This window comes from Cervus elaphus, chromosome X, assembly GCF_910594005.1.
Source record: "Cervus elaphus chromosome X, mCerEla1.1, whole genome shotgun sequence".
NCBI lineage: Eukaryota > Metazoa > Chordata > Mammalia > Artiodactyla > Cervidae > Cervus > Cervus elaphus.
In genome coordinates this window covers 28,004,168-28,075,947 of record NC_057848.1, presented here as the reverse complement: position 1 = coordinate 28,075,947, position 71,780 = coordinate 28,004,168, and the positions used below count along the sequence as shown (strand labels likewise).

General features: G+C 43.8%; 3 protein-coding genes across 3 annotated transcripts; 2 read left to right on the top strand and 1 right to left on the bottom strand.

Moving 5' to 3' along the window:
- The first annotated feature begins 5,408 nt into the window (after positions 1 to 5,408).
- On the top strand, positions 5,409 to 16,206 carry LOC122690737 (synaptonemal complex protein 3-like). The gene is made up of 9 exons (XM_043897653.1): positions 5,409 to 5,512; positions 6,357 to 6,547; positions 7,063 to 7,132; positions 7,291 to 7,325; positions 8,805 to 8,922; positions 9,808 to 9,907; positions 11,400 to 11,498; positions 15,645 to 15,749; positions 15,882 to 16,206. Exons 2-9 carry the CDS (start codon positions 6,397 to 6,399, stop codon positions 15,933 to 15,935), a joined length of 732 nt encoding a protein of 243 aa, XP_043753588.1. The 5' UTR covers positions 5,409 to 5,512; positions 6,357 to 6,396; the 3' UTR covers positions 15,936 to 16,206.
- Positions 16,207 to 43,724: 27,518 nt separating this feature from the next.
- Positions 43,725 to 47,260, bottom strand: LOC122690248 (mRNA decay activator protein ZFP36L2-like). Its single transcript, XM_043897323.1, is given in 3 exon segments — positions 43,725 to 46,644; positions 46,646 to 46,857; positions 46,860 to 47,260. Coding segments are annotated over 3 exon segments (1,431 nt in total). The 5' UTR covers positions 47,110 to 47,260; the 3' UTR covers positions 43,725 to 45,675.
- Positions 47,261 to 52,634: 5,374 nt separating this feature from the next.
- On the top strand, positions 52,635 to 53,639 carry LOC122689424 (PWWP domain-containing DNA repair factor 3B-like). The gene has a single exon (XM_043895834.1). The coding sequence runs from the start codon at positions 52,635 to 52,637 to the stop codon at positions 53,637 to 53,639; it is 1,005 nt and encodes a 334-aa protein (XP_043751769.1).
- The last annotated feature ends 18,141 nt before the right edge of the window (positions 53,640 to 71,780 follow it).

The following is a 71,780-nucleotide window of genomic DNA, read 5'->3' as shown; positions in this document are numbered from 1 at the left end:
CCCTTTGTCAGCCACATCACATTTCCCACAAGTGCCATGCACTTCTCTTCCCCGATATTCTTGCAGATGACCCTCTTATTGCTTGGACCATCTTTCCCCGTCCTCACTCACCTGTGAAACTTCTACTGATATGTCAGGATCCATCGCCAACATTTCACGCACTGAGAAATTCTCTTAAGAGTTGGCCTCTGGTCTTGAGTTCTTTGAGGCTGTGGTGAGGAAACAAAGCATGTAATATTTAGGCTGTCCAACGGCCTCGATAAGATTCTGCATCCCAGACTGCCAAAAAAGAAAGCAAGTGTTTTGTCATGGATACAGGGAATTAGAGGGAGAAAATGGACAAGACTCTCTAAGGACAAGTATCAACAATATGCCCTCCTAAGGACTAACCCTGCAACAAATTGTGAAATGGTGGTGCATCTGTTCCACATTCCCTATAGATTGTCTGTTGGAGCACAATCTCCAGATTTTTTCAGGTTATTACATTTTTTTTTCTTTTCAATAGTAAAAGGCCAGGATGAACGGGAGCAATCTTAAGAGAGTTTTAGCATGAATAAAGATGTGAAATGATACTCTTTAAGAAAGGTCACTGCGGAAAAATGTGACTCAATTACATGATGACAGAATGAGCAGTTTAGTGGTGCAGGAAGGGATCTGGGAATCAACCATCCCTCACTCAACACACTGATGTTCTCACACGGGTTAATAAAACACTGAAGGCCACGAGAAAGAGTTATTCAAAATGAACAATTAGTTAATGGCATCTTGTTACTTGAACTAACTCAGTTCTCAATTAGGCAGTGTGAAAGTGTGATCAGAATCAACAAAATCTTGAAGCCTTTTTTTGCCAATCTTTGATGAAAGAAGGAAAATGCATGAGCAAGCAGACAACCGAGGGAGGTAGAAAAGTTAAATTGATGTAGGGAGACTCGATATCTCTATCTGTAACAGTCCATATAACTGTATCTTTCTATTTACATCTGCACCTCTGTGTAGGCACCTGTCTATCTGTCTCTATATGCAGAGAGAAGGAGGAAAACAAGTAATACCGCCAATTTGAAATGGCATATTATGCCTGAGTAGTGGACTTAGGGGTGAATTCCATTTCCTTCATAAATCATATTTGTTATCAATTTTATTACACTCAAGATTTATTATTTCTACAATTGGACCAAAGACTTCACATTAGAAGTTAGGTTAAATTAGAGTACCCCATCATAGATTATCAGGGGAATGTAGAATGCTTCTCCTTAGCTAACTTCTGGAAGGCTACCCTTGAACATTTGTTAAGTGTTGTTGGTACATTGTAAGAAGTAAGAAAGTTGGTGTGATGGTCTATAGATAAAAAGATTCACCCAACACCTGAATTCTCGTGTTGTTGGATGAGAAATGAAAGGCGTCAATGTAATTCACCCCTAAACCTTTGGCACAGAAGGCTCTAATTTGGAGCTAGGAAAGTCAGAAGAGGATATAACTTAATCTTGGTTGTTGGTCAGGCAGATACTCCATTCTTATCTTTTGTTCTTTGTTTTCTTTGTGTGTGTGTGTGTGTGTGTGTGTTTTCTTTTTTTCTTTTTCCCTCGTTTTTGATCCTTTCTTAGCATCCGTGAACTCTAATTGGGAAACTAAGACACTAGTGTCAGGGAGCCAGCAGGTGGAGATGTTGAGCTGCCTTTGTGAATGTCAGCCAGACCCTCCTTCACAAATACAGTGGTTCCAACTTTAGTGGGGTTGAGAGCAACCTGGAGAATGCATTTAAAATGCAGCTTCCCAGTGCCCACCCACGGAGTTGTTTCTGTGGGCCTTGCATAAGACCAAGGAGACTGGATTATTTATTTATTTGACTGTGTCGGGCCTCTGTTACAGCAATATTCCTTGAGGCATGTGAGATCCTTAGCTGGGGCATGTGAGCTCTCAGTTGTGACATATGAGAACTAGTTCCCTGATTAGGGATTGAACCTGGGCCTACTGCATTAGGAGCACAGAGTCTTAGCCACCAGACCACCAGGGAAGTCCCTGGGAGTTTGGATTTTAACATGCCCACTAACCTGTAATCCTGAGACAGGCTGGTGCATGCTCCACACCTTGAGAAACTCTGATGTAAATGGTAATTGTACCCTGGCGGGAATATATGGAAATGTTAAGATTAAGGGTATAAGTCGAGAAGGGAGCAGAGTGAAGGCGAGTTCTGGAGAGGCCCACCATGTAACTTCCCACTAGTGTCAGGGGAGGCAGAGGTAGCAAAGTTACTGAGAAGTGGCCAGATGGACAAGAGGATAACCAGAGAATATGTACTTATGGAAGCCAAAGGAACACAGGAAGAGGGCAAAGAAAAGCAAGAGGCAGTTTGTGGTGATGAATGCTGCTGCAAATCAAAAGAGATGAGGACCAAATCCACTCGATTTGGCCACACAGAGGTCACTGGCAGCTTTCAGGTGAGTGCCATTTGAAGAGTTGTGGGAGTTCATGTTGTGCTGGCTTACAGTAGGTCACAGAGCACATGGGAGGGGAGGAAATTGAGGCAACAAGCATACACAAGTCTTGATAGACCTTTGACTGCTAAGAGGAGAGTAGGGGTGGGATGGGTTGATTGAAAATAGAGCCAAGAGATTCTCCTTTGAGTTGAAGGAGATTTGAATACGTGCAAAGGTTAGTGGGAGCAGTGGGAAAGAGAAAGAGAGGCTCGAGATAGAGGATGGAGAGACACCGTGGACAAGAGTGGATACTGCAAGGTTCCTGGAAGACAGGAGGCCATGTGCCCTAGAACAGAGGGGTGAGGCCCTCTCTCCTCAGACAGGGGGACAGTTTGGGACAGGTGCAGGTGGCCTGTAGGTTTGAGGGCAATAGGTGCCTGGGTTTCCATCTGAACCATTTTTTCTCAGAAAAATAGGGAGAGAGTGAGTTGCTGAGCATGGCAGGGGAGTTGTGAGGGGAAGGAGCAGGATTAAAGGTGGAGCAGAGTGGAAAACGTCGAAAATGGCAAGTGGAGAAAGTGGGTTGACCAGATGCAAATGGGATAAGTGGGGAGGAATTTGTGGGCCTGGTTGAGGCTGTCAGTCATCAATCCAAGGTGCTAATTCTTGGCCATCTTAGGTAATTTTCTCCACCGTGGCAGGGGCCAGCAAAAGGAAAGAGAGCTGGGTTTTCAGAAAAATAGGACTTCACCCGACAAAGGCAGGGGCATCCCAGGAGGTTCTAGGGAAGGAACTGACTGACATGCTGGACCTTCACTCATGAGAAGCTAGGAGGATTCGTGGACATAGGAAAGAAAAAGTGCCAGTGGAGTGGGTGTTCTGATGAGGCTGGTAAATGGATGCGGTGGGGGAACTCGAAGGATAGGAGACAGTGGTTCAAGTGCATGATATAAGAAGGGCAGATTTTTAAGACAGAGCAACTTCAGGTGAGGCCCTCGAAGTTGATGTAGTTTAAACAGAGTGCAGGAGCAGGTCATTTTAGATGAGGACATTTAAGGAATCAAGATGCCAGAGAATGCGCACCGAAATTGGGGTGAGAACAAGTTCCAAAGTGCTGAGTGAGTGAACACACACACACACACAGGTGACTGACAGACAGACAGATGGGAAGGCTGATTCAGAGGTCTTCTTTGAAGATTAACTTTGCAAATTACGATTTTGGAACTTTTAAATCCAATTGTTATATTGGACACTTGTTAAAATATCAGTTAGCTGTGTATCATCTTGTCTCTTGTTAGGACCTTTCAGCATCATCCAGATGTTAGCTCTCCCTGAGATAACTTACAGATTTAATGCAATCCCATACAAATGCCAGCAAGTTCTTCCCTCTCCTCCCAGAGATATCAAAATGATAGAATATAAAAAAAGCAAGAAACCTTCAAAAACAACCAAAGGGAAGAGCTTTACATGAGAACAGGCCAACCACATATTACAGGATAGCCCAAAGGCTCTATAATTAAAACAGTGTGGTCTTGGACCACAAATAGACAGAATAACCAATGGAATGTAATGGGAAGCACAGACTAGACCAAATAACACACAGAAATCTATGGTATGATAAAGGTGGAATTTGAATCAGTGTGTGCAAAGATGTACATTTTTCTAAATGATGTGATTGTGAGGAAAGTATACACTATTCGATTAGTGAATATGTCAAATCTGAATGTCCACATGAAGGGAAATAAAGCAATTGGAGCTCTATATGATGTCTGCAAAAAACACCGGTTTCCCCAGGAACACCGATTCAAAAATGAAAAATAAACCTTAAAAGCATAAAAAAAAAAGTTAAGGAGAAAGATGTTACAACCCCAGAGTAAAGATAAAGCTCTTTTAACAGGCACAGGAAAGCACACATATAAAGACTAATATCCCAACATACCTGTGACTTCTATGAATCTATAACAAAAACCTTCTACCAATGGGAAAATTGAAAAATTTCCCCCCGTGACACTTGTCATGGAGAAAAAATTGAAATGGTCATTCAGCATAAAAATAGAGTTCAACCGTATGAGTGACTGGAGACATGCAAAAGAATAATTCTCCCTGATATAATTTTACACCCACTAGAGTGCCAACAGGCAAGAATCCCTATTCCACCACGTATTTGGTGAGGATACAGAACAATGGGACTCAACCCGCTGGTGGAGGAAGAAGTTGGACACAGTTTCCCTGCACTCAGTGAGCCTATGACCTAGCCATCCCACTCCCTTAAACACTGAAATGAGTATTGCACATGGGCTAGACATCAGAACACTGCTTGCATCGGTGCTCTGAAGGGCTCTCAAGTGGAAAGCATGCAGATGTCCAGGGACAAGAAGAAAAATGGAGGGACAAAGGGAGGCGTGGCTCCACAAGGGTACATGACAGGGCAAGGAAAGAGAAAGCCCGGTGGAGACAGGTCACACTGTAGATACTGGTTGATACTGCCACAAATGTCGAGTGATGCTAAGAGGAAGTGGCAGAAGACCACAGAGAACCTGATAAAATTGACCGTGATTTGCAGATAACAAGTGTAAGCAAGACTATTTAAGGATTAGGTAACAGTGTCTTTAAAAAAAAAAAAAAAGAAAGAAAGGAAAATCCAAACCTGAAAATGGAGGGTTGTGGTTTATACAAGACACCCTGGAGGATGGCTCTTCGTCTGCAAGCGGAAGGGAGTGAGTGGAACGGAAATCAGGAGGAGAGTGACTAGGGGTTGGTAAATGCTCCTTCATCAGGCAGGCGGAGGCTGGAGCACCTGTTCCTCACTCCCCTGGCCTTCTGTGATTTCCCAGGAAAACGGCCCGCAAGGGCAGTGTCCTCTGCAGACAGAACATGGAGAGCCGCAGCGTGGGTCCCCAGCCTGAGCACCCCCCACCCCCCCGGAGGGCTGTTCTGTAAGGGGCGGGGTGAGGCCCAGGCCCCGCCTCCCGCATGCGCACTGTGCCGGCCAATCGGCGCTGCTCCCTCTCAGGAGAGGCCGGTTACTTCCGTGCTGTCCCGAGGTCCTGAGAGGAGCGTCCCGTGTGCGGTGTGAGGTTCGCAGTTTGGAGATTGTGGTGAGGAGCTCACCCTGTGTGGATGAAGGATGGAGGGAGGGAGGGACAGGCAGAGGGATCCAAGAGGGGGACAGAGGGACCCTCAGGGAGGCCGGCGGCACCACATGACCGTGAGCAGGGCTGGGGGAGGGGCGGCGCCATCTTCTCAGACTTGAAGGAATCAGAGTGTGGGGCTGTGGCAGCCAGGCTGGCCTCTGAGGCGATGTCCCCAAGGCTTCCCCTCGGCCTCCAGCCGGGCAGAAGGAGGACCCCGAGGGCTGGGCCAGCAGGCGGGGTTTGGGGAAAGCTGTCGGTCCCCACAACCCAGGAGAGTCTCAGAAGGTGGGCAAGCATCATCCACCCAGGTCTGTCCTTCCTGCCCAGTGACCGGGCAGAAAGGATGGGCCAGTGCCCTGAGGTCATCGTGGGGTCCAGATGGCGTGTCGGGAAGGCCCCCAACCCGACTGTGCCTGGACAGGTGCTGAACGGTTTATTCCCCACCCCTATGGAGGGACACTCAGGTTTGTCCTGCCTGTGATCAGGCCTCCCTGCCCAACACCTGATCCTTGGAGACCCAAGGCGCAGGGGGCAGCCTCTGTCCCCATGTGGGATCCTGACACTCTGTCCCCAGAGGGTCTTGACACTCAGATGTCTGTGGGCAGCACGGGGCTGTGAGGGGCGGTGCAGGAGGCAGTCTTCCATCACAGCGCTTGGGGGAGGGGGTCACGATCACTGCGTGCTTCATCAGCTCCTCCTCCAACAAGAGACAAGAGAATGCACACACACTGATCTGCCATGGAGGACCCATGCCGGCCATCGCCCGTTGACCTTGTGCCAATCTGTGTCTTTACATTTGTGCTCCCAGGGTGCAGGCGTACTGTCTGTACCTTGGAAGACACGAGTAGATGGAGAGGCCTCAGAGGAAGCGTCTCAGGAGGGTTAAGGATGCCTCAAAGGAGATTCAGGATGCCCCTATGGAGGCTCAGGATATGGCAGCCTGTGACTCTGGGAGTCAGGAGAGAAGAGAGCTGAGTGAGCCAGAGAGTGTTTGCCAAGGTATGGTCTTTCGGAAACCTTTGCAGATCACAGTGCATGGGTGAGGGCGGAGATGCCGGGTCGGGCAGTAACCCTGTCCCTTGGGTCACTGCTTCCCAGTCCTCCACATGGTAAGCAGGGAAAGCCATGTGTGTGCCGAGCTGTGTCATGTATCGGAGACTGCCCAGTTCAGCCTCATATCCCAAACTGGGACTGCCCTGTAAGCTTCCTAGCAGCTCTCCTTCATAACAGCTTGCACATCCTTCTTTCCAAACCATTTCCTGGGGTGCTACAGTTTTTTTTCACCTGTTGGTCAACCCTGAAAGGCTTATAACACTGTCTCCAAAAAGTGGTCCTGGTCCCTGACCTAACTTCATCTGACCTGCACATACATGATTCCTCTTGAGATGTCTGCTTTAAGAAGCTTTTGTTGGGGCAAAGCCTGGACCCTCTACAGTGAGTCTGTTTCTTCAGGAAACCTGACCAAAATGTCATACATCAGTTTTACAATGTTTTCTATTTTTATTTCTGTGCAGAAAACAGCTCAGTGACTGAAACCCTCGGGGGGGAACAGCCCTCTGCAGAAACATTTCAGGAAGATTTGCGGTAATGTTCTATAGCAATTTTTACCTGCTAGGTAAAGTCAGCTTGGCTCACGTAACAAGTATTGTCTGTGAAATCCTTGAGTGGCGGATTTCTTTCATAACAAGTATGGTCTTTTAGGTTGTCTTTATTGAATAATATTTGATGTAACTTCTTCACAGGAATGAAATACAGAAGATGCTGGAAGAATTTAGAGGTATGTTTGAGTGATATTTATAATTAATGAAAATTGTTTTAAACCATGTAGCTTTTATAAATTTAGATGTTAAATCGGTGGATAATAAGACTTCTTCTCAGATACAGGATTTTATGCAAGTATTCAGTGTGTTTTGACTTTTAGGTTTTGTAGGTTTTTGCAAAGTGAGAATGGTACTAACATTGTTGATGAACCAAGAATGATGCTTTAATTTCTGCATGTGTACCCTGAATGGACCGTGTAAGGAAATGGATGAGATAGTTTGTACCACCTTTGGTGTGCACAACTAAAGTGATGTATCAGTGCTCAGGTCAATTTTAAACAGTCTTAATTTAATTACTTCTCACGACTTTCTGATGTTCTTTTCTTTGGTTAGCAGCAGAAATGGAATCCTTTTTCGTTATTTAAACATTTATAATCTGTGTCAGAGAAAACTAGAGACAACTCTCCTAGCTATTGAGAGATGTATAATCAGGTCCCCAAACTTGGAAGAATTTTACTGTTCTGTCAGATACTAGTTACCATATCTGTGTTAGAGGACAGTACACTTAGGAAAGCATCTGGGGCAATTTGTGCCCCTTTGATACAGATCACCCTCACAGGCAAATATGCTCTGAATACTTTGGTCTGCTTCGTTGGGATGAGGTGCTTCTTTTGTGAGCTGCCTGGTGAACCGTTTATTATGTATAGATTCTGGATGTATAAATTATTTTTATTATATTGCAGACCCTTCATGATTACTGAAAGATAACTATTTATTGTTGGCCCATAAAATCAAACCATGTGATTTGCAAAGCTTATCTTATAGGAATAAATCTTTGTGAAATGCAGCACTTACAGATAAAAACATTATGTACAAAGCTCCGGGAAAAATATTTTTTAAATGTTCCTGAACTGCTTACTTGAAACCTGGGTTTTTATGCCCATGGTCTTTGTCTCCTTTAGTGAAATACAGTCAAAAGCATCACACACTAGATTGCTTGAAAAATCAGTTTCGTGCAATATAATGATTTTTATCCTTTTGAAGGATACTTTCGCAAAGGATTCTTTTCTGCATTATTTTGCAACACATCCTAATGGTAATCCATCTAAACATGTCCCTTGAACTACAGGATATTTTACACAGTTAGAAAGAGTTGCCTTTTCACTGTTTTCTGATGAGGAATGAATGGAAAGTTTTCTCCTGAGATTCTTTATACACGTTTTGAAACTTGGAAAAGCTTTGATTGTTATCACTTTTCCAGTATCTCTAAATCTAAAGGTGGTCTGTGGTTAGAAAAATTAGAGTCGTGATACTAGTACTGGAAAGGTTTTCCAGAGAAAAGTGAGCAAATCTTGCGTTTTGAAATGGTGTCTGTATTATAAATCTTAAGTGTCTTTGCATATTGCTGAGGCAGCATTTGCCCATATTGATTTGAATGTATCAGAACAAGATAATTTTCCACATTTGACTTTAATGAGTAAATATTTTTTATATAGTTGACATGAAACAGGCTCTTCTTGCAAAGAGAAAAAAGTTTGAGATGAACACAAGAGCTACTATCAAAATCACTAATGAAAAACTTGATAGTGTTTGGAAAACACACCAAGAACAAAGGTAAAGTGGTTTAAGTTTTTGTGCCACAATGACGTTTTGTATAATTTCTTAGTATCTGATGGTATGTATAAGGCAAACACTATTACATTTTCCAGTGCAAAACATTTTGCTTGATTTTTTTTTCCTAACCAGGTAAAGCCATTAGTTTTGTAATCCTACTCCTTAAGAGAATTGAGATATATTTCCTAGAAGAAAATAAAGATGACCTTTTTCCTTCCCCTTTCAAAGAACAATTGAGTTTTCATTCTATATAATTAAATTATATTCAATCTAGACCTATCCTAGCTGAACATAAGGCTGATGTCTTAAACCATTATTCTTGTGACAGTTAACTATATTCAGTTATGCAGAAAAGGTTAATCTTATATTGTGAAAAATTTGTACCATTTAACTAAGTTGTGTTTACTGTTCTTTTTTTCAAAATTCATTGTTGTGCCAAAGAGGGGAAATAGTTAAGTGAAATATTCCTGTTTGGTAATCTTCTCTGATAAATAGATAGTATAAGCTGACTGAATCTACTTATCATATTAGGACATACAGGATATTCAGTAAGAAGAAATGAAAAGTAAACTGCTTTTATTAATAGATAAAATGATGTTTCTGGGAAATTCATAGTACAATAAATTGTCACTAGATTTCAAGAAGTAGAGAGCATGTGCGATAGTGTTTGTATTCATTCAGTCAGGAGCAGTACTTTTGGAACTGAGGAGTAAGTTATCCACTTAACCTCTCTGTTTCCCGTGAGAATATTTCAGCTGCTATTGTGCTATTACTGCTTTCTTCTTTTATAGTGTAAATTGTGTCAAATCAATTTTGTTTTAAATACAGTTGATATTTGTTTGTATCTTTGTGGAGTTTGACATTGCTCTTTCTTATGTTTCACAGGCAGAATCTTTATCTCAAATATGCTCAGCAGTTTCAGACTTTGTTTCGAGAGTGGGATTTAGACATGAAGAAAGCCCAGGAACAAGAAGAAAAACTAGCTGTTAGTATCAGCCTTAGCTTTAAAATGAGCTTATTGTATCAAAGTCTCAATTAGCAATCGCTCAGGCAATGATACAGGAGAGAAGGTAGAGCCCCTGAACTCAGATGGGTGAAGGTGGGTGGGAGATGTAGTGAAGGGAGAATGAGTGTTCTCTTGGGAGTGCCTCTGTTTATTTAGTGAAGTAGTAAGGTCACCGTTTAGGAGTAAGGATGGTGGATAAGTTGTTGCCTTTGGGGGACAGAGAAGAAGCCCTGGAATTGTTTCCTGAGAGGACCAGGGAGATACCATTGCCAAGCAGCAATTATGGGTGCAAATTAGGTTGCTGTCATAGTGATCATGAATTTAAAGTGAGGCCACTCCACATGGCTGATGCAGAGCAGCTGGAGAGGCGGATTTCCCAGGATTGGGGTTTAGTCATGAAGACTGACAGAGAAGGGGCCAAGGTACATGTGCCATGGCATAGGTGTAATGATCGATGGTGGGATTTAAGCTGAGAAGGAGGAGAGAGGAAGTCAAGAGAGTGGGGGTTGGGGACAATGAACAGTCCTAGCATCAGCGGATGTTATTCCTGATGTAGTGTTGACCTGTATGTAGCAAGAAAGGGAATGAAGTGCAAAACAGAGAGGTAGTGGTTGAATGCTAGGGGAAATGAAAAAGTATATGTAGTACAATGGTCTAGGGCCCAGACCCCAGAATGGTAAATGTTTGGGATCCAATCTTGGTTGACCAGTGCTAGCTGTGAAACCAAGGACAGATTGTTTATCTGTGTGTCTCAGTTTCCTCATCTATGAAAGGGAACACAGTGAGAGTATGTACCTCATAGAGACTTTTTGAAGAATAAAAAAATGAGATCATATAGAAGAAGTCTATTAAAGTCATTGGAACCATACCTGACCTGTAGTTCCTGTTTAAGTCTTTGCTCTAACTAATATCATGTAGCCAGGGCAGTTCTTGGGAATGACCGAATCCCATGACTATGGGGTATGACTATATAAGTGAGTGGCTAATGTAAAGAAGCGGGTAAGTTTATTGTTGGAGTTTAGGTCAAAGAACAGAAAGGCCAGCTATTGGAAGGATCATCTATGTGCATATTGAAGGGGCCAAGAATTAATATATATTTTGAGTATTGTTAAGAAAGAATAGTTCCTCAGCAATTACTGTTAGGAAGGATTACCTTGTAGATTTTGCCTACCCGTGGTAAACACATTATTGGAAGGGTCATTTGTGGATTTTGACCTCAAGAATGACATGTTTTGAAGATTGTTAAGAAAGAATATCTCCTACTCAGTGACTGATAGGGTAGGAATATTATATGGTTTCTGTCTTGTAGTGGTGACCACAGTTACTTCAACTTGGTCATCAAAGTTGTCAAAACAGGAAATGTTAACAAGCATTGAGTTAGAGAGAGTTCCTTTAAAGCTTAATGTATAAACATGCTTTCCAAATATTAAACGTTGCCCACATTTTACCACTTTTTCTTTTATATTTGTAGCGTATGTTTCAAGAGCAACGAAATGTTCTTCAACAAGCTAGACTTCTTCAGAGCCAGAGGCTGAAAAAAATTAAAAATTCATATGAGCAATTCCTGAAGGTCTGTTGTATTTGGTAACACAGTACATTCTCATAAAAACAATATGTATATAAAAGTAGAAGATAGTCTGTGTCTATCCAAACTTATGGGGGAGAAAACATTTAGGTCGTGCCTGCCTTTAACTTGTTAAACATTCTCCATTTTGAATTCATTGGTCTGAATACAGCCTAATTGGTAAATGTGTTTTTAGTTTTAGGATTCCTTTATACTTTTGTGAAAGTGAAAGTGTTAGTCACTCAGTCATGTCTGACTCTTTGCAATCCTGTGGACTGTAGCCTCTGTCCATGGAATTCTCCAGGCAAGAATACTGGAGTCGGTTGCCATTCCCTTCTCCAGGGGAACTTCCTGACCCAGGGATCGAGCCCAGGTCTCCCACATTGCAGGCAGATTCTTTACCATCTGAGCCATCAGGGAAGCCTATAGTTTTGTGGGAATCATTTAAAATGGGGAACTGCAAACTGGGAATTTAATCTAGATGTATATACATGGTGAAGAAAACTGATACTTGATTAACCTTTTTATCATAACTATTTTGTTCAGCAATGAGTATTTAGGCGATCAGCCAAGGACAAATATATACTGGAAATTTAGGAATTTAATAAATTATCTCTAGGTGTCTTTTACCTTTCTCCTATTAACTGTTGCTGCTGCATATAAAGTCAGGCAGTTATAATTAGTGAAGACCTTTTTTGTTTTCAAATGCATTGTATGAACATTTATGGGGTATTTGCTTTTAGAATATGAGTAACTAATAGTGACTTTATATGCGAATTTATAATCACATAAGAAAGTCAAAGTGTATAACTGAATGAAAAACCCAGAAGTGGACTACATGTTTGTGGATTGAAAGTGATTTGCTGTGATATTTGCACATTAGCAAACTGTTCTCAGTGCCTGTTGTCCCTTTCTTCATATATATATGTGCATACTTATTCAGGACGTGATAGGACCCTGCACATTCCCCTTCTTTTTCCTTGGAGAGGAAGCAGAAGTGCTCTTTTGAGTGACCATCTTGTTCAAATACAAGATGTTAATGTGTCACTCTTTTTAAACTAATTGAGATGGCTTAAGTAAACTAGTAAAAGGCTTTTAAATAGATAATCTTTAAAGAGCTTTAGAATCATATATGTGCAAAAGTTGTCTTGAACATGTTTCTAAGTAGACAAGATGTAGCTCTAATGTTCCCTGAGAACCATTTACTACTAATTGGTGTGAAGATTTAATAAAGTACCAAAGAAGATTGCTTCTGAAGGACATTGCTAAATGTCAGCATTTATGGTACTAACTTTAGTGTTATTTTTGACGCCTCCAAGTCCCTTGTCCTTCCCACACAGCAATTACTGGGCTCTGCAATTTTTAGATCTGCATCTGCAATTTCTCTCATTTTAGAAAATTGAAGTCTGACTGGTTTACAGCATTGTGTTTAGTTTTTGGTATACAGCAACGTGCTTCGTTATGCATATATATACATACATGTGTATTTTCCACAGTTTATTGTGATCCACACAGTCAAAGGCTTTGGCATAGTCAATAGAGCAGAAGTAGATGGTTTTTTTTTTTTTACTCTTTCCCTTTTTTGATGATCCAGCAGATGCTGGCAATTTGATCTCTGGTTCCTCTGCCTTTTCTCAATCCAGCTTGAACATCTGGAAGTTCATGGTTCATGTACTATTGAACCCTCGCTTGGGTGTATATGTAGATCATATACATACATATATATTTAGATACATATTCCAGAAAAATATCTATTTCTGCTTTATTGAGTATGACTCTGTAGATCACAATAAACTGTGGAAAATTCTGAAAGAGATGGGAATACCAAACCACCTGACCTGCCTCTTGAGAAATCTGTATGCAGGTCAGGAAGCAACAGCTAGAACTGGACATGGAACAACAGATTGGTTCCAAATAGGAAAAGGAGTACGTCAAGGCTACATTTGTCACCCTGCTTATTTAACTTATATGTAGAGTACATCATGAGAAACACTGGGCTGGAGGAAGCACAGGCTGGAATAAAGATTGATGGGAGAAATATCAATAACCTCAGATATGCAGATGACACCACCCTTATGGCAGAAAGTGAAGAGGAACTAAACAGCTTCTTGATGAAGGGGAAAGAGGAGAGTGAAAAAGTTGGCTTAAAGCTCAACATTCAGAAAACTAAGATCATGGCATCTGGTCCCATCACTTCATGGCAAATAGATGGGGAGACAGTGGAAACAGTGGCTGACTTTATTTTTCTGGGCTCCAAAATCACTGCAGAAGTTTACTGCAGCCATGAAATTAAAAGATGCTTACTCCTTGGAAGGAAAATTATGACCAACCTAGACAGCATATTAAAAGGCAGAGACATTACTTTGCCAACAAAGGTCCATCTAGTCAAGGCTATGGTTTTTCCAGTGGTCATGTATGGATGTGAGAGTTGGACTATAAAGAAAGCTGAGAGGTATAAAATTGATGCTTTTGAACTGTGGTGTTGGAGAAGACTCTTGAGAGTCCCTTGGACTGCAAGGAGATCCAACCAGTCCATCCTGGGTGTTCATTGGAAGGACTGATGTTGAAGCTGAAACTCCAATACTTTGGCCACCTGATGCGAAGAGCTGACTCATTTGAAAAGTCCCTGATGCTGGGAAAGATTAGGGCAGGAGGAGAAGGGGACGACTCGGGATGAGATGGTTGGATGGCATCACCGACTCAATGGACATGAGTTTGGGTGGGCTCCGGGAGTTGGTAATGGACAAGAAGGCCTGGCGTGCTGCAGTTCATGGGGTCTTAAGGAGTCCGACACAACTGAGCGACTAAACTGAACTGAACTGATACATACATATATAGAGTTCATATATATATATATATATACACACACACACACTCATATATGTTTCTAAATATATACATACATATATATTTCAATCATTTTCCATTGTAGCTTACTATAAGATAGTGAATATAGTTCCCTATGCTACATAGTAAATCCTGTGTTCTTTGTCTGTTTTATGTATAGTACAATAGTTTGCACCTATTTCATTTCTTCCTTTGAATTCCCACTGCTGCTGCCCTACCTGGTTCAGGGCCTCATCATCCCTTGCTTGTTCTATTAAACTCTTGCCTGACTTCTCTCCTCTCCAATCCATCCTTCACACTTCTGTAATAATGATCCTCCTAAAATTATCCCTTCCCTCCTGCAATCCTGTCATTATAGCTTCCGAGTTTGAAGTTTTAGATGTTCAACGTGTCCCCCATAACAAGATCCCTCCTGCCTTTGTGGTTTCCCCACATACATTCTTTGTCTCCTCCCACCTGTCCAGATTGGTTGCTTTCTCTGCACTGTCACCATTACCTCCTTGCTTTGCATATGCTCCTCGCCTACAATAGGTTTGATTCCCTCCTTCTTTTACTAATTGACATCTTATTCTTTTGCCAACAAAGTCAGAATCAATCCTGTTTTCCACTACATAGTCACGGCAGAATGTGCTTCCTGAATTGTTATAATGTTTTTGTCTTTTGTTTTTTAATTTTAAAAATACGTATAGAAAACCACAACTGGGCCTACAACCTCTCCTTAGCTTTTGTTGTTGTTGTTGTTGTTGTTTGTTTTTTAGATAGGATGGAAGGAGGACTACTCTTACTTTTAGATAGAATGCACTTGGTCAATATTTGTTGAATGAATGGTAAAGATTTAGAACATAAATTTGTTTTTCATCATGTAGCGAGGTCATAGTAGAGCTCATTCTATTCCCTCCAGTGGAGCCATGTTTCACTCATTATTAGTCACTATACATGCATTGTTACTTATTGTTTAGAAAGCTCATTAGAGGGTTTTTAAATTCTGGTATTTCATCCCGTGGGACCATCAGTTTTTTTGTTTTTCCTCCCCCTTGACCTTTACTCTTCCTTAAGTTATTGTTTTGAGCAAAGGGTAAGGTGATTGTACCACTGTAATAATACAATTTGACTCAAGTCAGCATTTAGAAGATCCCTTAAGTGAATATTTCGATCTCCATGTATTTGTTACAGTATTTTTATTTGGAATAAATAGTGAGCATCCTTTGAATATTAAGTGTTATTACTTTTGAACTTTAATTGTATCCATTTAGAATGTGAGATGAAAAGTGGTGCTTTCTCACTGAACTAGACTTTCTCTTTTAGCGTATGGAGGAGTTAGAGAAGGATCATGAACATTTTCTGAGTGATGAGCAAAGTGAAATTAGACAAGGAATGGCCATGCTGCAAGACAAAATTATCGTTGAAGCTGTAAGTAGTGTGTATTTAATATTGAGAACTACAGAGGGATGTGAGCATTGGGGTATTTTTTTAATGAAGTATATATAACAATTACCTAAATAATATGCAGATGTTTAATATTTCTTTCCTTTCCTGAAACAGCTGCAGAATGAACTGCAAATGCTTCAAAAGTTTCTTCTGTCCCTGTTATTCTGAGGGCTTTGGAGAAAGAGCTTGAACCCAAGTTGTATGATACAAGTGCAACATCAGCCACACTGAAGCACATTATTTTAAAAATTGTAGTTGAAGTGGGTACATCTTGTTTATCTTAGCACATTTTTTCAGTGCAAGACATCCTATGTGTTAAAGCCCATATAAAACCTAAAGAGTTTGTGATTATAATCAGCAATTCTCAAATTATAAGCGTCAAGCTTTCAGCTCTTTTCATTATTAACATTGATGTTTTGTGCCTAACACTGTCAAATAAACTTTTAGCAATAAAGGTGATTTAATTCTAGGTTTGGCATCAGTGTGTTCTACATCAGTCCAAGGAGTATAGAAAGAAGAGGAGCCTGGCGAGCTACCATCCGTGGGGTTGGAAAGCGTCAGACACGGCCGAGTGACTAACACATCCACACCAATTAAAGTAACATTTGATGTCTCTGTGGAAATGACATATTCACAAGCCCATGTCTCAGCACGTTGTTCTCGCTTAAGGAAAAAAATTAAAGAGTATAAGATCCATTCTATCTGTGCACCCCTTTGTATTTACTCGTTAGTTTACGGATCCAATTCCAAAGGGAAAAAAATGATTTCAAAGGAAAAATCTACTCCATTGCTTTATAGAAATTATTAAAAGCAACTTACATTTATGTTTTTTAATTAACTGAACTTCTAAAATATCTGTAAGAGAAAAGACCTAGCTATTGAAATACATAAATATCAGTGCTGAGACATGGGCTTGTGACTACGTCATTTCCACAGAGACATCAAAATGTTACTTTAATTGGTGTGAAAGTGTTAGTGACTCAGTCATGTCCAACTCTTTACAACCCCATGGACGGTAGCCCACCAGGCTCCCCTACCCATGGAATTCTTGTCCAGGCAAGAATACTGGCATGGGTTACCATGCCCATCTCCAGGGTGACTTCCCGACTCAGGGATCAAACCCGTGTCTCTTGTGTCTCCTCCATTGGCAGGCAGTTTCTTTACCACTAGTGCCACCTGGGAAGCCCTCATCAATATATACATACACTTAGTTATTTACAGTTAAATATTTCATGTCTGTCTTTAAATATAAGTTGCCTACAGTGCTTTGTTTTCAAGTTTAACATTCATTGACTATGTGGAACATTGATTTTTTTATTCACCTGAAAACTTGGATGATTAATTCCTGTGCCTTTCCTTTTGTTTTGTGCATTTTTTACACATAGTAGCACAACACTGTCTTCACTTGGACACATGTTATTTAATAAACATGGCATTGTTTCAGAATATATTGAAAGAAGTCAGGTAAACATCTTTTTCCAAGTTACTCAAATTGATTTTGTGACCCCTTCAAAACAATATATTCCCATTTGGAGGGCAGGAGTGACTCTCCTGTTTTTCTGTGTGTTTTTCCTTTTAATTCTGGCCCTATACACCAGCCTCCTCTTTAAGGTTTTCCAAGGCTTTAAAAACAAGCCCATATAGATTCTCCTTTTCTGACTCGAATGACATATGCCCCATGGACTGTAGCCCGCCAGTCTCCTTCTGTCCATGGGATTTCCCAGGCAAGAATACTGGAGTGGGTTGCCATTTCCTTCTCCAGAGTTTCTTCCCAACCCAAGGATTGAACCCAGGTCTCCTGCATTAGCAGGTGGCTTCTTTACCACTGAGCAACCTGGGAAGCCACCTTTGGTGACCATTTTTATTTCTCCGTCAGCACTTTTCTTTCATGTCACTTGTGCCTTAGCTGGTATTTTATTTTTCACAAGAGGGAACATTTAGTGTCCACATTCTGTGACAGTGAGATTTTAACTCAGAATATCAGGACAAGTGACTCTAAAGCAAATGTAAAGATCCATTTTTCCCCCTCCAAACTCCCCCTTTCAAAAGAAAGAACGATTTCTTTCACTAAATAGAAATTTCAGAAAAACCACAGTTTGAGTTTCTAAATCCTCATAGTTAGACTAATGTGCATATTTTCCTTTGTTTCATAGTAACTAAACACTTGCTTTGCAAACATCAAGGAAATCCTTTCTTGTCATATCCTTTGACTGAACAATTGCAGTGCTACAAGGAATGCGCTTGGGTAGTATCACGACTTAATGTTTCAATTTATAGCATTCAAAGTAGATGTCACCCTTTTTTGCAATCAAAGGAAGCAAGGCAGATATCCTTCATGTCCTGGATTTTTATCTAACCCTTCAGCAACAAAACCCCAAATGTCTAATAAGGATTTCTCTTCTGACACAAAGATTGCTAAAATTTTGAACACAGAGGTTCCCTTCTTATCCTCAGGATTGACACTGAGTTTTGGAGCTGTATTTCTGATTACATGTCCAGACTGCTGCACTCTCATTCTGATCATAAATCTGAGCCCAAATGTTAATGATTACAGTGGAGGCTTCTTGTCGTCTCCTTCAGCTACTACTCAGTCACTAAGCTTGTGAACCTGATCAGGTGCTTGATGACACGATGTCTAGAACACATTACAATGAAGGTGTCTTGAAATTTACAGACACAAAACACTAAATGTGGCATCATACAAATGATGCAACGACCTTTGCAAACAAAATATAAAAGGTTTCATGGTCTGTCTTTCCTGAAGCAGTAGCTATATTCCTGCTATCCCTTAAATCTCAAATTGTAGCCTAAATTTTTTTCACTGAAAATAGGATATTTTAGAAAAATTTCAAAATATATGAAATATATGAAAATATATTTCAAAATATATGAAATATATGAAAATATATTTCAAAATATATGAAATATATGAAAATATATTTCGAAATATATGAAATATATGAAAATATATTTCAAAATATATGAACATCACTGGAGTTGCATGGAATACACAGGGCATTTCCACGCAGTTACAGAGACTGAGTCATAGAGTTAAAAGGACTAGGCTGAAATGCTAAGGCTTGAAAGATGAAACCCAGTACTTCTGACTCCAGATTATGTCAACTGTATGCTGTGCAAGGAAACCACAGATCTTTAACCTGAAGGGTCATCAGTCATTAACATGTAATCATCTCATTCAGTCAGATAATTACCTTCTTCTTTTGAGGTTATTTCTAAGAAGGCCAAAGTCTTGAAATAAACACCATAGTTGAGGGGAGGCAGATACAAAGCTGTGAGGCATACAAAATTTAGAGGAAGGCTCAAGGCTAGCTCTTGAGGAAATTTACCCACAAACCAAGGTCAAGTGGTTTCCTTCAGCAACTGAAGTCCAGGAGAAAAAAGAGCCTCCTACCTCTGCCTTTCGGAGAGGGGCTTCTCCTGACCCAGTAGGGGGAAGCATTCATATCACCTCCTTGACTTTTTTTTAAATTAATTTATTTTTCATTGAAGGATAATTCCTTTACAGAATTTGCTGTTTTCTGTAAAACCTCAACATGAATCAGCCATAGGTATACATGTATCCCCTCCCTTTTGAAACTCCCTTCCATCTCCCTCCCCATCCCACCCCTCTAGGTTGATACAGCATCCCTGTTTGAGTTTCCTGAGTTATACAGCAAATTTCTGTTGGCTATCTATTTTACATATGGTAATGTAAGTTTCCATGTTACTCTTTCCATTCATCTCACCTTCTCCTCCCCTCTCCCCATGTCCATAAGTCTATTCTCTATGTATGTTTCTCCACTGTTGCCCTTAAATAAATTCTTCAGTACCATTTTTCTAGATTCCATATATATGTGTTAGAATATGTTGTTTCTCTTTCTGACTCACTTCACTCTGCATAATAGGTTCTAGGTTCATCCACCTCATTAGAAATGAATCAAATGTGTTCCTTTTTGTGGCTGAGTAATATTCCATTGTGTATATGTACCACAACTTCTTTATCCATTCATCTGTCGATGGACATCTAGGTTGTTTCCATGTCCTAGCTATTGTAAATAGTGCTGCAGTGAACAATGGATTTACATGTGTCTCTTTCTTTTTTTTTTTTTTGTGTAATAAAGTTTTATTAAAGTATAAAGGAGGTAGAGAAAGCTTCTGACATAGGCATCAGAAGGGGGCAAAAGAGTACCCCCTTTGCTAGTGTTAGCAATGGAGTTATATACTCTCCAATGAATCCAAAGAATATCTGGAGGTTGTAAAGGCCTCACCAGACCCACTCCCATAATTTACATTTTAAAATAACAGAGTTGGCCAGAAGGTTTAATCCAAAGATTGTCCTCAGGCAGGATACATCCTTGTAAAGACCAGACCTACTCCCATAATTTATGTTTTAAGATAACAGAATTAGCCAGAGGGTTTAGACTGTCCTCAGGCAGGATACATTATTGTTATATAATCCTAAGGAATGTAGAGGAAAAAAAGTAAAAAAGTTTGTCCTTTTTTCCTCCTTGAATATCCCAGACCTCTCTCTCCTTGGGGACCCCTAGACTTCTTATCAACTTGCCTAGGAAATGACTCTCTCATTCCCCCCCTTTTCTTTTAGGAGAATTATGTTGCCTAGGGAAAAGGGGCGTCATTCTCATTCCATAACTGCTTCCGAGCTGACAAGGGGCATTGTCCCTAAATTGGTGAGGCAACATATTCTCCTAATCCTCATAGTGAGGATGTCTGATCCAGGGGCTCCAAGTAATAGTTGGAGGAGGCTGTGGCACTCATAGGAGCTCGGACAACTATTTGTAAATTAAAAGCTTTTAGACGGTTAGAAAACCCCATTATACAGTTACAGATGTAAGGCAAAATAGTCATTAAACCAAGTTAAAATCAAAATGAAAAGTCACATTATGTCCATAGTTACATCAGTCCATCTTAAGGTTGTTAGATGTCATCAGTTTAAGAAGAGGCATCACATGTGATTGTTGTCGAAGGTATTCGCAGACTTGGAGAAAGTCTTTTCCTTGAAGTGGAGATGTCCACCACGGGAAGCCTTCCACCGATGAAGTGGGGAGTGCTCCGCAGACCCAGCAGTTAGACCGATTGTGGAATGCAGCATAGGAGTGAGCCCAGGACAGGAAGGCATTGTCTTGAGGATCAAACGGCAGACTCAGGATTTTTGGAGTCAGCAGAAGTAGGCTCACATAGATTATCAGACCCATCTTGTCCTGAAGGATCCCGGACGAGCCCCCATGATGAAAGGTTGTTGCTGAACGATAAGATAAGACGCGGGATTCTTGGCCTCCGGAGGAGACGAATACAATCCGGGGCCAGAGACGAGGCTGGATCGCTCAGAGCTTTCGTGTAATAAAGTTTTATTAAAGTATAAAGGAGATAGAGAAAGCTTCTGACATAGGCATCAGAAGGGGGCAAAAGAGTACCCTACATGTGTCTCTTTCAATTTTGGTTTCCTCAGGTTATATGCCTAGGAGTGGGATTGCTGGGTCATATAGTGGTTTTATTCCTAGTTTTCTAAGGAATCTCCATACCATCTTCCATAGTGGCTGTATCAATTTACATTCCCACCAACAGTGTATTTCTTGTATTTTTGATAATAGTCATTCTGACAGGTGTACGGTGGTATCTCAGTGTGAGTTTGATTTCCATTTTCATGATTATGTGTGATACTGAGCATCCTTTCATGCGTCTGTTGGCTATCTGTATGTCTTGTTTGGAAAAAATATACAGGTTCTCTGCTCTTTTTTTAATTTTTTATAAATGTATTCATTTTAATAGGAGGCTAATTACTTTATAATACTGTAGTGGTTTTGTCATACACTGACATGAATCAGCCATGGGTATACCTGCATTCCCCATCCTGAAACCCCTCCTTTCTCCTTTCCCATTCCATCCCTGTGGGTCATCCCAGTGCAACAGCCCAGAGCACAATGTATCATGCATCGAACCTGGACTGGCAATCCGTTTCACATATGATAATTTACATGTTTTAATGCCACTCTCCCATATCCTCCCGACCTTGCCCTTTCCCAGAGTCCAAAAGACTGTTTAGTACATCTGTGTCTCTTTTGCTGTTTCGCATACAGGGTTATCATTACCATCTTTCTAAATTCCATATATATGCATTTGTATACTATATTGGTGTTATTCTTTCTGGCTTACTTCACTCTGTATAATAGGCTCCAGTTTCATCCACCTCATTAGAACTGATTCAAATGCATTCTTTTTAATGGCTGAGTAATATTCCATTGTGTATATGTACCACAGCTTTCTCATCCATTCATCTGCTGATGGACATCTGGGTTATGTCCATGTCCTGGCTATTATAAACAGTGCCGTGATGAACATTGGGGTACACCTGTGTCTTTCAATTCTGGTTTCCTCAGTGTGTATGCCCAGAAGTGGGATTGCTGGGTCATATGGCAGTTCTATTTCCAGATTTTTTAAAGAATCTCCACACTGTTCTCCATAGTGGCTGTACTAGTTTGCATTCCCACCAACAGTGTAAGAGGATTCCCTTTTCTCCACACCCTTTCCAGCATTTATTGTTTGTAGACTGTTGGATAGCAGCCATTCTGACTGGCGTGAAATGGTACCTCATTGTGGTTTTGATTTGCATTTCTCATAATGAGTGATGTTGAGCATCTTTTCATGTGTCTGTTAGCCATCAGTATGTCTTCTTTGGAGAAATGTCTGTTTAGTTCTTTGGCCCACTTTTTGATTGGGTTGTATATTTTTATGGAATTGACCTGCAGGAGTTGTTTCTATTTTTTGAGATTAATCCTTTGTCCATTGCTTCATTTGCTATTATTTTCTCCCATTCTGAAGGCTGTCTTTTCACCTTGCTTATAGTTTCCTTTGTTGTGCAAAAGCTTTTAAGTTTAATTAGGTCCCATTTGTTTGTTTTTGCTTTTATTTCCATTACTCTGGGAGGTGGGTCATAGATGATCCTGCTGTGGTTTATGCTAGAGAGTGTTTTGCCTATGTTTTCCTTTAGGAGTTTAATAGTTTCTGGTCTTACATTTAGATCTTTAACCCATTTTGAATTTATTTTTGTGTATGGTGTTAGAAAGTGTTCTAGTTTCATTCTTTTACAAATGGTTGACCAGTTTTCCCAGTGCCACTTGTTAAAGAGATTGTCTTTTTTCCATTGTATATTCTTGCCTCCTTTCTCAAATTGTCAAACATAAGGTGTCCATAGGTGCATGGATTTATCTCTGGGCTTTCTATTTTGTTCCATTGATCTATATTTCTGTCTTTGTGCCAGTACCATACTGTTTTGATGACTGTGGCTTTGTAGTAGAGACTGAAGTCAGGCAGGTTGATTCCTCCAGCTCCATTCTTCTTTCTCAAGATTGCTTTGGCTATTCGAGGTTTTTTTGTATTTCCATATGAATTGTGAAATTATTTGTTCTAGTTCTGTGAAAAATACCGTTGGTAGCTTGATGGGGATTGCATTGAATCTATACATTGCTTTGGGTAGTATACTCATTTTCACTACATTGATTCTCCCAATCCATGAACATGATATATTTATCCATCTATTTGTGTCCTCTTTGATTTCTTTCACCAGTGTTTTATAGTTTTCTAATATAGGTCTTTTGTTTCTTCAGGTAGATATATTCCTAAGTATTTTATTATTTTTGATGCAATGGTGAATGGAATTGTTTCCTTAATTTCTCCTTCTGTATTCTCATTGTTAGTGTATAGGAATGCAAGGGATATATGTGTGTTAATTTTATATCCTGCAACTTTACTATATTCATTGGTTAGCTCTAGTACTTTTCTGGTGGACTCTTTAGGATTTTCGATGTAGAGGATCATGTCATCTGAAAACAGTGAGAGTTTTACTTCTTCCTTTCCAATCTGGATTCCTTTTATTTCTTTTTCTGCTCTGATTTCTGTGGCCAAAACTTCCAAAACTGTGTTGAATAGTAGTGGTGAGAGTGGGCACCCTTGTCTTGTCCCTGACTTTATGGGAAATGCTTTCAATTTTTCACCTTTGGGGATAATGTTTGCTGAGGGTTTGTCATACATAGCTTTTATTATGTTGAGGTATGTTCCTTCTATTCCTGCTTTCTGCAGGTTTTTTTTTTTATCATAAATGGATGTTGAATTTTGTGAAAAGCTTTCTCTGCATCTGTTGAGATAATCATATGGTTTTTATTTTTCAATTTGTTAACATGGTGTATTACCTTGATTGATTTGTGGATATTGAAGAATCCTTGCATCCCCGGGATAAAGCCCACTTGGTCATGATGTATGATCTTCTTAATATGCTGTTGGATTCTGTCTGCTAGAATTTTGTTAAGGATTTTTGCATCTATGTTCATCAGTGATATTGGCCTGTAGTTTTATTTTTTGTGGCATGTTGTCTGGTTTTGGTATTAGGGTGATGGTGGCCTCATAGAATGAGTTTGGCAGTTTACCTTCCTCTGCAATTTTCTGGGAGAGTTTGAATAGGATAGGAGTTAGTTCTTCTCTAAATTTTGGGTAGAATTCAGCTGTGAAGCCATCTGGTCCTGGGCTTTTGTTTGCTGGAAGATTTCTGATTACAGTTTCAATTTCCATGCTTGTGATGGGTCTGTTAGTATTTTCCATTTCTTCCTGGTTCAGTTTTGGAAAGTTGTACTTTTCTAAGAATTTTTCCTTTTCTCCCACGTTGTCTTTTTTATTGGCATATAGTTGCTGATAGTCTCTTTTTTGTGTTATCTGTTGTGATTTCTCCATTTTCATTTCTAATTTTGTTGATTTGATTCTTCTCCCTTTGTTTCTTGATGAGTCTGGCTAATGGCTTGTCTATTTTATTTATCTTCTCAAGGAACCAGCTTTTAGCTTTGTTGGTTTTTGCCATGGTCTCTTTTGTTTCTTTTGCATTTATTTCTGCCCTAATTTTTAATATTTCTTTCCTTCTACTAACCCTGGGGTTCTTCATTTCTTCCTTTTCTAGTTATGTTAGTTGTGGAGTTAGGTTATTTATTTGACTTTTTTCTTGTTTCTTGAGTTAAGCCTGTATTTCTATGAGCCTTCCCCTTAGCACTGCTTTTACAGTGTCCCACAGATTTTGGGTTGTTGTGTTTCATTTTCATTTGTTTCTATGCATATTTTGATTTCTTTTTTTATTTCTTCTGTTATTTATTGGTTATTCAGTAGTGTGTTTTTTAATCTCCATAAGTTGGAATTTTTAAGTTTTTCACCTGTAATTGACATCTAATCTTACTGCCTTGTGGTCAGAATAGATGACTGGAATGATTTCAATTTTTGTAAATTTACCAAGGCTAGATTTATGGCCCAGGATGTGATGTATACTGGAGAAGGTGCCATGTGCAATGGAGAAAAAGGTGAAATTCATTGTTTTAGGATGAAATGTCATATAGATATCAATTAGGTCTAGCTGGTCCATTGTGTCATTTAAAGTTTGTGTTTCCTTGTTAATTTTCTGTTTAGTTGATCTATCCATAGTTGTGAGTGGAGTATTAAAGTCTCCCACTATCATTGTGTTATTGTTAATTTCCCCTTTCATACTAGTTAGCATTTGCCTTACATATTGCGGTGCTCCTACATTGGGTGCATATATATTTATACTTGTTATATCTTCTTCTTGTATTGATCTTTTGATCATTATGTTGTGTCCATCTTTGTCTCTTTTCACAGCCTTTGTTTTAAGTCTATTTTATCTGATATGAGTATTGCTACTCCTGCTTTCTTTTGGTCACTATTTGCAGGGAATATCTTTTTCCAGCCCTTCACTTTCAGTCTGTATGTGTCCCTTGTTTGGAGCTGGGTCTCTTGTAGACAACATATATAGGGGTCTTGTTTTTGTATCCATTCAACCAGTCTTTGTCTTTTGGTTGGGGCATTCAACCCATTTACATTTAAGGTAATTATTGACAAGTATGACCCCGTTGCCAATTACTTTGCTGCTTGAGGTTTGAGTTTATACACCTTTTCTGTGTTTCCTGTCTAGAGAAGATTCTTTAGCATTTGTTGGAGAGCTGGTTTGGTGGTGCTGAATTCTCTCAGCTTTTGCTTGTCTGTAAAGCTTTTGATTTGTCCTTCATATTTGAATAAGATCCTTGCTGGGTACAGTAATCTGAGCTGTAGGTTATTTTCTTTCATCACTTTAAGTATGTCCTGCCATTCCCTTCTGGCCTGAAGAGTTTCTATTGAAAGATCAGCTGTTATCCTTATGGGAATCCCCTTGTGTGTTATTTGTTGTTTTTCCCTTGTTTCTTTTAATATTTGTTCTTTGTGTTTGATCTTTGTTAATTTGATTAATATGTGTCTTGGGGTGTTTCGCCTTGGGTTTATCCTGTTTGGGACTCTCTGGGTTTCTTGGACTTGGGTGATTATTTCCTTCCCCATTTTAGGGAAGTTTTCAACTATTATTTCCTCAAGTATTTTCTCATGATCTTTCTTTTTGTCTTCTTCTTCTGGGACTCCTATGATTCGAATGTTGGGACATTTAACATTTTCCCAGAGGTCTCTGAGGTTGTCCTCATTTCTTTTAATTATTTTTTCTTTTTCCTCTCTGTTTCATTTATTTCTACCATTCTATCTTCTACCTCACTTGTCCTACCTTCTGCCTCCGTTATTCTACTGTTGGATCCCTCCAGAGTGTTTTTGATCTCATTTATTGCATTATTCATTATATATTGACTCTTTTTTATTTCTTCTAGGTCTTTGTTAAACCTTTCTTGCATCTTCTCGATTCTTTTCTCCAGGCTATTTATCTGTAACTCCATTTTGTTTTCAAAATTTTGGATCATTTTCACTATCATTATTCAGAATTATTTTTCAGGTAGATTCCCTATGTCTTCCTCTTTTGTTTGGTTTGGCAGGCATTCCTTTAGCTGCTGAGTATTTCTCTGCCTTTTTATCTTGTTTAGATTGCTGTGTTTGGAGTGACCTTTCCATATTCTGGCAGTTTGTTGTTCCTCTTTATTGTGGAGGTTCCTTGCTGTGGGTGGGGTTGGACATGTGGCTTGTCAAGCCACCTGGTCAGGGAAGATTGTGTTGGTGTTCTGGTGGATGGAGCTGGATTTCTTCTCTCTGGAGTGCAATGAAGTGTCCAGTCGTGAGTTTTGAGATGTCAGTGGGTTTGGTGTGACTCTGGGCAGCCTGTATATTGAATCTAAGGGCTATGTTTCTGTGTTGCTGGAGAATTTGCATGGTATGTCTTGCTCTGGATCTTGTTGGCCCTTGGGTGCTGCTTGGTTTCAGTGTAGGTAAGGAGGTGTTTGATGAGTTCCTATCGATTAATGTTCCCTGGAGTCAAGAGTTCTCTGGTGTCCTCAGGTTTTGGACTTAAGCCTCCTGCCTCTGGTTTTCAGTCTTGTTCTTACAGTAGCCTCAAGACTTCTCCATCTATACAGCACTGATGATAAAACATCTAGGTTAATGACAGAAAGTTTCTCCACAGTGAGGGACACCTGGAGAAGTTCACAGAGTTACATGGAGAAGAGAAGAGGGAGTAGGGAGATAGAGGTGACCAGGAGGAGCAGAGGGGATTTCAAAAGGGGAGAGAGCAAGCTAGCCAGTAACCCTATGTGTTCTCCACAGTCTGGATCCCTCAGAGATGTTCACGGAGTTACACAGAGAAGAGAAGAGAGTGGAAGGAGACAGACGTGGCCGGGAGGATAAAAGGGGGAAGCAAAAGGAGAGAGACAGATCCAGCCAGTAATCAGTTCCTAGTGCTCTACAAGGGTATGACAACCAGTACTGGCCAATACCCTCCAGTATTCTTGCCTGGAGAACCCCCCTCCCTGACAGAGAAGCCTGGCAGGCCACAGTCTACAGGATTGCAAAGAGTTGGACATGACCAAAGTGACCTTGCCAACATAGACGCTAGATTTTTTTGCCTGTGGCAGCTCTGCCCCAGTGAGAGTTGGGCATGAAGTTAGCTCAGCTGCTTGGCTTGAGGGGACCCTGGCAGCACCAAGTGTGCAGAGACATGGACTGCCTCCACTGCAGAAGTTATGGCCCTACCAGACTCTTTTTTTGAGCCTCTTGTAGCTGGCAATCAGAAGGACTCTCTAACCAGTCTTTCTCCACAGTTCCGCCCATTCAGGCACTTAGAGAGCTCCCTTGCCTGAGTTCCTTCTCTGTTGTTCCATGTGTCAGGCACTTAGAGGGGTCCCCCTTGCTGGAGTCCTACTCTGTAGATCAGCGCATCAGTCACTCAAAGGAGCACCCTTGGTGAGGTCCTACTCTGTAGTTCAGTGCATCAGGTGTTTGATGGGCCAGCATCTCTTGTTCAGCTGCCTATACTGGCGTATGGGGAGAGAGAGAGCTATGGTGATGGCCCTACCCCCTATGTGTGACTCAGCAGTATCACCTTGCTTCCATGGCTGCCCTGCTTTCCTCCACCAGCATATCCCAACACCATCTGCTCCCTCACATCCCCTCAGTCCATCTCTCCTCAGTAAACAGCAGACTCACCCTGGGATTGCTCCACAATCCAGCTCCCAACTGCTGTGCCTTCCAGCGGACCAGTGTTCCTGTCTGGAGTATGTTATGGCAATGGCAAGGACTGTCTGATTCTCATTCTGTTTAGGTTGCCACAGATCTGCTGTTTCACTCTCAGACTTAAATGTTTCTCCTTTGACTCAGACAATTGCCCCAATGTGGGGATCGGACTGCTGCTTCAGTTCCCCCACCCGCCAAGACCAGGTACAGTCCTACTGACACTCCTGTTTTTCCCATAGTTCCTTTGTCTTACAGAGTTTTGCATGGCTCTATATATTCTTTTCCACTGGCCAGGTACTCCTGTCCACTCTCAGCTGGTGTTCTGCATGCACTTCTGTGTCTGAAGGTGTATTCCGGATGTATCCATGGAGAGAGATATACTCCACGTCCATCTACTCCTCTACCATCTTGTCCCCATGAACGCACTTTTATAAACATACTGAGTTCACCAACCAACCAACCAAGCAGAAAACAAAAACACTTCTCATTGTGGGGATCTTAACTGTATAGAAATTTATAGAAATGCAAAGTAACAACTATTCTTTCCCAATGTTGAGAAACATGTTTCAAATATAAACTATTATAATGGACATATTTGTTTTAAAATTTACTCTATGAGATACATTTTGGCCTGTAAAAGTTGAACTAGTGTACTGAACTTTGTATTAGGGAAACTGGCTTATCCTCTTCTATACGGTAATATGTTCAGGCATAGGGGAAAGTGCCATAATGCAGTATAGAGGATAACAACATTATAAAACAAAGAAAAATGGCCAAGAGTTGGAACTGACATTAAATACAGTGCAAGGATTTTTGAAGAAGATAAGCAGTACACTATTGTTCTGCTGAATATTTTTCAAGTGCCCATAATAAATATAAATACTCAGGTTTACCATTTAGGCCTTCATTGTTGCCCCTCAAAAGGCAGATATCACAAAGATGGTCACTGAAGCCACCTGAATTTCAGTTACAACAATTCTAAGATGGAAGAATAAACAAAGTAATAGAAGTGAGGTTTATACATAAAATTCCTGAACGTGGAGGACAGTTGATCTGGTGTTAAGCACCAAAATTGTAGAAATATCAGCAGACTTGGCTTATTTTTTTTACCTTTGTTCTTGTTGTTGCTTAGTAGCTAAGTCGTGTCTCAGTCTTTAGCTATATCTCCTGATGGGACATGGACACGAAGGGAAGTACAAAGTAACATCTATGATGTATTCTCACCAAAAAGTCAAATCTGAGTCTGTTGAATCTCATCAGTTTACAGTAAATAACTGTGGCTAGAAACAGGTAAAGAAACACAAGAGGGATGCAACCAGCCAAACCCAGGGTTTCTGAAATTTTAGGACACAAGGACTTCATTTCTTCAACAAATAAAAAGCAAGGAAAAGCAAGAGGAGAAAGACTGATAATAGATTTAAGAGACTAACAAGCATGACAGAGAGAGGCAGGGTGCAGGCATTGGTTGAATCCTGACTTGAACAAGCTGAGAATTTAAAGACATTTATGGAATAATCTGGGAAATTTAAACACTGACCAGATATTAGATAATGCTAGGAATTATTGACAATTCATCAAGCCTGTTGTTTTAAGAAATGGATATATGTATGCAAGGGCTGTGAGTAAAAGGGTGTCAAGGATTTGCTTTAAAATGGCTGAATGGGGGTGGGATAGTGACAGAGCTCGAAGAGGATATATGTGAAACAGAATGAGGTATAACTTAATGGATGAAGCTGGGTGGTGTATAGGCGGGGATCATTATAATGTTCTTTCTACCTTTATGCCCGTTTGACAACTCACAAAAAGTAAATATTAGGGACAGAGCCTGATGTTCAGTCATCTGACTTGTGACCAGAGGAGAGGAGGTCTCCTTAATCCACTAGGTTAAGGTGGGTGGCAGGTTGGGCTTTCCCATCAGGTACACACACCCCTGATGGAGAACCAGCTTAGGGCAGACTTAGAGCTGCCTTAGCAAAGGTTTGGGTTGGAAAGGCTGAGTATACCCAATCAGCTAAAAATCCAGTTCTACACACTGAATGTTTAAGTCAAAAAGAAGAAATGTCTAAGGATGGGACAGGGGTTGGCAGTAGATATGCCTTTTGTGAAAGCAGAAAGTGTAAGTCACTCAGTCGTGTCTGACTCTTTGTGACCCCATTGACGATACAGTCCATGGAATTCTCCACACCAGAATACTGGAGTGGGTAGCCTTTCCCTTGTCGAGGGGATCTTCCCAACCCAAGGATTGAACCCAGGTCTCCCACATTGCAAGCAGATTCCTTACCAGCTGAGCCACAAGGGATGTGAAAGCAGAAGGCTTGGCCAAAGAGAATTGATGAGCAATAAAGCAAAGAAGTATAAAGGCCATGTATCCACGTACCTATGGGGTAGGTGCATGGCAGATACATGGGGAGAAATTACCAAAGATTCCGGAGCATTTTATAAGCCCTCCAAACCCAATGCCTTGCCTTATTTGTTACTACTGTGCATGAAAGGGCGACCATGTGGGGAGGGAGTCTCATGACCAGGATCTCATTTGTGTCACTGGATGTCCTGTGCCTTCTGTGCTCCTTGTGACTGATCCCAGGGCAACACTTCACTTATTCTTTACTAAGGAGCCAGTGCCCCCACTGCCCGTGCACCCAGGGGAGCCAGAGGTGATCACCAGCATACAGATATACTGGGTGTCAGCGCACTGCTATGTTGAAGAGCATAAACTTGGAATCCAGAGGTGCATAGAGAACTGATTCCAGATGAAATGTTCAGGAGAAAGGAAAAGGCTTACCCTGGGAGTGTGGATAGTGGCAGGTGTGGTTCTGGAGCTGGATCTGTTGATTCCCAGACTCGAACTGCACGTCTGGCAGACCCTTCACCCTGCTCGGTGTTTCTGAAGTGCACAGAGTTCTCTCAGGGGTCAAACAGCATCAACTGTACAGACCCAGGACATGAGCACCTCCAAAGTGGATCTAGAAAATGCAAAAGCAGATACGAAATTAAGCCACTGAACCAGGGATTAGTTTGTCACACTCCCTTCCCCAAGTCTGGAAGGCATGCCACTCTAAAACAGAAATGTTAGTTAAATCTCACTTATAATGTGGGAGTCACGTTTATTTCTCCCTTCTGTTGCATTTTGAAATACTTCCACGGTACGCTACTGACTTTCTGCTACTCCCTCTTGTCTCAGAGGAGTGGGGATGACCAGCTCCATGAGAACCTTCATCTGCCCCCCACACACGTGTTTAGTAAGAGCAGCCACAAAAGACCCTGAATTGCCAAAGCAACCTTGAGAAAGAAGGGTATAGCCTCAGAAATCAGGCTCCCTGATTTCAGATGATGCTAGAAAGCTATGGTCATCAAACAGGTATGGTACTGGCATGAAAACAGACACACACACTAGTAGAAAAGAAGAGGGAGCCCAAAATACAGCCTGGGGCACATGGTCAATTCATCTATGCCATAGGAGGCAAGGGTATATGACAGGGAAAAAACAGCCTATTCAACAGGTGCTGTTGGAGAAACTGGAGAGCTACATGCAAAGGGATCAAACTGGACCCCTTTATCACACCAAAATGGATTAAATGTAAGGCCTGAAGCCATTAAACTCCTAGAATGAAACATAGGCCATAAGCTCGTTGACATTGGGATTGGAAGTAATGTTTCTGGATTGAGGCCCAAAGAATAAGCAATGAATCAAAAGTCCCGAGGATGTAATGTTAAGATAGGGAATACAGTCAATCATATTGTAATAACTAACCCTGTATGGTAGCAGGAGGTAACTAGACTTGTCATGGGGATCATGGAGTAATGTATAAAAACACAGAATCACTAAGTAGTGTACCTGAAAAAAATATAATACTGTGCATCAGTTATAATTCAATAAAAGAGATTTAATAGCAGCAGCAGTGTGTGTGTGTGTGTGTGTGTGTGTGTGTGTGTGTGTGTGTATGAAACACAGGACCCATAGTGTTTGTATGTTTTCTTGTGCTTCTGAACTAACCAAGTGAGATTTCAGAGAGTCTGAAACGTGCAGAGAGATATATACAGGAGACCAGACAGTGTAGATGCTCACTCTCAATATGGTGGCATATGGAATTCCCACACAGTTCCCATGCATCCATATACATACACCTGCACGTGTTAGCTGGGGCTACCTTTCTTCCCTCAAGAGCACACTTGATCACCATTTCTTGTGAATGCCTACTTTTCATGCCATTTTGCCAACTCTCTTTACAGCATAAATGCTCTGATGTTCAAAATTTTTGCTTACATAAATTTCAACCATTTAGCTGCATGCAATGCAGAAGATGCTGTTGTTGTCTCAGTCCCACTCTTCACACGCAGAAATACACTGTTAGTAGGTCCTCCTTCTCTGTGCACATTGTACAAACATGTATTAGTGTTCATCAGTAGCAAATGTTGTGTTCATGACAGGAGCTATCATTTCCCTAATAGAGCCACATGTGTACGACTTTGTTCACACATACTACTCATAGATCTAATATGAAGTAGATGATGGCCACACAGACATACTTTGGGCATCACCAGCACAAACTTATTCCTGGTCGAGGTTTCGAGTCTTGTGCTCCAGGGAACTCTGTGTTCTGGCTCTCAGAGCACAGGTGTCATGTGACGACACAGAGGAAAAGGGAGAAAGAGAAACAGGTGACTGAGCCGCTGCAGTCTCCCTGCATCAGGACCTCCCGGCTCATCGCACAAACTCGGGGATGGCTGAGTCACCTCAGCCCCAACCAGTGAGCTCCCCATACCACAAGGCACACATACATGCACCTAATGCTGGCAAAGAATGAAGACAAAAGGAGAAGAGGGCAGAAGAGGATGAGATGGTTAGATAGCACCACTTACTCAAGGGGCATGAATTTGAGCAGCCTCCAGGACATTGCAAAGGACAGAGAGGCCTTTCAGGCTGCAGTCCATGGGGTCAGAAAAAGTCAAACATGACTTAGCAACTAAAGAACAGCAACAAAAATAGACAGGCTAGATGGCAGTTCCTGGTAGGTCCCTCCCTTTCCTCAATGCTAAGAAGCTGTTGAAAGCCTTCATCTGGTTGGTACACAGTGATATGAAAGTCTGGCTGGCTCTCCTCCTGTGAGTTGCATGCAGAGCAGCATGGTTTTGTCTTACTCTGGAGTCCCGGATCCAGGGTGGTCCTGGGGCTGTCTCTAACTAGGGGTCACCTCAGAAGAGCTGACTTGGGGCATCCCTGTTTCTCACTCACCTCCCCCTGACATCCAGGTGTGTCATCCTCACACGTTTTCCCCTCTGCAGTTCTTTTCTAGTTGACCCTGAGTCCTTGGATCCCATCTGCACAAACATCCCTGGCCTCGTGTGTCATGGCAGGTTGAAAGGTGGTCCTTAATGGGACCTGCATCCTAAAAGTATGTGTCTCAAGGGAAACAGAAGCTCTTGTGCTTTCACTTTACTCCATCCACAACCCATTTGGTGACAATTCCTGTCCCCCACTGCCTATTCCATGAAGATGCTGTCTCTAATAGTCCAATAGTCTGGTTGTTCATTCGTTCATTCATTCATTCATTCATTGGATTATCTGCGGGGTCACTGTCTAAAAAGGAGACCAATACTCTGCATCTGATGTATTGATCCTTCCTGGTTTCCACAGAAAGCTAACAGCACAGAGAACATTATGATGGCATTCTTGTTTCCATGACAACCAGGGTAGGCCACTCTCCTGGAGGCAGAAACATTTCACAAGAAAACTGACTAGAGAGTTGGAGTAAGCGTAGAGACATGGACAGTAGTCGGTGTCTGCTCTCAATGTGAGTTGTGTGTGTATGTGTGTGGTGTGTGGTGCGTGGTGCCGGTGGTGAGATCTTTACTTGGATATTAAGAGCTCTGATCCCTCCTGATTTATAAGAGAGTATGGCAGCTCCTCCTTTTGTGGGGGGCTAAGATGCCCGAGTAACCTGTCATACCCCACCCCATGTCATGTCACACCCGTTGTGGGAGGACATTGTCACCCGAGTCCCTGAAAGCAGGCATCCCCAAACACTTCTCATCCTATACCTTTGCTTCACAGTGGGTGTCTGTTGCGTGAGCTCTTAAAGATTTTCAGTTTGCTCATCATTTACACCTACTGAGAGTGAAGTGTTTTGATGTGTATGATATGCAGGAGAAAATTTGAAGTCAGCAAACGGAACAGATGAGCAGGATTGAAAGATCTAAGGTAACTTTGCATAGCCCAGGGGAGGACATCATCAGCTCCCTACCCTGAGTAGCTGACACAGGCAAACCAAGAAACATGTTCTCTAAAAGGCAGATTTCGTTGTAGCACGCCACTAATTATGGTTAGGTAAATTGGATTAAAAGCAGTGAAGTGGCTCCTTCTTTATTATGGAAGCATGAACACAAGATCCTTCTTAAAAGACTGGGGTCGGCTTTTTTTGTTTGCTTTTGGTCGTGGTATGTTTGGAAATGGATGCTGCTGATGTTACGTTTTGGCGGTGTCTTCTTTGTTCCTAGAGAAAACAGAGCATTTATAGGATATCGGTTCAGTTCAGTCACTCAGTCACGTCCGACTCTTTGCGACCCCATGGACTGCAGCACGTCAGGCTTCCCTGTCCATCACCAACTCCCGGAGCTTGCTCAAACTCATGTCCATTGAGTCGGTGATGCCATCCAATCATCTCGTCCTCTGTCGTTCCCTTCTCCTCCTGCCTTCAATCTTTGCCAGCATCACAGTCTTTTCCAATGAGTCAGTTCTTTGCAGCAGCATTTACAGGATATACTGTTGCCGTTTTCATCAAGGTAGGGAAGTGCTTTCAGGAGAAGAAGGCTCCAGGTAAAGGATGTCCACGCTTCTCAGCTTCAGCCCTGTGTGCTGCTGAGTGGTGCTGATATGGGGTTCTGCCAACCCCATTTTCACTCTGCCATCTGGCTCCCCGGGAGGGTTGGCCAGCAGGGTTGGTGGAGGGTGACAGGTGGTCTGGAAGCAAGACAACTGGCTCTACCTTCCTGTCTGTTCCTGCTCCTCTCAGGGTCACCCCCATGACTGCCCTTTTGCACAACAGAGACAGGGATGTGTGACTTCAGTAGGAGCAACTGGTCCATAATGTGGCTCACCTCCAAACTCCAAGGGCTGTCTCCATGGCTGCCCACAGAAAGACCAACATCAGCAAACTTGGGAACTCTCTCCTAAGGGGTATGGGCCCCAGGGGGGGTTGATGGGGAAGACAGGGTAGAAGGGCTCCCCTCAGAACCTGACCCTATGGTGCAGGCTTATTGGTTTTTCCCATCATCACTGGGAGGTGTCTTAGTTTCATGCACCCTTCCCCTGACCTCCTTAGGAACCTCACAGAGCTGGACAGACCCTTTCCTCAGAAGTCTGAGCCCAAGCTCTGAGGCCTCCTCTTCCAAGGTCATGGGTTCTAGGAGCTGACGTATCTTCCAGAGTTTTTTCCAGAAAGACCAGTGCCCCAATCTTCCTACCAGGGTGCCCTCCTTCTGGTCCTGTTGCTTCCTTTTTTTCTGGAGTCCAGATAATTCTATCAAGTTCCCTCTAATGAAAATAATAAGTGGACCCTGCCTAATAATCAGGTGAGTTGTGCTGTCTTTGTTTTTTAAGGTCTTTCCTTTTGCTTTGGTTTTGTAAAGCTTTACTCTTAGTGCTTGTGTGTGTATTTGCATGTCTCGTGTGTGTGTGCACATGCATGTGTGTATGAGTGTGTGTGTGTGTGTGTGTGTGTGTGTGTTTGAACGTATTATGCTTGGAGTTTGGCACATTGAGGTGACATTTTCCTCCACGTTGGAAATTTTCTATTTGTGAAATTGTCGGCTCTTTGCCCCCTCTGTATGCATGTTCTGTATCCCCTCTCTCTCTTCAATTGAACATCTCTCCTGTGGCTAGGTGTACACACATTTTAAAAGTGAATATTTCCTTTTCTGAATAAAAATGTACCTCAGAAGACCTGCCAAACATTTCAAATGTATCCTCATTGCATTCTATGCAATGGTATGGAACCGTTTTCTACACTTGCTTTCTGTTTGTTCACATTGTCTAATGTTTCCTATTCCTTTCCTATCTCCTCAGCATCTTTATAAAATTAAGATTTTGGTGCCTGTGGACATTTAAATGTGTGATCCCCATACTGACTTACAAAGTGATTTGAAAAATAACGTCTTCCCTCACCACACACTTCCGTCCTTATTCCTCTTCTCTTTCTGATGGAACCATGTCCTGACACATCTGTTTGCCTTTCTAGACTTTTCCACTGCATTTACGCGTCTTTCATGTCCTCTGGTAAGTTGTATAGCATCAGGCTTGTTGACTGGAGAAATAAAAGCCCTGTGCCATCATATTCTTGGGTCCCTCACCTAAGGCACAACTGGAATAGAACAAAAGGAGCACCGGGACCTGGGAACTTGAAGCTTGTGCATTTGAGGGCTTTACTTCTCCATGGTCTGAAATTGACAATGAAGTTCTGGCAGCAGGGTGGCTGTTAATACAGCCTCTGGTCTGTTGTCCTCTGTGCATTCTGTGTCTGCAGGCACGTTTGATTTGACTGTGAACTGAAACATTGGATGCATTTTCATTTTCCCAAGCCCTCTGAAAATTCAGGCTACTTTAAAGGTTAGTTCAAATTTCTTTTTTTTTTTTTTAATTTTTTTTTTTATTATTATTTTTTTTTCCAGTGGGTTTTGTCATACATTGATATGAATCAGCCATGGATTTACATGTATTCCCAATCCCCGATCCCCCCTCCCACCTCCCTCTCCACCCGATTCCTCTGGGTCTTCCCAGTGCACCAGGCCGGAGCACTTGTCTCATGCATCCCACCTGGGCTGGTGATCTGTTTCACCATAGATAGTATACATGCTGTTCTTTTGAAATATCCCACCCTCACATTCTCCCACAAAGTTCAAAAGTCTGTTCTGTATTTCTGTGTCTCTTTTTCTGTTTTGCATATAGGGTTATCGTTATCACCTTTCTAAATTCCAAATTTCTATTGTTAACACATAGTTCCTCCTGTGCATAAGGTGATCCATATTGACAAGTCATTATCTATCTATCTAGTTGTCATTTATCATCCATCTTACCTGTAAGAGTATTGCACTCTAGTTAGTGCAAAATATGAAAAGAAAATTTTCTGCATGTCTGTAAACCAAACTTGAATGGAAGGTGTTTGGGCAATGTGACAAAGTGTATGCTGGGAGGGACATTTAATGTGCAATATTTTCACCTAACACCCTTCCCTTCTGATGGCCCCTCTTAAGGAGCGTTGCTGTAGTAATAAGAAAAAAACAACTACAGTTGGCATCCTGGTTGTCCACTGAAAGCACTCAAAGAAAGTGTTTCATTCTTGAAAGAATGTACACAAAAGTAAATACGAGAGAATACTGAAGTAAGTCGTACAATTTTTAGAAACTTTTTAGTATACAGCACAGGTATAGCTAGAATAAAAATTCTAGAGTCCTTGGACTGATATGCCTACAATAAGTATTCTTAGGTGATTGGTTTAATGGTGCTGAATAGTTTTGCTATTTTAGGACTGTGAGCATCATTTTAGATTTTCCCAAGTGTCCTTTTAAAATCACAAACTAGAAGGAGCTGAGGATAACATCTATCCTGGAAGCAGAATCATGTGCATGCATGTATCAAAGCAAAGAGCATGGATGATATGAAACCATATCGGGTATCTTAGGTCTCTGAGGTCATGCTGAGAGAGAGAAAGTGTGTGTAAGTGCATGTATGTGTGTCTTGTGGTATGGGGAGCTCACTGGTTGGGGCTGAGGTGACTCAGCCATCCCTGAGTTTGTGTGATGGGCTGGGAGGTCCCAATGCAGGGAGACTGCAGTGGCTCAGTCACCTGTTTCTCCTTCTCCCTTTTCCTCTGTGTCATCACATGACACCTGTGCTCTGAGAACCAGAACACAGAGTTCCCTAGAACACAAGACTCGAAACCTCGACCAAGAATAAGTTTGTGCTGATGATGCCCAAAATATGTCTGTGTGATCTACTTCATATTAGATCTATGAGTAGTATGTGTGAACAAAGTCATACACACATGGCTCTATTAGGGAAATGATGGCTCCTGTCATGAACACAGCATTTGCTACTGATAATGGATGAGCTAAAATCTGTAGATGAACATTAATCAATGTTTGTACAATGTGCACAGAGAAGGAGGACCTACTAACAGTGTATTTCTGTGTGTGAAGAGAGAGACTGAGACAACAACTGTGTCTTCTGCATTGCATGCATCTAAATAGTTGAAATTTATGTAAGCAAATATTTTTAACATCAGGGCATCCATGCTTTAAGAGAGTTGGGAAAATGGCATGAAAAGTGGGCATTCACAGGAAACGGTGATCAAGTGTGCTCTTGAGGGAAGAAAGGTGGCCCCAGCCAACATGAGCAGGTGTGTGTATATGGATGCAAGGGAACTATGTGGGAATCCCATACACCACCCTTCTGAGAATGAGTACCTACACTGTCTTGTTGTCATTGTTGTTGTTCAATCACTCAGTTGTGTCGGACTCTTTGCCATCCCATGGACTGAAGCATGCCAGGTTTCCCTGTCCTTCACCATCTCCTGGAGTTTGCTCAAACTCATATCCCTTGAGTCGGTGATGCCATCCAACCATCTTGTCCTCTGTTTTCCCCTTCTCCTCCTGCCTTCAATCTTTCCCAGCATCAGGGTCTTCTCTAAAGAATTGGCTCTTCGCATCAGGTGGCCAAACTATTGCAGCCTCAGCTTCAGCACCAGTCCTTCCAATAAAGGATTTCCTTTAGGATTGACTAGTTTGGTCTCCTTGCGGTCCAAGGGACTCTCAGGAGTCTTCTCCAACATCATAGTTCTTTGGCATCCGTTGGCATAGTTCAAAAGCATCAGTTCCTTAGCACTCAGCCTTCTCTATGGTCCAACTCTCACATCCATATATGACTACAGGAAAAACCATATCTTTGACTAGACGGACCGTTGTTGACAAAGTAATGCCTCTGCTTTATAATATGCAGTCTAGGTTGGTTATGGCTTTTCCAAGGAGAAAGTGTCTTTAATTTTATGGCTGCAGTCACCATCTGCAGTGACTTTGGTGCCCAGGAAAATAAAGTCTGTCACTATTTCCATTGTTTCCCCATCTATTTGCCATGATGTGATGGGACCAGATGCCATGATCTTTGTTTTTTGAATGTTGAGTTTTAAGCTGGCTTTTTCACTCTCCTCTTTCACTTTCACAAAGAGGCTCCTCAGTTCCTCTTCATTTTCTGCCATAAGGGTGGTGTCATCTGCATATCTGAGGTGATTGATATTTCTCCCAGCAATTTTGATTCTAGCTTGTGCTTCATCCAGCCCAATATTTCTCCAGATGTACTCCGCATACAGTGTCTGGTCTCTGCATGTTTCAGAGTCTGTGAAAGTCCACTCAGTATTAGTTTAGAAGCCCAAGAAAACACACAAGCAAACACTATGGTTCCCATGTTTGGTACACATACACACACACACACACACACACACACCCATAAGCACATGCACACTGATGCTATTAAATATCCTTTATTGAATTATATGTGACACACAGTATTATATTCATTTCAGGTGCTGGACTTAGTAATTCTGTTTTATACATTACTCCATGATCCCCATGACAAATCTAGTTACCTCCTGCCACCATACAGAGTTATTACAATGTGGTTGACTGTATCTCCTATCCTGTACATTACATCCTTGGGACTTTTGATTCATTGCTTTTGCTTTTGGCCTCTATCCAGAAACATCACTGTCATTCCCAATGTCAAAGAGCTTATGGCTTGTGTTTCCTTCTAGGAGTTTTATCGTTTCAGGCCATACAATTAATGCATTTTTGTGTAAGAAAATGGTCCAGTTTGATCCTTTTGCATGTAGCTGTCCAGTTTCTCCAATAGCACCTGTTGAACAGGCCATCTTTTCCCTGTCATGTGCCCTTGCCTCCTATGACGTAGATGAATTGACCATATGCACTCTGTTTCTAGGCTCCCTCTTCTGTTCCACTGGTCTGTGTGTCTGTTTTCGTGCCAGTACCATACCTGTTTGATGACCGTAGCTTTGTAATGTCATCTGAAATCATGGAGCCTGATTCCTGAGGCTCTCCCCTTCTTTTCAATTTATGGCAAGCTCAGCAGTAAATCTGTGCCCATGGCAAACTGACTTTGACCAGAGGCAGCTGCTTCCCAAGTTTCTAGCAGACCTGCCTAAGTTTATTTTGCTCTGGGTAACTAGGAGGGACTCTCCCTGACAGGCCCCAGCTGCTCCCCACCCCCCAACACAAGAGGCTGTTTGGAGCAGAGAGATGTCCAGAACTATGGTCCAGATTTGATGTCACCTAGGGTAAGTCACTCAAGCTTGTTTTGCATTACATTTGTTTGTTCTGTATTTGATAATACCTGCTGTGATAATCAGAGCTCTGTTCCATCCTATACCCTAGGGTATGAGAAAGATGATTTTTCTTTTAACACTGCATGGCCACTATCTTCTTTAGACTATAGTGAGGGGAAAAATTGGTTAAGATGAAACGTTTGAAATTCCAAAACTGGCTCTTCCTGCATATGCAGTTGGAAAAAAGTTGGCTTGATGAAAATATTTTTTTCAGAATTCTGACACTGAGAAAATAAACATATTTCCAGGAGAAAGCATGAAGTTAACTAAGTACATTTAACTTTCCCCCACTGTTATTTTTGGCTTTGTGTTTGCTGGGTAAATTGCCATGACACGTGTGGTTATGATTCCCTGCCTTTCCATTTTCACATTGTTTGTTTTTAATAAGAGGAATCTTTGTTTGAAAAAGTAGAGGAAATTGTTGAACTTCACCCTTTTGTTTTTGCCCTGCAGTAATTAGGTTTTTGTCCTGCAGTAATTAGTAATTAAACCTAATTAGTAATTAGGTTTTTGTGTGTTTGTATTTGTCTTGTGTGTAAGTGTGCTGGCTATGGGAAACTCAAATTTGTTTCCTGAATGCAGCCCCTTGAGGTGCATTCTCCAGAATGGGACCATTTTGGGTAATAATCCTTCTGAGTTAACACGAAAATGAGCACCACTTAACTGACTCAAAACTAACAGCACTTACAAATTAAATACTTCCTAATATTTAGAAAATTGACCAAAATGAATGTCAAACTTCTTGATCTGGGAAATATTCAGTACTGAATTGATATCTGGTATTGAAGCTAGCTTAAGTTTGTTGGTTTTCTAAATGTAATACAACTGTTGTACCTAGGTTTGTTAGAGATCAAATAAGACCTTATATCTGTTGCAAATGTGTCAGCAAGAAAATATCAATAACTTGATATGATGAAATATTAAGTCTACCTAAAATAGCTTTCTCCAGATTTTGGTAACTTGAAAGTGATCCAAGTTAAATGGCAAGAATTCATTGACTATCTGGGTCACACTTCAAATAGGATAAAATATTCGAACATTGGTTGCTGGACAAATCTAAGTTTACCAACCTCTGCCTTCTTAGGAGAGGAAAACTAAAGCATAAGTTTCCAATCAGAAAATACTGGTATGACAAACAGTTCTCAATTACTTGTGTCTTAGTTTTCACTAAAAATTAAGGTGTTTAAGAGTTGAGGATTTGAATCTAAATATGTAATTAAAGCTACTAAGAATAAAGAAAAAATTATCAGTATATAGTAGGAAAGTAGGATATATGTTTTGAGTAAAAAAAAGAGTTTTATGAATGGTCAGGCTGAGATTAGATTAAACTTTAGTAAATGGATCTCACTAATATCTGGATAATTTGCAAAAAACCATGAAGAACTGCTATGTTATCACATTAAATTGGAAAAACTCAGAGTGTAAACTCTTTACATGTAATACACAAACGTAATTATGGTAAAATATTCATAGAAAAATGACGAGGGAAATTCTCTAGATTTTAATGCTGACTGTCTTTCAATAGTGAATGATTTTGCTTTCTTCTTTCAAATTTTCTGCATGTCTAAAATAGCCTAGGTTGGATGCATGAGACAAGTGCTCGGGCCTGGTGCACTGGGAAGACCCAGAGGGATCGGGTAGAGAGGGAAGTGGGAGGGGGGATCAGAATGGGGAATGCATGTAAATCCATGGCTGATTCATGTCAATGTATGACAAAAACCACTACAATACTGTAAAGTAATTAGCCTCCAACTAATAAAAATAAATGAAATAAAAAGAACTCATGACTCTGTGGGAGAAGGGGAGGGTGGGATGTATCGAGAGAACAGCATGTATATTATCTATGGTGAAACAGACCACCGGCCCAGGTGGGATGCATGAGACAGGTGCTTGGGCCAGGTGCACTGGGAGGACCCAGGGGAATTGGGTGGGGGGGGAGGTGGGAGGGGGGATCAGGATGGGGAATACATGTAACTCCATGGCTGATTCATGTCAATGTATGACAAAACCCACTGCAATGTTGCGAAGTAATTAGCCTCCAACTAATAAAAATAATTGAAAAAAAAATTTATAATAGAAAAAAGCAAGCATTGGGCGAGGAATAAATCTTGCAGTGCATGAGATGTTTGGAATTGCAGACTTGATGCCAGATGCTTTTTTTTGTTTTTGTTTCTGTTTTTGTTTTGCTTTAAAAGGGCAGTCATTCCTATGGCTTAAACAAATTTCCCAAAGAGATCAACTTCAGCATTATAGCTCAGTAGTATCCTCCTGACATACAGTTTTGACATGTGCTTCCTTGTCAGAAAACAGTTGCCTATGATCTGCCAATTAAGGATTTCTCTTTTGTTGCCAGAATAAGCACTGCTTCAGACACTTAACACTGCTGGACAGTTTCCATGCAGCCAGCACTAGAGAAAAATGCTGTTGCTTAAAGGAGATTTTATTTCCCAAGATGAGATAATACCAACATGGATTTTCAGAGGAGGTTCCTTTGAACCTATAGTCATGAGCATTTCAGGTTTCCTCCAAAACTTTCAACCACTGAGCAAAGATCCACATCAGGAGGAGCAACTTGGAGGAATCTGGGCTCAGTTACTTTACAAGATTGCTAGTGAAGATGTAGGTGATGGCAGTATTAACTAATCTCACTGCATTTATCCTTCAGTCATCCATTTATTAAGTATTTATTGAGTGCCAGATCTTGTGCCATAATTTCATGTAACCTTTAGATTATATTTGCATTGTCTTACAGTGACCAATGATCTTATTTGACCAAGTATTTTGAGACTTTTTGACTAACTTCCCAAATGTCAAATTTTAATTAAATTCCTTTTGACTTCCAGCTGACTTTAAGGTTCTTTAGGGAGCCCTTAAGGCATCTGAAGGAAGAATATTGAATTAGTTTCATTTGATATGTTGAATTACATGGGAAGTATTTTCAAAGGGTGATAAGCCTTCCAAGATTATACTATATAGGTAAAGTTTACTATATGTCCTGGTACAATCTATCAGCCATAATTCTGGTTCTACCACAGCAACTTGATTCAGCTTCTTTGTCAACACATTGTGACCAGATCTTCAACCTCTCTTTTTTTTTTTTTTTTCCCAGAAGTTTTATTGGGGGAAAACTACAAAACTTTTACAGTACAATGTTTACAGTCACAATTTGTAGTGAACTGATTCCCCAAATATATTACAACTCAAGTTGACTTAACCTTGTTACATTCAAAATACCTACTTCTGTCAAAGTAGTCCACAATACATACATACATAGTGCTCCAACTGTACCTACGTACAAACTAAAGCTACTGCTCATTCAGCCGCTGTCCAGAAAAGCATTCCTGCCTTTCCACACGGGGAAAAAAAATAGTACAAGTTTTGGAATTTTCTGTAATTAAACAAGGCATATTCATGTACTACATACCATTTTAGCACTAAGAGGTGGCCTCTTCATCTTATATCTATATTAAAAAAAAGTGGTAAAAATCTTCTCCTTTTGTGCAGTTGAACCCATCCTACATTCAGATTCTCTCAAGCACTAATAGACAAAATACTTATTTGGTTGAGGAAAATTTAAAGCAAGTTCTGGCCCTTCCAAAGGCACTGTGAGATTACCCTCCCCCCCCCCATTATTGCTACATGTCTTTATATGCAGAGTATGTCACAGTAGAACTGGTGGAATAAGCAAACAAAAAACATCTTTTGCTAATTTATAAAGTTGGAATGAGAAAAGCATGCCACATGTAAGCCTGATTGCAATGTGGTCATTTTTTTCTTTTAAAGTCGGATGGGCTACAACCATTATACATTCTAAGAAAAACTCATAAGATATTCCTCAAACTACTTCCACAGCATCAAGATAGATTTCTGTAAAGAAATCATGCAATCTTTCAAAATTTACATAAACAAGGAAAGAAATTAATGAAATAAATATTACATACAATCTCTTAAATTAAGATTTTTTTTTACTCATTTACAATAAAATAACCATGTGAAATTACAAAAGGCATATATTACTGTGAAAAGAACATACACTCCACATTTTGCCGATTAATAATGGCAATCATAACTTAACATAATAAAAGAATATATATCTATTGCTTTTCATCATACTTGATAAATACAGTATGAACAAAATTTTCAATGTATACTTTTCACAAGATAATAAGTTAGATAGTTTTTTTCATATTGAGTTGTGGTGCAGTGGTGCGAATCAACTCAAAACAGCTAAAAATTCAGCAGTTATTCCCCAACAATTACGAACTAAGCTCTGCCCAAGGCTTCCAGAAAGAGCAGACAAAATGGTTCTAAATTAAACATCCCTTAAGTGGTAGCAATGAAACCAGGAACCAGTATGAAACTTTGGAATGCAAAGGTTTTTTTTTTTTCCAGACATATATAACTTTGTTTAAAAAAAAAAAAACACCTATGGAGCTGAGGTCTACTATCAAGGCATATGCTTGGCAGAATATTGGATTCTAAAAGCTTATAGGTTTAGCAAGGCGGTGGTTGGCTGGTTTGTTTACACTGGTCTGGGACAAACAATTAGGAACTTCTCTCAAGATAAGAGTCCCGACATCTGGACTGTAACTAATGCTTTTCAAGTGAAGATATGGAATGGTGGTTGATAGCTGCTGGTGCTGGGTTGATTTTTCCTAAAATCCCAAACTCATCGGAGACCTAAAAACGTTTGTTGTTTGGTTTTTTGTTCTATTCGCATCACAACTGCTCTGTTGTGAGTCTTTTGTTCATCAATACAAAAAGTTCGTTGGCTTTTTTCCCCGCTCAACAAGAATGAAACTTCGTAATAATAATAAAAATAATAATAATAAAAAAAAAAAAAAACGAAGAGGGAACCAAAAGGGGAGGGGTGGGGGCCCCTCCCGGCACTCAAGTTCGAGTCCAAGTGCTTGGCACAGCCTGCAGTCTGCTTGTGGCCGATGTTACCCCCCACACTCCTGTGCCCCCCTGCCCCTAAGCAGGGGCGCCCTCCAACACCCCCAGAACGGCCTTCCCTTCCTCCTCCTCACTGGCGCCCTCTTGCCTCAGTCGTCGGACATGGAGAGGCGGCTGAAGATGGGCAGGCGGCGACCCGGGTCAAGGCCGGGGGACTCAGAGCCGCTGAGGCTGCCCGAGCTCAGGGAGCCGCTCAAGTAGCTGTCGCGGTCCGACAGCGAGTCTGGGGGGCTGGGGGGCGCGTCGAACACCGGCGACTCGGACAGGCGGCGTGGCAGCTGGAAGCTGAAGGGCGGCGAGGGCGGCACGGCGGCGCTGGCAGGGAGGGGCGCGCTGGGCGGCTGCGCGGGGGGCACCAGGCCCTGCTGTTGCTGCTGCTGGATGCGATAGTAGGCGGCGGCAGCCACGGCGGCGAAGTTGTGGGTCTGGATGGCGAGCGGTGTGATGAGGCTGCTCAGCTCCGGGCCGAAGGCGAAGGCGTTGTTGGCGCACGAGGCCGACGAGCAGGTGGCGCAGGGCGCGCCAGGGGCGAGCAGGTCCTCGGCGCCCCCGGTGCCGTAGAGCAGCGCGGCAGCGGCCGCCGCCGCAGCAGAGGCGCAGCACGTCGGGGCGCCGGAGGGCGTGGAGGCTGCCGAGGCCGAGGAGCAGGACGAAGCGGACGACGAGCAAGACGAGGCCGAGGAGCAGGAGGGCGGCGGCGGCGTGCGCGACGTGGGGCTGTCTAGCAGCAGGGGCGACTCTAGGCCCGCAGGAGGCTGGTGGTGGCCCGACAGGAAGCCCGAGAAGCTGAGGCTATGGTGCAGCTTGGGCCGCGGTTCCCGCAGGAAGCCTAGGTGCAGCGCGTCGCGGGTGCTGAAGGTGCGCAAGTGCCCGGAGGCGCCCCCGGAGGGCGCGGGTCGCCGCTCATCAGCGTTGTGGATGAAGTGGCAGCGCGGCCCGTAGGGGCAGAAGCCGATGGTGTGGAAGGTGCGGCACAGCTCGGTCTTGTACTTGGGGTGTCGCGTCAGGCTGCGCAGCTCGTGGAAGCCGTGCGCGAACTGGCACTTCTCGCCGTACTTGGCAGGTGCCACTCTCCTCGAAGGGTCGGCACAGCTCAGTTTTGTAGCGCGTCGAATTGATCTGGGAGCCGCCGCCCCGCTTCTGCTGTTGCTGCAGGTGCAGGAGGTGCTGGCTGCGCTCCCCATTCTCGCTGAACGAGCGGTCCCGGAATTTGTTCTCCTTGTTCAGGAGGGCGGTGCCGCCGCCCCCCGACGGCTCCTTGAGGGTGCCTTAGAAGGCCAAGCCGCCGGGAACTTGGGCGAGCAACTGCCGGGGCTAGGCGCGGGGTGGGTGAGTGCGTGCAGGTTGCTGGCCGAGTGCCGTCGGAGAAAGCCCGGCGTGAAGCCCGAGCTGGGGGCGGTGGCCACGGGTGTCCCCACCGCCTTCTTGTCCAGCATGTTGTTCAGATTGAGGTTGGCCAGGGATTTCTCCGTCTTGCACAATAAGTCGATATTGTAGAAGGCGGACAGAAGTGTGGTCGACATGTTTCTTGATCCTCTAATGGTCGGAGCTGCAGACTGGGAGATCTGGAGGAGCCCTCGGGGCGGCGCGGCCGGGCCCGAGCCACGACGAGTAACGGGCGAGGGGCGAGGGAGGGACCGAAAGTTTGCTGAGGGGCGAGAAAAGAGGGAGCGTGGGCAGCAGCGTGGACTGGTTTGAGGGTGCCTGGGAGTGTGAAGTTGGGGGGAAAGAAGAGTGAAGCTAGAGCGCTCCTCCGCGCCCCGGGGTGCCCGGCCCGCCCCCCTCCCCCGCACGGAGCGGATGGCAGCTCGTGGACTGGTGGAACTCCAACCTCGCCTTTTAAGTCTTTAATAGACAGTTAATCTGTGCTTTGCAAAACTGCTTATTCTTCAAGCAAATTCATAGGCAGGCCTTTTAAACAAACATAGGTCAGATATATCACTGAATTAGGTTAGGAAATTTTCATCAAACTGGTAGGAGAAGCAAATCTTCCCTCTCGCTGGCAGCCACAATGGACCCTAAGGCTGTCTGCAGCAGAATCAGCAGAGTGACAAGACAGTCTTACAGTGACACTCACCCTTGAAGGGAGAGGGGATTTTGACTGTGCTATATGCTGGTACTTAGGAATGAACAGTGAAAGAGGAACTGTTAGCTGCTTAAGTGAGTTATGAAGTACTGGCCTTGGAAAAACCTGGTTTTCATAAAATACAATGAAAGCCTAAAACCAAGGGTTGCTTACGTTGCTCCTTGAAATAACACAGTTCCATTGAGAACAATCCCTTGGGGGCATGAAGGTCAAATAAGAAAAAGTAAGCAACTCAGGGCAAACGGTGACGCCTTTAGAGCAAAAAGAGGACGGCCCTCCATTACCAAATACCATTTTACCAGGGTCTTTGAGACATGTGTTGTTCTTACCCCAGTTCTGGCACCTTATCACTTTGATGAGAATAACAGAAGGATTGGTTCCTGAGTCAACTGGTGTATATGATTATAATGGTTAGGGTCTCTGTCTGGAATATTACTGATTTTGATCTATGTTCTCCAGATATTCAGAAGCCACGCCCCTCAAGTTACTCATGACCTAAAATAATTTGGTATATTATACTTCTGCAAGTCTGGCTACCAGACAACACGCCTCCCCAGACTGGTTTTCAGGCTTATTCTCCTGCATTCAGATCCAGGCTGGTTTTCAGGCTCATTGTCCTGAATTCTTTATACAAAATCTTTCTTATATAAAACTCGAATTGAGGACTTGGAACTTGGGAGTATTTATAACTTGGTATCAATTCCCCAATCAAGGTATGACTATGCCCCACTTCAACAGGAAACAGCTAGACAGGTTGTTGCCACATTTGCTGAAAGACTTGGGGAAGGATGAACTAGAATTGGAGGTTGAAACCCAGACACCCTAAACACAAGTTCCTCTGCCAAGTTTAAACATACTCGTGTGTTATCCTCAAGACTGAGGAGAATCAAAGAAAAGGGGAGAATTGTAACAGAACACAGTGAGCTCAGCCCCTAGCACAGCAGCCATTGCTCTGCATTATTACTCCACACCCTGTTACCAGGCAATGGGTCCTGCTCAGCCATTGGTTGGTTCACAGTGGGCCCTGCCCACTGGCAACCAACTGTCAATGAACGACAGTTAGTGGTCCTGCTTAGCCATTGGTCAGGGTCATAGTAGGTGGAGCCCACTGGCAACCAATTATCAATGAACGACAGTTAGTGGTCCTGCTCAGCCATTGGACAATGCAGCAGTGGGCACCGCCCACAAGCTACCAACTGTTAAGAAAGGATGCTTAGCGACGGGTCAGACAACAGTGGAGTGGTGGTCGGTGAAGTGGAGAGTAAGGTAAAAGGCAGATCTGGGCCTTCTCCCTGAGGCCTCCAGCTCACCTGGCCTTAGCTGGCAAACCAGAGAACAGGCTGGGGGCTGGGCCTGTACGGCTCCAGAGCCCTCACCGAGGCCCCCCACTAGTCTTTGAGGCAAGCAGTGAACCTCTCCCCTGTCCCTATCTCTTTGACCCTATAGCAGTGGCAGTCAGCCTGGGTTGCTGTCTGTGGGGCCTGCTCTCTCCCCCTTGGGGAGTCCTGAGGAGCCTGAGGGGCCACTTGGGTTGGGCACCTGGCTCCTTCAGTGATGACAGGTGAGGAGGGTCTGGGGACTTGGCCCCGAGGGAGCTACCAGCTGATCTCTGCCTCCTCTTAGCCAGGCCCGGGACCTTGGAGGGTGAACGTTGCTCCTTGGGACATTGCCTTTTCTTATCGGGACAGAGAATAACATTTGGTATTTATATAACATTTGGTAGAGATTTATAGGAACACCTCATCTGACCATGACCTGACCTCAAGAACAGAGGCTCTGACAACAAGAAGTTCATAACAACTAACCATGTCCCTCCCTCAACTAGTGCTTTTAAAAGGGCTTTGATGAAAGCTTTCAGTAACATTGGGGTTTACAGGGCATGAGCCACCCATCTCCTTGCATGGCCTTGTAATAAACCTTTATCTGTTCCAAACTCCAATGTTTTGAGTATTGTTTGGCCTTGCTGTGTGTTGGGCACACGGATTTGGTGATGTTCAGTGACAATCTACCCTTGCCTCTTTTGTCATACATGAATTGACCATATGCACCGGGCTGTATTTCTGGGCTCTGTCTTTTGTTCCACTGGTCTGTGTGTCTGTTTTCATGCTAGTATGATACCTGTTTGATGACCATAGCTTTGTAGTGTCATCTGAAATCAGGGAGCCTGATTCCTGAGGCCCCTTTCTCAAGGTTGCTTTGGTGATTCAGGGTCTTTTGTGGCTGCTCCTACTAAAGCTATGTTTTCAGGGCAGATGAACTACTAAGGCTATCTGTTCAGGGCTCTGTCTTCTGTTCCACTGATCTGTGTTTCCATTTTCATGCCAGTACCATACTTGTTTGATGACCATAGCTTTGTAGTGTCATCTGAAATCAGGGAGCCTGATTCTGAGGCTCCTTTCTCAGGGTTTCTTTGGCTATTCAACCCTTCTTTCTCAAGGTTGCTTTGGCAATTCAGGGTCTTTTGTGGCTGTTCCTACTAAACCTATGTATTCAGGGCAGATGAAGGCTCTAGCTGGTCGTCCCCACTCCTCTGAGACAGGAGGGAGTAGCAGAAAGTCAGTAGCTTACCATGGAAGTATTTCAAAATGCAACAGAAGGGAGAAATGTGACTCCCACATTATAAGTGAGATTTAACTAACATTTCTGTTTCAGAGTGGCATGCATTCCAGACTTGGGGAAGGAAGCATGATGAACTAATCCTTGGTTCAGTGGCTTAAATTTCCTATCTGCTTTTGCATTTTCTAGATCCACTTTGGAGGTGCTTATATCCTGGGTCTGTACAGTTGATGCTGTTTGACCCCTGAGAGAATTCTGTGCACTTCAGAAGCACCAAGCAGGGCAAAGTGTCTGCCAGATGTACAGTTCGAGTCTGGGAATCAACAGATCCAGTTCCAGAACCACACCTGCCAAGATCCGCATGCCCAGGGTAAGCCCTCCCCCTTTTCCTAAGCATTTCATCTGGAATCAGTTCTCTATGCACCTCTGGATTCCAAGCTCATGCTATTTAAAATAGCAATGTGCTGACACCCAATATATCTGTATGCTGATGATCACCTCTGGCTCCCCTGGGTGCACAGGCAGTGGGGCACTGGCTCCCTAGGAAAGAAAAAGTGAAACATTCTCCTGGAATTGGCCCCAAGGGGTACACAAGTTACAGGATGTCCAGTGACACAAACAAGGTCCCAGTCATGATATGCCCGCCTCCCCACACAATTGCCCTTTCATGCACAGTAGTAACAAATAGGGCTTTCCTGGTAGCTCAGATGGCAAAGAATCTGCCTGCAGTGCAGAAGATAAGGGTTTTATCCCTGGGTCAGGAAGATCCCCTGAAGATGGGAATGGCAACCCACTCCAGTATTCTTGCCTGGAGAATTCCATGGATTGAAGAGCCTGGTGGGCTACAGTTTTTGGGGTCACAAATAGTCGGATGGGACTGAGCGACTAACACACACACAGTAACAAATAAGGCAAGGTGTTGTGTTTGGAGGACTTATAAAACTCCTCCAGTACATTTGGTATTTTCTCCCCATGTAACTGCCATGTCTCTAACCTCTAGGTGCATGGATAAACAGCCTTAATACTTCCTTGCTTTCTCTCTCATTAATGCTCTTTGGCCAAGCCTTCCACTTTCACAAAAGGCTTATCCCCCTCCCCCCAACCTGTCCTGACTCTTTTCTTCTTTTCCATATTCCAGTATTCTCCATTATAGGCCATTGAAAACACAACCTCAGGCATCTTTCGAAGATTGGGGCAGGAAAGCACAGGCTGCACAAGCTGTAAACTCTTTGTAGACCTAGGCAAAGGGTGTGGGCAAGCACACCGTTTAAGGGAGACCTGCCGTAGCTGTGGTATGACGGCCAGACTCCTCAGCCTCAGCTAACTAATCCTTGGTGCCCTAGTTGAATCATGATGGATGCCAAGTATGTCCTATGTGTTTGGAAAGGCCGCTTTTGGCCCGCCAAGGTCTTGTCCAGACCCAGAGCCTCAGCACAACAGAAGAGAAAAAGGGTCCTTTCTCTGGAAGTTCAAATACTCTCAGTAGATGAAAAAATCAGAGTGAAAAGAACAAAGATAAAGACCCTAAAACTGTCCATGATTGAATCCATCGCCACCTCACTAGCAGCCCAGCCGGAGCCCAGTACCCCAGAAGAAGAGGAAATGACCTACATATGCGCTATTACAATGGCCTGGGACCTTCTGAGTAAGAATGGAAATTACACTCCAGCAAGAGTCGTGGGTGATCCAGAGTCCAAGACGCAGTCTCCAAGGAGACTGCAAAAGCAACATCATAGAAGTCGTCAGGAGCCCAATCAGGGCCTATGGAGGACTGTGAGGAAAAGGAAAAGCTCCAAATCACCCGTGGTACCTTCAGAGAGGGAGAATGCCCCATATGGTGACAAGTCACAGGTGTGCACACTCGTTGCCCTGATCCCAAGCAACATGCAAACAGAGTCATCTCAGAGCCCCAGGGTGCATCCAAACTTCCCATCACTTTCAGAAGATGACCATGAGAAAGAGGGCAAGGAAAAGGGGGACGCCTCAAAAGTTATGTCCTTGCCCTGTACAGTGAAGGAGGTGGGTGTAGATGTTAGAGGTGGATGCGTGCTTCCATCACTTACACTGGGTTTCATCCCCACTGTGCCCAAGGCTCTGGAAGAGGGGGCACACAACACCTGCCAAAAGTCCCTGGCTGTGTATCCTGAACATGCTACCTCCTCGGGGAATGTTGACCCTGGAGAGGGCACCTGCAACTCCGGCTCGGAAGGCTCAGCAGCATCCTCCAGTGCCCCTAACCTGAGCCTGTGTTATTCACTCCACCTAGTAAACAGAAAAAGGAAACTGCAGGCCCCAGGGTGTGAGGAAGAGTGCCAAGAATCTCAACCCTCAGCTGGCTCAAAGGCTATTAAGCCCACCAGTGCCATCAAGAAGGGCGGGGGCAAGGAAGCGGGACAGCTGACAAGCATGGTGTTCCCAGGGGAGCCATGTCCCATTGAGAGAGGAATGCTGGTCTGGTTTAAGTTTCAGAATCACCCATTTTGGCCAGCCGTGGTTAAGAGTGTCAGCCCAACCCAGCAGACTGCAAGGGTGCTTTTGATTGAGGCCAACATGAACTGTGAGAGGAGTGGCATTCAAGTTCCTCTTCGAAGGTTGAAGCATCTGGATTGTAATGGCAAAGAAAAGCTAATGAAGAGAGCCAGCAAAGTATACGGGGAAAGTGTCAGCTGGTGTTTCTCACTGATTTCCAGCTACAGAGAAAGGCTTGTTTGTGGGTATTTTGTGGGCTCTTTCCTGGACTATTATGCTGCTGACATCAGTTACCCCATGAGGAAAGCCACCCAAGAAGGGGATCTGCAGATGGATTTCCCCAAGTTGAATTATTCTGACCTGGAAGATTCTGAGGAGGAGACCTCTGTGGCTGCAAAGAGGCACTGCAAGAGAATCCTCCCTGACCGGATGAGGGCTGCTCAGGACCGAGCCAACCAGAAGCTGGTGGACTTCATCGTGAAAAGAAAGGGGGCCGACTCTCATCTTCTGGACATCGTCAAAGGCAGGAAAGAATCCAAGTGGCTGGAATCATTTCTGAATTCAGAGAGGTATGTGATCTGCGTTGAAACATACCTGGAGGATGACGATCAGCTGGATGTGGTGGTAAGCCATTTACGAGAAATCTACAGACACATAGACAAGAAAGCGCTGGCTCTGACGAGAGATGACCCAGTGAGCTTCCTTCTGGAAGTTCTTCTGCCAGAAGCAATCATTTGTTCAATTGCTACAGTGGATGGATTGGACTACAAGGAGGCAGAAGCAAAGTACCTGCAAGGGCCACCTGTGCATTACCGAGAAAAAGAACTGTTTGATAAGAAAATCTTGAAGAAAGTAACAAAGAGATCAACCAAGAAGTACAAGGCTAAACTCTCCCCCTGTGCCCAACAGGGCATCAGGCAGACTTCTCAGCCACTCCATTAACAACAATCCCCGTCTGTGTGAACTGCATGATCCTCCCACTCCACATGGCATGTAAACACCTTCTGGAAATCCAAGGCCTCAGGAACACACTTGAATTCACTCTGGATCCATCTCCAGCACCTGCGAGTGGCATGGTCATCGTCAGTTTCTTCTTCCCAAAACCCTCACACCACTAACTTTTTAAAATATTTTAAACGTCTGTACTTCCCTCTACTTGCCCAGATGTCTAGTTTTCCAGATATTTTTTCAACATGGCTTTTGACTCTACATCATATTTTAAAGGTAGACATGCATTCTTTTATTACATGAAAAACCCCTGTATCAGATACAAAGCAGCAATCATGTTTAAGATCTAAGGCATGTTTCTTACAGAAAAGCCACATGGGTTTCCCATTCCTCCTGTGGCACATCGGTATCCACAATTGATCGGATTCCTCCTTAAGATAAGCCCTGACTTTTCCCTGCCATGCTTATCCATTTGGGAAAAAAGCCCTGAGAGATGAAGCCAGTGACAGAGATGTTCCCTGTATACTAGCACTACCTTCCAATAGTTCTTAGAAAAGCAGTCTGAAATCCAAACAAAGTTAACAGCTGATCTGCATGTGATCACTGTGAGGTTGAATGAAACCTCGACGTGCAGTAAGTTTTGTCAACCCCTGCAAGAATGTTCACCCTTGGCTTCCCTGAGATTCCATTTGTGGGAGGAGCTCTTCTTCAATGACTGAATAGTTTTCCCAAATGAACAGACTCCTGGCTGTCTTCCTAAATGACAGTGACTGGATCCCCTACATGCCATTCTCTGTCCCCTTGTGGAAGATGACTACAGCCATCGTAGACTCAGGTCGGCTTGTCTAGACCTGGAGTCCAGGCTGACTGCTCAGAACCCATCCAGTTGGCATAGATTGTAGCAAAGCAGGTGCTTTGCCCTCATCGACCCATGTCCTCCCAAAAAAGGCAGTCATTTGTCCCAAACCAAGCAAGCTTGATCCTTTAACTTATTCATCAATTAGCTCCGACAGGTCTCCAGCAGTGTAAGTGCAGACGAGTAAGTCATCCCAGGCTGCCTGAACAGTAGGTGGACCAGGAGGGTCTGGGAAGTGGGTCACAGAAAATTCTCCATTCAGCTAAACATGGTTGCTGTCAGAATACAGTGAAAGGTAGTTTAACAGGTAAATTCTAAAGCCCATGGACTGTTATCCTAACTCGAAACAAGATTTCATTATTACTATTTTTTTGGGGGGGGAGAGGAAGAAAAGTATTACAAAAGCCAGTTTATTTTGTAAAACCCAATGAGAAAATAAACATTAAAGATTGAACATGAACCTGAGTGTGGTTTTGTTCTTAGAAAGAATCAACTGTCACTGTCCCAGGTTCAACTCAGTTCAGTTCAGTCGCTCAGTCATATCCGACTCTTTGCAACCCCATAGACTGCAGTTTGCCAGGCTTCCCTATCTATCACCAACTCCCAGAGCTTGCTCAAACTCATGTCCATCGAGTCAGTGATGCCATACAACCATGTCATCCTCTGTCATCCCCTTCTCCTCCTGCCTTCAATCTTTCCCAGCATCAGGGTCTTTTCCAATGAGTCAGGAAAAAATTTTAGCCCCAGGTTATGGGGATAAACTTACATGGCCATGTGATTTTTTTTTTAATTTGCAAAGGTGAGCTGTTTTGATTCACAATAAAACCACTGTGTCTTTCACCTCAAACTTCTGCTTCATCACATTTCAGATAGTCCATAGTTGGAATGTCTAAATAATACTCCTCCTCCTCTAGGAGTGCAGCCTCCTGGCCCACATCACCTGCATGTGCCCTTATCCGTTAGTAGCAAAGAGTCTATTATCCAATGACTTTCACCTGTGTTTCTCCTTAGCACAAACAAATACATATTTACTTATTCTTTCTCAGCCCAGGTCATTCAATTCAGTGCTAAACCACACACAATCCACAGCCGGGGTCCTGCACACCTGGTTACCAATGGCTTGTGGTTATCTGCTACTGACCATGTCACTTGTGTATGCTTAGTCGCCCAGTTGTGTCCTACTGTTTGTGACCCCATGGACTCAAGCACACCAGACTCCTCTGTCCATCGGGATTCTCCAGGCAAGAATACTGGAGTAGGTTGCCATGCCCTCCTCCAGGGGATCTTCCCAACCTAGGGATGGAACCCAGGTCTCCCAAATTGCACACAGATTCTTTACTGTCTGAGCCACCTGGGAATTTCTAAGTCCAAGGAATTTGAATATGATGAAACACTAAAATCGTGCTGTAAAATTATATGTGGAAGCTTGGAGTTGTCATCAATTCCAAAGCTACCTGGAGATTTCAAAAGCCATCTTTCAAGACCTTAACCTTGCACATGCCCCTCCATGACCTTGATATGGCAGGTTCACTGGAGATTGCTGCCACCATTGACCTGCCAGAGTTTCAAACGTATTCCTCAGTATCACTCTGCCACTGAGATTCAAATGCAGCTTCCAGGGTCCCACCCTTGCGAGTCTGATTTGGGGATCTGGGATGAAACACTGGCACGTACATTTTCATATGCCACCTAAAGATCTGGATGCTGGAGGTGCCGGCAGCCCTGTTTCATCTGGGATCAGCCCCAGGATCAGTCAGTGTGTAGACTCCAAGGTGCACCTAGCTCACTGAGCCTCCAACTTCTAGGGTCACACTGCTCAGAGCCTCCAGACTAGCCTTTCTGCCCGAGTGGTGACTGACACCCCTTCCCATCATGCCCCCAGGCCTCCCAGCTCCTGGCCCCACCCCCATGCACAAAATGAGGCGAGCCCAGGCAATCCGAGACTGAGGCAAGACCGAGATGGGGTGGAAGCAGAGCAGGGCTTTCCATAGCTCTTCTGAGAAAACCGTAAGGCTTCTTCCTACAAGAATGCTGCAGGAGTGCTCCCTCTAGGAGGTGATGTTGGGCACACGTGGAAGGACAATCACAGCAGTGAGGAAAAGGAGCGAGAGAAGCATGCCCACCAGGGTATGGGAGAGATTGTTTCCCTGTAATCTCACGTCCTAGCTCTAGCCCAAGAGCACTTCTCATGATCTCCATTCTACTGATGAGGAACCAAAAAGGGAAGGGAATGGTGTTTATTGGGGTGAAACAGGTAATCACCAAAACAAGTCAACTGAGCAAGAGAACATGTTTGAGTGAGCCCAGGTCCATATTGAGGGCAGTCACATGGAGAAGGGTGGGCAAGAGAGGGTGCCCCTTCCCCTCAGCTGAGGGCTATGTGAGACCCCACCTGAATGGGACAGACACACTGTCCTATCCAAGCCTGCTTGCACAGCTATCAGGGAGATGTCTTTACTGTGGCCACCTCAGAGTTGCAGGAAATGGGATTCCAAAAGGTGAAGAGTATTGCTGGGGGTGACAAAGCTGATAAGTGGTGCGACTGGGCTTAGAATCCAGTCACATCAAACCCTGTACACTTAAACCAATGCTGGGCTACTGTGTTTCTAGAAGTTTCTTTCCTGTCAGAATCACTTGGAGAGCTTGTTAAAGTTCAGAGTTCTGGGCTCCACTCCAGAAGTATTGAAGAGGAAAATTTAAAACTTACACCCAGCTAGAAATAACTAAATACTCCTTCTGCTTCTGTAACTCAGCTTGCTTCTTGCAACTCAGCTTTCTCCTTGCAAAGTCACATAAGTTACGACTGGGAAAATGGAAACTTAAAACAATGCCAGGAGCTGCCTGCTTAACCATGTTTGTTTGTGTAAAGGTCAGGCACTCCCCTCCCCCACCGTGTCCTAACAACACTTGCATGAAACCCCTAGTTTAAACTAGCCTATTAACAGTCAACACTGCCACTATAATCTGATGTCATGGACTGTCTATAAAACCTTTGTAACCCTTTTGTTCAGTGCTCAGAGCTGGAAGTGTTAACTCCTCTGGATCCACCGGTGTAATAAACCTGAGTTCTCCAACTCTCTAAGTGTGGTGCTTGGTTTCTCGACCATCCAACTTCTTCAACAGTATCTAGTAGAGTGGGGCCTGAGGATTTGCATTTCTGAAACTTTCCAGAGGATGCTGATGTTTTGGTTCCTAGACCTCTACCACCTCTCACAGCCCACCCTCAGCACTGGAGCAGCAGTGCTCTCAATACTGGAGATCTAGTCCTGCTTCCATGCTTTCAGACACTCCCTTCACCCCATCTAGAATGTTTCCTTCCACGGTCACCTTTGAAAAATTCTCCAGGTCCACCCATAGGAGACTGCTTTCTCTGATCTGTTCTCTATCTGCAACAATGCACTCCCACATTCTGTTGCTACTCCTTGTAACAATGACCTCATGGTTTTGTGTGTTATACTTACATTTGTCTTTATCTGTCCCCCATGCTGAGTTCTTAATTTTCCATGGGAATGGCCTTGTCCTGTTTATCTTTTTATGCCCAGCTGCAAGTAGAAGTTTATAGAAATGCTTGTTCACAAACCCATGCCTCCACACTGCTAACTTTCAGGTCCCTCCATAGCCCTGGCCTAACCACTGTTTCATTCTGATCTTTTGCCATTCCTTTGACTCCCCAGTGCTGCTCCAGATTTCTTTCTACCCCGTAACACATCAGATAGGACAGGCAGAATGACTGCATCCACAAATATAAAGTTGATTAATTATAACAATGACCAGTTTCAGGATAATTAATAAATACGTTTTCAGGACCCAAGAAGTATGAAGTAACACTGCACTTCTCAAAGCAAAGTCCAGGGAATCCTGGGAGTCCTTGAGACACTTTCAGCTGGAATCTACAGGATCAAATCTCTTTTCATAATGCTGCTAAGATGATTTTGCTTTTTGCACTTTTTCCCAAGGGTAAGGTGGAATTTTCCAGAAGCAACTGAAGTGTGATATTGTGGCAGACTAAAGTCAGAAACAGACATGATTTCCCAGCTCTCTCACACTAAGCCATACATCAAAGAGGGTTACAAAAATGTAAAACAATGCTGTTCTTTCCAATAACTTTCATTTGTTTTGTATAGATTTTTTTCATAAAATATGTTATTCATGTTAACATGCAATGGTTTTATCACTGTCATCTTTAAATGAATAAATAATATTTTTATTTTCTCATTTTCAATTTTAATACAGTAAATATTGATATGTATAACCCACATAAACAAGAGCTCTTTGAGATTCTCAATAAATTTTAAGAATGAAAAGGGGTCCTGAGAACAAAAAGTTTAAAGACTGATTTAATGTGATGCTCCACAATGGAATGAAGTAAAAAATTTCTCAATGTATCTTAGGTTATTGGGGTGGCAGTCTTCACTCTTTTAACAGTGGTTTTATGTTTTATGTTTTTTTCCTCTTAATGATAGGACAGGTACCACAGAATTCAAATTTAGGCAGGCAAGCACAGAAGAGTTTTGTAATCCATGCAAAACATCAGATGTTTGCACTAAGTCTCTATGCTTTATCGTTTGAATTTTTCTTTTTTTGTTTTTATGTGGGAAAGGTATATGTTAATAAATGAAATGTGTGTGTGTGTGTGTGTGTGTGTGTCAGCCCCTCAGACATGTCCAACTCTTTGCAACCCCATGGACAGTAGCCCACCAGGCTCCTCTGTCTATGGGATTTCCCAGCCAAGAATACTGGAGTGGGTTGCCATTGCCTCCTCCAGGGGATCTTCCTCACCCAGGGGTCAAACCCAGATCTCCTGTATTGGCAAGCTTGTTCTGTACCACTGAGCCACCAGGGACGATACCAACATATCCTTCAGGGGGAACTCAATTCAACCTAGCACAATAGACAATGGCACAGGTTAGAGAAATTATACAGAAAAGAAGTATGACTTAAAATCATCGAGCTCAAATCAAAGAAGCTAATTCCATATTTCAGTCTATGATAAGAAAGAGCTGAGGAGGTTATCAGGCCAAAACCTTAACTTCCTTTATTGCATCATTGCTCTTTGTCACTATGTGCTTGGAAATGGGACTTAAGAAACTGGGTCTTCTGCTCTTAAGTTTCCTGCTGGACCTCACAGGGGCCAGGAGTGCCCGCTGGGCTGGGGGAGCCAGTTCACATTCTTTTAAGTCAGTCCAGTCCTGCTTATATGATGCAGGTGGGGAGAATGATCTGGACCTACAAGTTTTAAAACCAGTTCCAATACAGTTGTGCCAAAACTCTTGGATAGGAGGAGGGATACAGAGGAAAAGAAAGAAGAAAAGTGGAGTCTTCTGAAATTCTGAAACCTTCTAAACTTGGGACCTCGAGGCCATTTAAAGATGCATCTTACAGTGACGAAAAGCGTTGCTAGGAATGAAATTAGTTTGGTCAGTGAATTTAAGGAAGGAGATCTTGTAAAGAAGTACAAACGAGGGCAAAAACACTGCCAAATTGTTGTGGTGAGTTGAGCCAGGAAAACTGTTGGAAGTTGACCAAAGGGAGCCCAAAGACTGAGGACCACTGAGCCCAGCATCCACCACTGCATGTGGCCTCACTGACAAGGAAACCACACCCATGGGCAAGAGCTGCACTTGCCTAATCCAGCTTCATGTACCCTATAGGTACATAGAACTTCCATTGTGGCTCAGCTGGTAAAGAATCCGCCTACAATGGAGGAAACCTGGGTTTGATTCCTGTGTTGGAAGATCCCCTGGAGAAGGGAACAGCTACCCACTCCAGTATTCTGGCCTGGAGAATTCCATGAACTGTATGCTCCATGGGGTCACAAAGAGTCAGACACAGCTGAGTGACTTTCACTTTCACCCCACAGATACACATTTAGAAGCTTAAAATAGTGCCCATTTATTATACACAGCTGTCCAGAGCTGGCCTAGCTTCCAAGGCTTCATGGAGAGTGTCAACTGCTGGGGTCTTCCAAATTGCTTTGTTGCCAGCCTTGACATGTAATCTCAGCAGTTCCCTTTGCAAAAAATGCGGTCAGCGGCCTCCCTCTTAATGCAGATCACCTTATGCATTTTTCATGGAATGTACCTCCATAGCAGATATCAAAAGAGCTGTCTGCCAATTAAGTAAGACTTCATTGCCATTCCCTGTTTGCCACTCCAGCCTCTTTTGGTGTGCCAGGAACTCCCAGCACACATACATCATGGCCCACATGGATTTCCTCTCTGACAGACTGGCAACACTTTCTCCCCTAGTGTCCCACCCTTTAACCCTGGCTGGGCCTTTAAGACCAAGCTCAAACACTTCTTGTCCAGAGAGTCCCTGTGGATTCTCCCCAGACTGAGTCCCATGTCATCAAAGTTGATCTTCCTCGGGCCTACACACACACCCCATGGCAAGCACCCTCAGGCCCAGGTACTCTGTGCTACTCAAACATAGGACACAAATGCCTACAGAGTCCTAAGGAGGTGCCCCATCCTTAGTGCTCAACAAGGGCAGTTGTGTCTCTCCCACAACCACCTATATCAGGATGCCTCTCCTCCAGCACTGACCCTTTCTCTCTGTGTGCCCAGATGGTAGCACTGGTGCCGGCCCTGCCAAACAGAGCAGCTAACCCAAGCTGTGAGTAAACAGGCCAGCAACAAACAGCCTCCCATCTCTTAGAAGGAATGCACTGAGCATGGAGCCCCTTGCTTGTAAACAAGGAAAGTGTAGTACTCCCAGTGTGTGTGGCTCAGTTGTTTCCCCACCTGCTCCCTGGCATGCCCCTTCCAGGACCTCCTGGAATCCACTTGGGCCACTCTACCTGTCAGCCATCAATCACCCTCTGGTCCCTCTAAATCAATGGATTGGCCTGGCATGGTTTGCAGAGAGACAACCAAGGTAGGGGGAGGGAGAGAAATGCACCCCTCCCACCCCTCTCAGGGGCCCTTTCCCACATGGCCAGGCTACTTCTTCATTCATCCCCGAGCAACTCCTTTGGGAGGAGTCAGGACCCAACCCTGGGCCAACTCCTTGTCAATCAGACCCCAAGGGCGCAGAAACACAAATGGATACACACGTGTCCCAGCCCGTGGCCACCAGGGCAGGGGTCTGGTAAGAGAATGGAGTGACTGGACAATCCTGCCCTTCCTCCAGTGCCATCTTAACCCTAGGGCAACTTTCCATCTGGGAACATGCCAACCAAATTGCCCGGAACATTTGCACAGTGGTCCTCAGAGTGGGGTGGTAGAGGGCAAAAGCAGGAGGGCTGAACCAGCCCAGGCAACAGGGGACATCTGGGAGTTTGCTCCAGCTGCTCTTATCATATGGTAACATGCAATGGTTAGGTGGGAAAGTGGTCCAGAGTGACCTCACTGTGCTCTTGTCTTTGTTAGTGGAGGGGACAGGGGGTGCTGCATGTGGCCTTTCCCCTCTGACCTCGAATACTGGCCCTGGGTGGTTCCCCCAAGCCCTGCACAGATGTGACGAGAGGATGCACACAAGGAAGGGCTCTTTGGCACAGGTGTAAGGTGAGTAGGGAGAAGTGGTGACCACCACTGTGGCTCACATCTGCTTCTGTGTACACCACTGCATGCTGACTCAGGAGCTGTGGGGGCCTCCAGCATAAAGAAATCACCTGTTTTTAAATCAAGATAGAATTCTCATTCCATGCATGTCACTCTTTTGAAGTGGACGCCTCAGTAACATTTAGCACATTCCCAGTGTTGGGTAGCCTCCCCTCTGTCCAGCTACAGGATAGTCTCTTCCCCCCAAACAAGACCTCATCAGCATTAGGCAGTTCCCCTACAATTCCTGCCAGGCCCTGCCAATCACTACTCTTTCGTGTTCTGTAGATTTACTTATTCTGAATATTTCACATTAATGGAATCAAACAATATGCTGCATGTTTCACCTGGCATCTTTCACAATGTTTTCAAGGTTCATCCTTTTTGTAGCATGTATTGGTACTTTTTTAATTCTTTCTGGTTGAATAAAATTCTGTTGTGTGAATAAACTATATTTTATTTATCCCTTCATCAGTTACTGAACATTTGGATTGTTTTCAGTTTTCATCTCTTATGCATAATGTTGCTATGAACGCCTTTCTGCAAGTCTCTGTGTCAACATACATTTTCATATATATGTCAATATATGTCATATATATATATACTTAATATATATGTTGACATATATATGTGTGTGTCAACACATATATTTGTGTCAACATACATTTTCGTAAGTACCCTTGTGTAAGTACCCAAGAGTGGAATTGCTGGGTCCTATTAAATTCTATATTAAACTTTTTGAAGAACTACCAGACTGTTTTCCAAAATGGCTGCACCATTTTATGCTCCTACCAGCAGTGTATGAGGGGTCCAACTTCATTGCATCCTCAAAGGCACATTTATTGTCCATCTTTTTTTATTCTGGACGTCCTGGAGGACTATCTCACTGTGGTTTTAATTTTTATCTTCCTAAAAACAAATGATGTTGAGCCACTTTAATCTTTAATCCATTGAGTCAGACATGACGTAGCAACTGAACAGCAACATTTAATGTAATTCCTTATAACACAGGATTATATCTGCCTTTCTTTTCTGTCTTAGTGAAAGTTGCTTAGTCACGTCCAACTCTTTGCGACCCCATGGACTATACAGTCTATGGAATTCTCCAGGCCAGAATACTGGAGTTGGTAGCCTTTCTCTTCTCCAGGGGATCTTCCCAACCAAGGGATTGAACCCAGGTCTCCCACATGGCAGGTGGATTCTTTACCAGCTGAGCTACAAGGGAAGCCCTTCTCTATGTCTTATGTCATTTTTTATTCCACTGTTCCTTCATTGTGCCTTCTTTTGTGTTAAATAGATCATATCTACTGTATTATATTAAACTTTCTCATTTTTTTGTTTGGTATTTTTGTAAATCAGTGTATTTATTTTAATTGGAAGCTAATTACTTTACAATATTGTAGTGGTTTTTGCCATACATTGACATGAATCAGCCATGGGTGTACATGTGTCCCCCATCCTGAACCCCCCTCTCATCTCCCTCCCCATCCCATCCCTCAGGGTCATCCCGGTGCACCAGCCCTGAGCCCCCTGTCTCCTGCATCAAACCTGGACTGGCGATCTATTTCCATACAGTAATATACATGTTTCAATGCTATTCTCTCAAATCATTCCACCCTCACCTTCTCCCACAGAGTCCAAAAGTCTGTTATTTACATCTGTGTCTCTTTTGCTATCTCGCATATAGGGTCATCGTTACCATCTTTCTAAATTCCATATATATGTATTACTATAGCATATTGGTGTTTTTCTTTCTGACTTACTTCACTCTGTATAATAGGCTCCAGTTTCATCCACCTCATTAGAACTGATTCAAATGCATTCTTTTTAATAGCTGAGTAATATTCCATTGTGTATATGTACCACAGCTTTCTTATCCATTCATCTGCTGATGGACATCTTGGTTGCTTCCATGTCCTAGCTATTGTAAACAGTGTTGCGATGAACATTGGGGTAAATGAGTGTCTTTCAATTCTGGTTTCCTTGGTGTGTATGCCCAGCAGTGGGATTGCTGGGTCATATGAGAGTTTTATTTCCAGTTTTTAAAGGAATCTCCACACTGTTCTCCATAGTGGCTGTACTAGTTTGCATTCCAACCAACAATGTAAGAGGGTTCCCTTTTCTCCACACCCTCTCCAGCATTCATTGCTTGTAGACATTTGGAGAGCAGCCATTCTGACTGGAGTGAGATGGTACCTCATTGTGGTTTTGATTTGCATTTCTCTGATAATGAGTGATGTTGAGCATCTTTTCATGTGTTTGTTATCCATCTGTATGTCTTATTTGGAGAAATGTCTGTTTAGTTCTTTGACCCATTTCTTGATTGGAATTGAGCTGGAACTGGAATTTCTGGAATTGAGCTTCAGGAGTCACTTGTATATTTTTGAGATTAATTCTTTGTCAGTTCCTTCATTTGCTATTATTTTCTCCCATTCTGAAGGTTGTCTTTTCATCTTGCTTATAGTTTCCTTTGTTGTGCAAAAGTTTTAAGTTTAATTAGGTCCCATTTGTTTGTTTTTGCTTTTATTTCCATTACTTTGGGAGGTGGGTCATAGACAATCCTGCTGTGGTTTATGTCAGAGAGTGTTTAGCTTATGTTTTCCTCTAGGAGTTTTATAGGTTCTGGCCTTACATTTAGATCGTAAATCCATTTTGAGTTTATTTTGGTGTATGGTGTTAGAAAGTGTTCGAGTTTAATTCCTTTACAAGTGGTTGACCAAATTTGCCCAGCACCACTTGTTAAAGAGATTGTCTTTTCTCCATTGTATATTCTTTCCTCCTTTGTCAAAGATAAGGTGTCCATAGGTGCGTGGAATTATCTCTGGGCTTTCTATTTTGTTCCACTGATCTACATTTCTGCCAGTACCATACTGTCTTGATGACTGTAGCTTTGTAGTATAGTCTGAAGTCAGGCAGGTTGATTCCTCTGTTCCATTCTTCTTTCTCGAGATTGCTTTGGCTATTCAAGGATTTTTTGTATTTCCATACAAATTGTGAAATTATTTGTTCTAGTTCTGTGAAAAATACCATTGGTAGCTTAATAGGGATTGTGTTAAATCTACAGATTGCTTTGGGGTCATATACTCATTTTCACTATATTGATTCTTCCAATCCATGAACATGATATATTTCTCCATCTATTTTTGTCATCTTTGATTACTTTCATCAGTGTTTTATAGTTTTCTATATATAGATCTTTCGTTTCTTTAGGTAGATATACTCCTAAGTATTTTATTCTTTTCATTGCAATGGTGAATGGAATTGTTTCCTTAATTTCTCTTTCCGGAGTGATGATTAAGACACTGCTCACATGGGACAGTGCCCTCACCAAGCACCTGGTCGCCTGAGCTTCTCATTTCTTTTACTATATTTTTGAGTTATTCACTTAGTGGTTGTGCTGGGAAATACAGTTCAAGTCCTCTGCCTTCCCTCTGGGGTGTCTCCTTTCTCTTGCCCCACCCCAGCCCCAGGTCATGTGTCATGGGTGGGAGTCACTGGGCCTAGGGCTACAGCAAAGGCAGAGTGTGGGTGAAGGGACAGGACTGGGACCTGCTTGCAGAGCAAGGATCCTGGAGGAAGGGGTGAGTTCCACATGGTAGAGAGAAAGAAGTGGAGAAAGAAGAATGTGGTCTATATGGGGAAGGGTGGAGGGCCCTTCCAAGGAGTGACAGGGGCTGCCTGGAGGACGCCCCTGGGCCTAGCTCTCTTCTCTGTGACCTTAGGGATAGGCCCTGCCCTCCTGCACCCCTGAGCTCTGTGCCCAGCTTAGAGATGCACCCCTTGGAGATCTAGGAGATGGAAGAATTGTCCTGAGCCATCAGAGATGCACATGAGAAGCTTGGGTGGCGGGGGTGGGGAAATGCCCTGGAGACCATGCCCAGCAATGCTGAGGGCCTCCAGGGACAGGGTATGTGCTTGGCTCTGGGTCAAAGAAGCACAGTTCTAGGAACATCAAGTACAGCTGAGGGGGACGGGAGCAGCTTGTTTCAAACCACATGGGTGCTGCAGATGAGGGCAGCCGCCCACAGTGTGGCAGGGGCACAGGGTCTGGAAGGCATGTGTGGGCAGTGTTTCAACCCTGTTCACCCCGAGGCCCTGCTGCCAACGGAGCCTTCCCCAGGCCTCCCCCCAGGACCAGTCCTGCCTTGGGAAGGACCCCACAGGCCCCATGATGCAGTGGTCCGAAGCATCCCCTCAGTCAAGCTCTGCCCAGCAGGGGGAGCTCCCACCCCCACCCCTGCCACCTTCTTGCAGAGCCTCACCTTACCCCATCCCCACTGGTCCCAGGCCCCCTCCAACTCTAAGACTATGCCAGACCCCTTCTTGGCCCCTTCCTTGGCCTCTGCTGTGGAGCATGACTCCTGAGATGAATGGGGTACAGGTGGGGGCCCAGGTCTTCCCTGCCTGCCATGCAGGGCACACCCGCACCACCTCACCCTGGGCCCCCACAGAGCCCAGTCACTGGTCGCTACATCCTGTGGCCTGAGGGCAGCTTCAGCCTGAGATAGCAGGCCAGGGAGGGCACAGGACCCTCAAGGACAGGATTGGGGATCACAGCCCATATCTACAGGCCCCCAGCTGACATGTGGTATGCTGTCCAGAACAGGGGCTCAAGTAGGTGAACTGAATGCCTGTCTCAGTTACACCTGAGCCCTCTGCTGCTCTTTTCCTTCCCATTTTCCATTTTCTGCAGGACCTGGCCCCCTTTGCTTGTCCTCACACTTGGATGGGGCATTCTTGTGCGAAACAAGCTCGCCCTGCCTGATAGCCATCCTGACCATATGCACAGAGCACAAGGAGACACACAACAGGGTTCTGAGGATGGGAGGGATGCTGGAGAGACACGTCAACACCTGCCCCAGAAGAGGCAGCAGCAAGACTGGCTGGAGGCATGTGGCTGGCCACAACAGGGCCTTGCCTGAGAGAAGACAGGAGCAGAAAACCAGGGGCCACCACCCTCTTATCACCACTAACAATGTGCCTCACAGCCCTCAACTGCATTTCTGGATTGTCACTACTAGCCATGTGCCTCTAGCCAGTCTTGTGGCTATGTTTCCAGGGACTGGGCCATGCAATGTGTGACCCTGGCCTGGAATCCTTGTGCCTCTGAGGAGGAGCTGGGGCACTTTGGACAAGTCTCTAAACCCTCCTGTGCCCACTGTCCTCAACAGGTGCAGAAGGGTCCTAACAGTGTCCACCTCCCCCCAGGGCTCCTCTGAGGACTCAAACAGTGACTGCACGCCCAAGGGGTCAGCCCATGGCCTGATGCAGAGTGCTCAGAGATTCAAGCTCCTGGGGGTGGGGCTGACTCTTCTCCCAGGCTCTAAATCCTTTCAAGTAGTGGTGCAGGGCCATTAGTACCGGGTTTCTGCCATCCCTTATTTGACCAGGTGGGATCATGGCTCTCAGGCTGCCTTGTGGGAATGCCAAGGAAGGCACTGTGATGAGCAGCACACAGAACCACAGTGTGGTGGGCATACAGCAAGGGGATCACCCTGTTACAAGGCCCAGGTGGGCGTGCACTAGGACACCTGGATCTGGCCTCAGGGACAGGTTCAGCATCCAGTCCTCAGCATCACAATGTGTCCTGGGACAGAGCCCCAGGTCACAGGGTTCTCAGTGGTAATCTGGGCCGGCTGGCAGCTCTGATGGAGAGAAATCGGCCCCTGTCATACATACTCTGGCATAGGGAAGCAATCTGCTTAGGGGCTAGTCTTCCATCTTTGTGATGGAGACCAGGTACTAGGGCATAGGGAGATATGGCTTTCTATTGTGAGAATGGGAGCCATGAGTTTGAGCCCAGGTGGGTAGCTGGGGAAGAAACAGGGCACCTGAGGTACTATCGGGCCAAGTGCTCATGGTAAAGACTCCCAACCAAGCCCAGTGACAGCAGGCTCAGAATCTGGAGACAGCCCCACTCCAGCTCAAGGAGGAGGATGGGCTCTGGAGCAGGATGGTGGCCTTGAGGAGGGCTGCACCCCCAAATGGGAAAAATCTGATAGCAGAGCCAGCTTCCTGTGCAGGGCCATGCCCTGGCCAGGGAGGAATGTCAGGTACACAACTCTGGGGGCCCCCGGCAGCCAGGAGATGTGGGTCCCTCTGCCAGGCCTGGGGAAGTGTCTCCAGATCGTCTGCTTTTGAACCTTTCCTACTGGCCCTAGGCAAAGGAGCCAGTGGGTACTGGGGTCGGGGGGAGGGTGTGGGGGAGGGTGGGCCCTGGAGTAGGGAATGGGTGGTCCCCCTGAACAGGCAAAGGAAAAAGGAGAGCCAGTGTGGGGAAAGTGCACGTTCCTCTTTTCAAATTCTCCTCCAACCAGGGAAAGACTGGGAGGAGTGACCCCCACGGAGCTGCCAGGGATCCTAGAGCCTTGTGTCCTACCTGCTGACCCTGCCCTCCCCCCACATCTAACCCACTTATTCCTGGGGGCTCCCCAAGGTTCCTGGGGACCCAACCAGCCACAGTCTCTGCCCTCAAGTCTCTGTCACTCAGCTCTCATCTGTCCCCTCCTTCCCACTGGTTCTTGGGAGTGGATTGGGGTGTCTCTGCACCACGGTGGGGGGGAGCTGCTCAGAGAAGAACACACGCACATCTCCAGAAGACCAAGCAGAACTTGGCCTAAATCTGCACTGGGGAAGCACATGCTGAGCTGAGGACCCAGGACTACAGCGGGGGACTCAGACCTGCTGAGCCTATTGACCCGAGGGGAACCCTGAGGGGATCATCTCCACAGTCCAATCCTCATTTCCGGGCTCCTCTGGGATGGGCTCGAGCCCATCTTTGGGGGGGTTCCTCAGCCTCCTGGTCTCCTGCCTCAGGGAGACCCTCTGGCTCCCAGCCAGGACTTCCTGGGACCACCAGGGAAGCCCTATGTGTCCAGGCAATGGTGGGACCCAAGGAACTCTGTACCTCCTGCCTAACCTGCAGTCCCTTTCTCTGCAGCTTCTACTTCATGTTCACCTTATTCCTCACCTGGGGCTCCTATCACACCTGACCCCTCAGCCACTGCTCCTTCTTGGGGCTGTGCAGGGAAACTGGGCCTATCCTGTGACTCAGCATCAGGGACCTGGTGCAGGCAGTCAACATCCCACTGGCCCCCCCTTGCCTTCTGCCTCACCTGGAGCTCCTGTGACTTCACTTCACCTTCAGTCCCCACTGCCCATTGAGGAAGAGATCCAGCCCCTGTCCAGGGTGCCCGTGGTAATTCTGGGGTTGGGTCGCCTGCCCACTTTTTCAAATTCTGGGAGTGCTGCCTGTGGGATGTGAAGCACACTCCAGAGGCTACCTTGGAGCCCTGGTCGGAGCCTCAGGGGTGCACAGTCCAGGGATGTCCCAGGCCCTCTGTGCTAAGGCCACCGTGTGCTTCCCAGTGCCCCAGGAGAGCCCAGGTGAATGAGGGACAAAGGCCTTTGGGTCTCTGTGCAGGGCCAATGGCTGGATCAGGAGAGCATTTGATGTGTCAGTCAGTGTTGCCGCCAAGGAACCTGCTTAGGGAGGGTTTGAGGTGGCAGGGCTTGGAGCCTCCAAAAGCAACAGGCACACCCATTGGCCCTCCAGCAGCAAAGTGACCTCCATCAGCAACTGTCCCAAATGTGAGGGATGGGGTGTTAGAAAGAGAACCCTAATAACAGGCCCCACCCTGCACACATATTCTGCCCTCAAGAAGCCTGGAGTCTCTTAAACAGACACAAATTGGCTGTTTCCAAGCCAGGAGCACCATTACACCTTACACTTGAAAGCCTGCCCTCAGTCACCCAAGGCAGTCGCTGCATTAGAAATGTGTGGGCTTCGGGTTCAGTTCAGTTCAGTTCAGTCACTCAGTCATGTCCAACTCTTTGCAGCCCCATGGACTGCAGCTTGCCAGGCCTACCTGTCCATCACCAACTCCCAGAGTTTACTTAAACTCATGTCCATTGAGTCGGTGATGCCATCCAACCATCTCATCCTCTGTCGTCCCCTACTCTTCTCACCTTCAATCTTTCCTAGCATCAGGGTTTTTTCAGCTCTTCACATCAGGTGGCCAAAGTATTGGAGTTTCAGCTTCAACGTCAGTCCTTCTGATGAACACCCAGGACTGCTTTCCTTTAGGATGGACTGCTTGGATCTCCTTGCAGTTCAAGGGACTCTCAAGAGTCTTCTCCAACACCACAGTTCAAAAGCATCAATTCTTCTGCGCTCAGCTTTCTTTATAGTCCAACTCTCACATCTATACATGCATGACCACTGCAAAAAACATAGCCTTGACTAGACGGACCTTTGTTGGCAAAGTGATATCTCTGCTTTTTAATATGCTATCTAAGTTGGTCAAAACTTTCCTTCCAAGGAGTAAGCGTCTTTTAATTTCATGGCTGCTATCACCATCTGCAGTGATTTTGGAGCCCAGAAAAATAAAGTCAGCCACTGTTTCAAATGTTTCCCCATCCATTTGCCATGAAGTGATGGGACCGGATGCCATGATCTTAGTTTTCCGAATGTTGAGCTTTAAGCCAACTTTTTCGCTCTCCTCTTTCACTTTCATCAAGAGGCTCTTTAGTTCTTCTTCACTTTCTCCTATGAGGGTGGTGTCGTCTGTATATCTGAGGTTATTGATATTTCTCCCGGCAATCTTGATTCCAGCTTGTGCTTCTTCCAGCCCAGCATTTCTCATGATGTACTCTGCATAGAAGTTAAATAAGCAGGGTGACAATATACAGCCTTGACATACTCCTTTTCCTATTTGGAACCAGTCTGTTGTTCCATGTCCAGTTCTAACTGTTGCTTCCTAACCTGCATACAGGTTTCTCAAGGGGCAGGTCAGGTGGTCTGGTATACCCATCTCTTTCAGAATTTTCCACAGTTTATTGTGATCCACACAGTTAAAGGCTTTGGCATAGTCAGTAAAGCAGAAATAGATATTTTTCTGGAACTCTTGCTTTTTCAATGATCCAGCAGATGTTGGCAATTTGATCTCTGGTTCCTCTGCCTTTTCTAAAACCAGCTTGAATATCTCGAAATTCACAGTTCACATATTACTGAAGCCTGGCTCGGAGAATTTTAAGCATCACTTTATAAGCGTGTGAGATGAGTGCAATTGTGCGGTAGTTTGAGCATTCTTTGGGATTGCCTTTCTTTGGGATTGGAATGAAAACAGACCTTTTCCAGTCCTGTGGCCACTGCTGAGTTTTCCAAATGTGCTGGCATATTGAATGCAGCACTTTCACAGCATCATCTTTTAGGATTTGAAATAGCTCAACTGGAATTCCATCACCACCACTAGCTTTGTTCGTAGTGATGCTTCCTAAGGCCCACTTGACTTCACATTCCAGGATGTCTGGCTCTAGGTGAGTGATCACACATTCGTGATTATCTGGGCTGTGAAGATCTTTTTTGTACTGTTCTTCTGTGTATTCTTGCCACCTCTTCTTAATATCTTCTGCTTCTGTTATGTCCCTACCATTTCTCTCCTTTATTGAGCCCATCTTTGCATGAAATATTCCCTTGGTATCTCTAATTTTCTTGAAGAGATCTCTAGTCTTTCCCATTCTATTGTTTTCCTCTATTTCTTCGCATTGATTGCTGAGGATGGCTTTCTTATCTCTCCTTGCTATTCTTTGGAACTCTGCATTCAAATAGGTATATCTTTCCTTTTCTCTTTTGCTTTTCACTTCCCTTCTTTTCACAGCTATTTGTAGGGCCTCCTCAGACAGCCATTTTGCTTTTTTGCATTTCTTTTTCTTGGGGATGGTCTTGATTCCTGTCTC

Bases quoted from the DNA above. Each gene is read 5' to 3' on its own strand.
- LOC122690737 (XM_043897653.1), top strand. From the start codon at position 6,397: ATGGAGAGGCCTCAGAGGAAGCGTCTCAGGAGGGTTAAGGATGCCTCA. The intron at 7,133-7,290 runs GTAATGTTCTAT...ACTTCTTCACAG, and splicing joins ACATTTCAGGAAGATTTGCG to GAATGAAATACAGAAGATGC. The intron at 9,908-11,399 runs GTTAGTATCAGC...TTATATTTGTAG, and splicing joins AACAAGAAGAAAAACTAGCT to CGTATGTTTCAAGAGCAACG.
- LOC122689424 (XM_043895834.1), top strand. From the start codon at position 52,635: ATGGTGTTCCCAGGGGAGCCATGTCCCATTGAGAGAGGAATGCTGGTC.